The sequence below is a fragment of the Protopterus annectens genome, chromosome 1.part1 (genome assembly GCF_019279795.1).
Source record: "Protopterus annectens isolate FY-2018-M chromosome 1.part1, PAN1.0, whole genome shotgun sequence".
In the NCBI taxonomy this organism is placed as follows: Eukaryota; Metazoa; Chordata; order Ceratodontiformes; family Protopteridae; genus Protopterus; species Protopterus annectens.
In genome coordinates, this window is record NC_056726.1 from 962,941,809 (window position 1) to 963,005,000 (window position 63,192).

General features: G+C 43.3%; 1 protein-coding gene across 1 annotated transcript; it reads right to left on the reverse strand.

Moving 5' to 3' along the window:
* Positions 1 to 38,672: 38,672 nt before the first annotated feature.
* KLF11 (Kruppel like factor 11) lies at positions 38,673 to 58,887 on the reverse strand. Its single transcript, XM_044079237.1, has 4 exons — positions 58,714 to 58,887; positions 57,438 to 57,686; positions 43,865 to 44,819; positions 38,673 to 39,556 (listed from the first exon to the last, which is right to left on the reverse strand). The coding sequence occupies exons 1-4, from the start codon at positions 58,762 to 58,764 to the stop codon at positions 39,258 to 39,260; spliced, it is 1,554 nt and encodes a 517-aa protein (XP_043935172.1). The 5' UTR covers positions 58,765 to 58,887; the 3' UTR covers positions 38,673 to 39,257.
* Positions 58,888 to 63,192: the final 4,305 nt, after the last annotated feature.

Below are 63,192 nucleotides of genomic sequence, written 5' to 3' on the forward strand. Positions count from 1 at the left end.
ATATATATATGTATATATATATATATATATATATATATATATATATATATATATATATATATATATATATATATATACATATATACACGCATACATATATATATATATTTTTTTTCTGCATATATAAATATATATACATATATATATGTAGACATATATGTATAGATGTATGCATGGGGAGAGAGAGGTATATATCTATTTAGTTTTACACACACACACACACACACACACACACACACACACACACACACACACACACACACACACACACACACACAGACACACACACATCTAGATGTTAAAGTACATTTTCTGTACTGTTGAATGATTGTGCTGGATGATATGTTTCTGAAAGTATGTCATGGCTTAGTGGTAAATCACTTTGTCTATGGTGTATAGAGTTCGAGCCTAGCAGAGGCTGTTTATTTGGTTGCTGGGCAGGACATGGGCCATTGGATACAGAGTGATTAAGACACTTTATAGGTTCATAGGTAGGCACTAAGCTATCTGCCCGAAGGTATTTATAAGCCTCGCCAGAATGTGTTGGCTTTCGCCACCCCCTTAGATTAGTTCCCTGTGCCTCTGTCCAGCAGGGCCACTGAATTGATCCCTGAGATAAACTTTCTGTTTCCCATCCACTCGTCAAGATTTCTTTTGAAGAGTGTTAGCGAGGTGCTCTGCCTAATGTAGATTGGGATCTTGTTCCAAAGCATGGAAAGTCTCTGGGACAGGAATCTATCCCTCCAGCACATCCTATTTATTGTTGTGGTGAGGTTAAGATCCCTAGAGCATGTGGCTCGTGGGGATAAGGTTTTCTTTAGGTGGAGCATGTCCATTAATTCTGGGTTGGACATGGCCTTGTATGTCAGGCAGAGATCACCTCTGAGTAGGCGGTATGCAACCGAGTACAGCTGTAATTTCTTCAGTCGAGCTGCATAGGGCATCTGTTTGAGGCCAGTGATCCTCTTGGTGAGGTACTTCTGAGGTCTTTCCAGTTGCTGCAGGTGTCTTGTAAGGTACATCCCAAATGGGGCGTTGTACTCTATGATGGGTCTGATGAGTGATGAGTAGAGGGGCACAATGACCTCTTTTGATCTGGATGTGAACCCTTTTGTGATTAGGTGGGCCACGTAGAAGGATTTTCTAACCACTTTGGCAATGTGATGATCAAAGGTGAGATTACTGTCTACTTGGGTCCCCAGATCCCTTATCACATCCTCCGTATTTAGGGGACTACCACCTATGTAGTAGTTTGTGGGTATTTTGTTTTTTCCAAAGGGGATGACTATGCACTTTTTGGCATTTAGCTTGAGGCCATGATTTTGACACCAGGTATCCGTCTCCGTGAGTCCCTTTTGGAGGATGTCTGTGTCAGCTGGAGAGTCAATTATAGCCCCTAGTTTGCAGTCGTCTGCAAACTTGGTCAGCCATAGTCCTCCTGTGCTTGCCTGTACCTCTGAGAAGTATATGCCGAACAGGAGTGGTCCTAGAACTGAGCCCTGGGGAACTCCACTTGTAACCGATTTAGAGTCGCACCTAGCTCCCGCAACTCTAACCATGTGGGTTCTGTCCATGAGCCAGTTGGCTGCCCATCTTGTGACATAGGGATTTATGTTCAGGCTGGTGAGCTTGTCTATAACACCAGAATGGGGAATGGTGTTGAAGGCCTTTGCAAGGTCTAGGTAGGCTGTGTGTACCACTTTTCCCTCATCTATAGCCTTGGTAACTGTCTCAAAGAAGTCCACCAGGTTTAGGAGGCATGATCTGCCCTTAACAAAGCCGAACTGGGTAGGGTCCAGTGTTTGGAGATTCCCAATGTCTCTGTTAATGAGTTCCATGATGATACGCTCCATAGCCTTGCAGACCAAGTTAGTCAGGCTTATACAGTTGTAAGCTGGTTTGCATGGAGCTAAGCACTGCTAACTTCCGGTTACAGTGTCTTACACTCAGTTAGCTTCTATATTGCATAACCTGTGTAGACAGTACTTACCCCCCGTGCAAACCCTCTTACAACTGCTCAAAAATGCCTTAATTACTCTGTATCCAATGGGCTGTGTTCTGCCCAGCAACAAAATAAACAGCTCCTGCAAGGCTCAAACCCAGGACGCTGCACACCATAGACAAAGTGATTTACCACTAAGCCATGCAAGAATCAAAAAAAATCTGATGTTTTCAGAAACATATCATCCAGTCCAGTCATGCAACAGTACAGAGAATGTATACCAACATATAGCTGTATGTGGGTGTAAATTTATTAACATCTAAACAGATACAACATATATATCTATATATATATATATATATATATATATATATATATATACATATACATATATATTAATATATATGAACATATATGCATGGAAATGCCTACATCGACACATATATGTGTTTACACCTATATGTCTACATATACACAGCAAGTTACATATGTGTATGCATATATATATATATATATATATATATATATATATCCATGTAGGTATATATATATATATATATATATATATATATATATATATATATATATATAGCCATACATTTGTAGATAGCAATGGCAGATTAACCAAAACACATATGTCCACATACACCGTTAATGGGGTTGAGAGGTGCCACACACTATACGTCTTGTATGAATAGGCATCCCCCCACATCCAAACACATCCACCCTGCAATAAACTACCAAGTGTTGCAGATCCCATAACCAGGACCTGACACAGTATGGGCACAAGATGCTAACAGTACTACATCCCACCTGTATGATGTCAGACTGGTACTGGTAACATATCATGCAGTACAGTCTGCCTCCCATAGGAATTGTAAAATGGTGAAGCCATCAACATCCCCAGGATACAGATACACAGACACAGATATGCAGATACAGATATATAGATATACATGTGACTACACATACACACGCAGATATATGTACAGTAAGATACATATGTAGAAGTAGCACACAATAGGGAACAGCCACTGTGCCTACAGTTAACACCTGAACAACTGGACACTGTATGGGCCACCCATGCAAATTACAATAGTTGTCTGCAACATATACTCACAGAGAGGTCATAGGAAAACCACCACACACAGGTTTGCAGAAATGGAAAATCTTTGTGTACTATTACAGTTCTACATGCCATGTCATATAGCTGTTCAGACACTGACATCCATATAAACAGAGTAATGCAACTGTGAAACAGTTACACTAATACAGTAGTCTGGAAAGGTTCACAACTGTTGCCGTCCAGGCCAAGCCCTTCATATTGTACAATAGTGAAGACAGACTGGGCCACAGGATACCAAACAATCAACAGTATGTAATGCAGTTGTACAGTTCAGCAGCCTGTATCTACACTCTGTACAAAATCACTAGGTGGTAGACATCTTGTGACCAAATGGGTTGCAACTGTTACATAACAAGGCATAACTGGCACCATCACGAGCACACTGACAAATTGAAAAAGAAGTTATGTCTTACCATAATGTTCCATCTGTATTGTTGATCCTCATTCAGTCATTACGTATGGATATCGGTTCCGAGCTCGGAACTGAGCCGGCCATTTTCCAAGCTCGCGTCAGCTTCAAACTCTCAAGCTAAACTCTTACCCACAATTCCCCTCTCCCTGTTACCTCAGATTGAGTTTGCAAGTTAAAGAAGGTAGAGGCTACCTCTGGTCAAATAACCTAAGGGAACTGGATGGTGAGATCCACTAGAAACCACAGGAGGGGGAAGGAGAGAGGGTCGTAATGACTGAACAAGGATTAACAATACAGATGGAATGTAATGGTAAGACATAATTTCTTTATCTGATATTGTCAATCCTTGTTCATTCCTTACGTATGGGACAGAGTCTCCAGCTACCTCTATTCCTGGGAGACTCTCATGGAAGGACATTCCTGAGTACCATAGAACCGAAAGATGCTCTTCCCTTGGAGGCCAAATCCAATTTGTAATGATTGATGAAGGTGTGAGGTGTAGCCCAAGTTGCAGCTGCACAGATGTCATGTAAAGAAGCTCTGGCATGGAAGGCAGCAGAAGTTGTCACCGACCTTGTTGAATGAGCTTTCATGGTAGTAGGCAACGAGATATTACGTTGTGTGTAAATAAAGGTCACGCAGTCCTTCAACCATCTAGCTAATGTGACCTTATCAACAGCCAATCCTAATCTAGATCCAGAAAAGGCCAAAAATAACTGGTCAGATTTACAAAAGGGTTTAGTCCTGTTTTGGTAAAAACGGATTTGCCTGTGTATATCAAGGGTATGTAGGCAATGCTCTCCTCTATTTGAATGGTTGGGAAAGAAAACTGGCAATTCAATGGCTTGATTAATGGACATTTCAGAGATCACTTTAGGCAGAAATGACGGATTAGTTCTCAGAGACACTCTATCTCTATGAAAAATCAAGTATGGACTTTTGATACATAAAGCTTGAAGTTCAGAAATACGTCTGGCAGAAGTAATAGCGACGAAAAACAAGGTTTTCCATGACAAATACTTGAGGTCGCAAGAAGAGGCTGGTTCAAAAGGTGCCATTGTCAGAGCTTGTAGAACTAATGATAAATCCCACAGTTGAATAGGTTCTCTAAAAGGTGGCTTCAGATTATTCACACCTTTTATGAAAGTCTTGCACAATTTATGGGACATAAGAGAGGAAAGTCATGAAAATTTAGAAATTGCAGCCAAATGAACTCTAATGGTAGAGGTCGATAGACCCAATTGAAACAGGTCGGCCAGATAGTCTAGCATTATCAACACTGGTGCTGAAAAGGGGTCTACTTGTTTATCTTTCAGCCAACAGGTAAATCTTTTCCACTTGCTCAGATAAGTAATTCTAGTGGAGGACTTATGAGAAGCAAGGAGAATATCACGTACTGGTAAAGAAAGTTCATTCTGCCTGGCAATCAAGGAAATTGGAGTAGCCAAGCCATTAGCTTCAGGCTATTCAGGTTGGGATGAATTAGGTTCTGTTGGTGTGAGATCAACTCCAGGATTGGATGGAGGATCCAAGGTCAATCTAGTAGGTGAGGCCAAAGGAATGGGAACCAAATCTGTCGTGGCCAATATGGCGCTATGAGGATTACCTTGCTCTTCAACCGCCGGGCTTTCTTCAGAAACTGGGGAATGAGATGAAAGGGTGGAAATGCGTAGACAAGACCTGAGGGCCAATCGTGGACTAGAGCATCCCTGGGTGACTGTCCTGGAAGGGGAATCAGGGCGAAGTAGTTGCTGCATTTGTAGTTGGCCAGGGATGCAAAGAGGTTGCAGCAAGGATGGCCCCAGCTGTGGAAGATCTCCGTCGCTATCAAGGGATTCAGGGACCACTCGTGAGGTTGCAGAATGCACCTGCTGAGTCTGTCTGCTATCACGTTGGAACTCCTGGGAATGTGCGTTGCTAGAAGAAAATGGTTGGTAGCCATCGCCCATTGCCATATCCTCATGGCCTCTCGACAAACGGGGTAAGATTTGGTTCTACCTTGCTTGTTGATGTACCAGACCACTGCCATGTTGTCTGATTGAATCACAATTGTCCTAGACGACAGCAGGGATGGAATGCTTGCAACGCCAGAAGCACCACCCACAGCTCTAGAACATTTATATGCAGATGGGCCTCCAGTTGGGACCTAGTGCCTTGGACTGTCTGTCCCTGACATAGCCCCCCCCCACCCAATCAGGGAGGCATCCGTGGTCACTGTGGCCTTGCGTTGCTGGGGGGAAAGGGGCAAGACCATTGAGAGAGATTGTGTGTCACCCACCAATTTAAATGCTGTTTGCACCTGTGGGTTACTCGAATCATTGCTGAAAGAGGATGCTGAAAAGGATACCATTGGGTGAGCAGTAGCCATTGTAGAAGTCTCATGTGAAACCTGGCCAGGGGAACAATGGTGATGGAGGCTGCCATGGAACCCAACAGCTGTAGAACTGAGTGAGCCATGGATTTTTCCTTTGAAAGGATTGGAATTAGTTGTTGCTTTATCCTTAAAATTCTGTGCTCTGGAATAGCAGCTCTGCAGTTTTTTGTGTCCAAGATAACCCCTATGAATTCTGTCAACTAAGATGGGGTGAGATTGGATTTCTGCCAGTTTATGGTTATGCCTAGCCTTTGAGCAGTGAAGAGAGAGTATGCCAGGGTTTATTCCAGTAGATGTCTGGTGGGGGCGGAAATGAGCCAGTTGTCTAGGTACAGAAACACCTGGAATCCTTGAAATCGCAAGTGAGCTGTGACAACTGCCATGCACTTTGTGAACACTCTGGGGGCTGCAGAGAGTCCGAAGGGCAGTACTCACAACTGGTAGTGACTGACTCCCACACGGAAGCGCAGAAATCATCTCAATGGCCTGTCTACCTTTATGTGGTAGTATGCATCTTGAAGATCTATAGAGCACATCCAATCGTCTTTTTCCAAAAGCGGGAGGATAGACTGTATAGTGACCATCTGGAATTTTTGTACTCTCACAAACTTGTTCAATACACTGAGATCCAAAATTGGTCTCCAGTCCCCGGTTTTCTTTGGCATCAAAAATAGCCTTGAGTAGAACCTGGATCCTATCTGGTCTGGAGGGGCTATTTGGATGACTCTTTTTCTTAGCAGCTTTTCTATCTCTAGTGCTGCTTCTTCCCTTTGACTGGGTGGTACGTCGGGAAGATTTTTTGAGGGGACGGGACAAAGATCGAAGGGGATATGATAAACTCTGGTTATGATCCTTTGTACCCAAGAATCAGTGGTGATGGTTAGCCAGGCAGAAGGGTACAAGAAGAAACGCCCCCCAACCACCTCCAGAGGAAAGGAGTTGGGCCGCTCTTCAGGAGCGCTGGTAGGATTGGCCAGGGAATGAGTCCCTGGAACCCTGGTTACGCTGACTCCCTCTGCCCCGAAAGAAGCGTCTTCCCTGTGAGTTTCCCCCTCTGCCTCTGAGGGAGAACTCAGCCTGTGTCATGGAAAGGTCCCTGAGATTTCTTGAACCATATCTTCCCACTCTTTTGGTTTCGGGAGAAAGCACGTTGAGGTGAAGAATAACGGACACCTACGGCAGAAAGGGTCTTACCGTTTTGTTCACATCTGGCCAGTGTGCTTTTACCTTTGGGCCCAAACAATGAGGAGGGCTCAATGGGGGCATTAAGAAAGGAAGGCTTAAAAGGTTCCATGAAGTTGCACAAGCGCATCCAGGCGTGTCGTCTCAAGACCACAGCTAAACCCACCACTCTAGCTGCTCCTTCTGATGCATGAAATACCAATCGCATAGAGGAGTTAGATATAGACTCAATGGTGGCCAGCTGAGAGGCCACTTTGTCACGGACCTCATCAGACACTGCACCAGCCAAGGTTTCAGAGAGCTCAGAAACCAGATGCCTTTGAAGCCTGGTAAAATGTGCCATATAATTCAGGGACCTGATAGCAAAGGTCGCTGAAGCAAAAGTGCGCTTCCCTATTCTGTCCAGGGCCTGGGACTCTCTGTCAGGCGGATGGAGAGTCTGGCTTTCTTCTGCCAGATCCTTTTTTGTTGCAGCTGTCACCACCAAAGCATCTACAGGAAGACCTTTGGACCAATGGGGATCTGAAGCAGGAGGGGACAAGATCTTATCTGGCCTCTGGGGAATAGCTTCAACAGTATCAGGGGCCTTCTAAGCACGCTGCACTTGACAAGTTCATCGGCAAGTGGAGTAACCCAAGAGGTAGGAGGCCGGGCACGAAAAGCCTGCAGGAACACAGATTCCTCAGGGGTCAGATTAGAGGGCTTCCAGTCACCTCTCTGTTTCAGGATTTCAAGGATATCTCCAAAGGATACCTCAGAGGGAGACTGACGGGATCCTTCCCTCTCATCAAAATCTGTGTCTTCGGTGAGAGACTCCTCTGTGGAGTCCATGTGCTTCCTCTTACACAAACTTCCGGTGGACCTCCTCAGCGGGAGAAGCTGGGGAAGACAACGGAAAAGGGGATTCCTGAGGGAATATGTCCTGAGGCCCTTGCACCCAGTGTCCGCTAGGTGCAACTTGTGAAACCAGTGTACCAGAGGAGGGCGGTGGTATAGACAGTACGGTATCACCGGCAGCAGCGAAAGCCTTCTCCATCAGTTGGAAGGCTGGTCCACCCAGAGAGGAGTGTATGTCAAGGTCAGGGGGCACTCCTCCCCAAGTGGCTCAGCCTGCCGACTCGGAGTCCCTGGATGGCTGTGGAGCAGCAAGCTATGTGTATCACAGCTGACATCCTGGGTTGTAGCAAAACTTTCCTGCCACAAAGGTAATTGCGGTTCCTTAGTGAGATCCATAAAGGGAACCACAGAAGTGGAAGACTGTACTATACCCAAGGACTTCAAAGGCAATGAAGGAGAAGAATAAGAAGGTGTCTTTGGAGATGGGTGGTCACCTCCCAAGGAAGGATAGTTCCTGGGGGGTGGAATATCTCTGGCCAAGAATGCCTGGTCCACAAGACACAACATATCATGTTCAGAAAGTCTTCTAGTGGACCTCACAGAGACTGAGGGAGAAACAGGCCTGTCCACAAAAGAGTGAGACTCGGTGCCCATCTCATCTGATCGCACCAAGAACAACGGTGCAGAGAAAGACTGAACTACTGTAGTCTGCACCGAAGAAGTCATCAGTGCCGATGTTATTGTCTGCACTGACACAGGAATCGGTGCCGAAATGGTTGTCGGTGCCGAAACGGGAACCGACAAAACTGGAGTCAATAATAAAGGCCTTGGTTCCGAGAAAGATCTCAGAGCTGACGCGGTCAAGGTCTGTGCCGATTGAATGGTCGGTGCCGATACAGTGGTAAAGGTCTGAACTGAGGAGCACCTCGGTGCTGATATGTAGAAGGCTGCAGTAGAGGACGGAGCCAAAATCACTAATGGGGCTGAAGGCCTCTGTGCCGAAAGTCTGGGCACTGAAAGCACTGGGGCTGACTGAGAAAGCTCCGGAGCCAAAATTTTAGCTTTTTTAGATTTTGGTTGGTGAGAGTCCCCAGCCAGGGACGAAGGCAAGGATTTAGCCTTAGTAGAAACATCCATTTTCTTATAGGCTTTAGGAGGGGTTGAGACCTCTGACCCAGAAATAGCCTCTGAAAAGGGAGATTTTAGAAGTCCCTTCAGTATCAGCTTATTTTTCCTTTTTAACAAAGTTCTATTAGAAAAGTTTTCAGATATAGAACAAAGTGGTTCAACAGAAAAATGGGAAGCTCCCAAACAATAAACACATAAAGAGTGTGCATCAGAAGTAGGCAGTTTGTGTCCACAATCAAAACACTGCTTAAACCCCGGACTACCCTTTTTATCTGCCATATTAACAAACAGAAAAGTACCAACAATGGTACAAGAGAGTACCCGAAGTTATGAAAAAGAAAAAGGAAAAGGATTACCAACAATGGTAAGGAGAAATTACATTGCGGTAAAAAGAGTAAGTAAAGGACAGAAAAAAAACAGAGGAAATTATGAACGCCAGATGCGATAGGGCAAGAGACAATAAATATCAACTTTTCTGACAGAAAAGTAATTTGTAAAGCAATTAAACAACAATTGACTGTACTTAGCTCAAGAGAAGTAGCTTGACATGACCGGATGGCAATGCGGCAAATGAAATCTGAGGTAACAGGGAGAGGGGAATTGTGGGTAAGAGTTTAGCTCGAGAGTTTGAAGCTGATGCGAGCTTGGAAAATGGCCGGCTTGGTTCCAAGCTCGGAACCGATACCCATACGTAAGGAATGAATGATGATTAACAATATCAGATCAGTCTGTATGGCAGGAGGCAATAGGCTTGCATTAACCCAATTCATGTAAGTAATGTAAATATAGATGGAGTATACAGTACTGTACATCCAGATACCTTAAGGCAGGTCACTCCTGATACCCCCACATTTTGTAACAGCCTAGGTTATTTATGGTGCTCCCTCCTAGACTCAATAATACAGGGCCATATACCAGGGTTACATACACTAGCCTCTGGAGTGCATAGGGCACACGTGTATTGTGTAGGTGACAGCCACACATATATGGCCCCAGCGATGCCAGCAATGGCAGTGTGATATACTCACAGCCCACTACAGAACAACCCCCAACAGCATGTCATATGTGCAAAGCTTGGTATGTAGGTGGAAGACAGAGGCTGGAACACAGGCACATATGTGGACAACTGTTGCCATACACAAAGCAGGTTGCTGATGTTACAGGATAGTCTGCAACATACCCTTAGTCAGGGAATTGAGGTTAGAAAAGTACTGTTGTGTACACTTACCATAAATGTAGACGTTTGAGTGTATTCACTGTTGCAGTCATTACACTTGGGTTATCCTGCTGGCAGGTTACCTGCAGTCGGTCTGAATTCCAAAGTCTATGTCCGGTGTCAGTTGCTGTCACCTCTTCCCTGAAGTCAGTGCGCCAGTGGTATAAAAGATGCAGCCGACGCCATTTTCTTCAGTTTTTCCTTGCCCCAGATGTCAGGTGCCCCCAAAAGGGTAGGCTAAAAATATGCCAATAAAACATGCATGCACCAAAATATATTATACTTTCATCTACAAGCAAATACACCACATAGGTTGTATAGATTAGAGAAGTGCAGATAAGTTGCAGCAAAGATATGGGGGATGGTGGGTGGGTAACCTGGACTGCAACAGTGAATACACTCAAACTTCTACATTTATGGTAAGTGTACACAACTGTATAATGTTCTTCGTGTTTCACTGTTGCAGTCATTACACTTGGGTTGAATCCCAAAGCTATGGTTGGGAGGCTGGAGCTAAATAGCATTAGGAGTAGCTATGAGGCCCTGCAGAACTGCAGTGGCAAAGCCTGCCCTGGATTTAGAGTAGAGTGGTAAATGATAGTGCTTTGTAAAGGTGTGCACTGAACTCCAGGTAGCAGCCTCTAAAATGTCTTTGGTTGGTACTCCCCTGAGGAAGGCTGCTAAAGTGGCTGCTGATCTGGTTGAATGTAGCCTAATGCCCTTAGGCACTGGCTTGCAATGTTGTGAATAGCAGAAATGAATGCAATGGCCTATCCACTTTGAAATAGTCTGCTTTGAGACAGCCTTTCCTTGTGATCCTGCAACATATGCCACTAGTAGTTGTTCTGTCTTTCTGAAAGCTTTGGTTCTGTTCAAGTAGAAGCGTAGCTGTCTGTGTATGTCCAAAGAATGCAGAATTATCTCCCCCTTATTCTGTGGGTTTGGATAAAAAGTAGGCAGATGAATAGTTTGGTTAAGGGCCACACTGGACACTACCTTAGGCATAAATGTCGGGTTTGTCCGCAGAGAAACCCTGTCTGGATAAGTAGCTCTGAGAATCGTCTTGCAGAGGTTATTGCTAGGAGCAGAGCTGTTTTCCAAGGTAAAAACTTTATATCAGCTGTAGCGGCTGGCTCAAAAGGAGGCAGGGTGAGTTTTTCCAGGACATAATTGAGGTCGCATGCAGCTATTGGTGATCTCCTTGGAGGCCTTAAGTTTTTGGCCACTGAGAGGTACTGCCTTAACAAGGGATGAAAAAGACTGATGACTCTGTATTGTAATGAGCCGAAATGGCAGAGGTATGAATTTTAATTGATGAAAAGGATAGCCCTTTGTCCAGCATCTCAGTTAAGTATTGCAAAATCTGAGAAATATTTGGTACAGCTGTGTCAATTCCATGTGCCTGGTTCCAAGCACAGAATCCCTTCCATTTTCCAGGGTAAGATTTTCTGGTACTAGGCCTTCTGGCCTTCAACATGACATCCATTACAGCTTTAGTGACAGGCACGTTTTGTATGACTACATTATCTGCCATGCTGCCAGTTTAAGGTCTTTAGTTGGCTGTGCAGGATCTGATTGCTTTGTTGGGATAGTAGATGAGGAATTTGAGGCAAGGTTCAAGCTGGGCATTGAGACAAGTTCCTTAGGATTGGATACCAGTACTGGCGGGGCCAGTCTGGGGCAATCAGTATCATCTTTGGCTTCTCTTGCCTGACCTTTAGGAATACCTTGGAAAGGGGAGGCAGTGGAGGAAAGGCATATACTGCTAAGCTTTTCCAGCTGAAAGATAGGGCGTCCACTTTCCATGCTTGTGATAAGTCCTTCTGCAGAATCTTTTTAGTTGGTAGTTGTGAGGAGAGGCAAACAGATCTATATCCGGGCATCCCCATTTCTTTGTTATCATGCTGAAGACTTGTGGATCCAATTTCCACTTGTGGGGATCCGTGAGGTTTCTGCTTAGTTAGTTTGCCAGAGTATTTATCTTTCCTGGCAGGAATTGTGCCTGCAGATGTACTTGGTAATTCAATGCTGTGTCCCACAAAGTCATGGCTAGTCTGCAAATGGGGTAAGAATGAGTGCCTCCCTGCTTGTTTATATACCACATGACTGTGGTGTTGTCTGTCTTTATCAGTAGTTGTCCCGGATGAAGTAGGTCCTTGAAGGCTGACAGGGCATTCTGAACAGCTAGCATCTCTTTTTGATTGATATGTAGATGCATTTGGTTGGCAGTTGTATTTAACCTTGCACCCAGGAATATTATCTCTTGAGAGGGTACTAGTTTTGATTTCTTTTTGTTGACTGTGTACCCTAGGCCTGTTAGAAATCTCTACAAATGCCAGATGCTGAAGTAGAATGTCCTTGTTCTCTGCTTGAATGAGGCAGTCATCCAAGTAAGGATATATTTGTATTCCTCTTTGTCTGCAGAATGCAATTACTGGTGCCAGACACTTTGTGAAGACCCCGGGCACAGTAGATAAGACAAAGGGCAGGGCAGGGCAGAGAACTGGTAGTGCATTGAGCCAGCTTTGAATATGAGGAATCTTCTGCATGTTTGTCTGATTGGGACATGCAGGTATGCCTCTTTTAGGTCTAAAGTCACAAGCCAAGCGTTCTTGCCCAGCATGGGCAGAAGTTGCTGTAGAGTCAACATTTTGAATTTTGGTATATCGAGAAATGTGTTTAGAATAGATAGGTCCAGTATTGGTCTCCAGGTCTTGTCCTTTCTTGGTACCAAGAACAGTCTTGAATAAAATCCTTGTCCCTGCTCTTGCTCTGGGACTTGTTGAATGGCCCTCATGTCCATGAGGGATGAGACTTGCTTTTGTGCCTCTGCCCATTGATGTTTTGGCAGGTCTGGCCAACTGTTTGTCCTTGGCAGGGTATGGAAGTGAAACTTGTAGCCTTTGGACACTATGTCTAGGGCCCATTTGTCCTGTGTTATTATGTGCCAATTTTGAGAAAAAAGTGCTAGCTTTCCCCCTAAAGGTGCTGCCAGAAGATAAGTGCTTGGTGCAGGCAGGGGGAAGTCATTGGGACTGTTTCCTGTATGGCTGTGATTTGTCTTCTCCACTTTTGGAGGTAGAGGCACCTCATTGTTTAGACCTGTACGAACCTTGGGGCTGGGATCTGTCTCTTGGATGTCTGTATCTGCCCCTTTGTGGTCTGTCTGACACTGGAAAGGACCAATTCTTTGTAGGCCAGTGTCTGCTAAATCTTGGAGGCTGAACCTGTAAGAAATCCTTAACCATTTGCATGGATTTAGCTTTGTCCTCCATTTTCTTTAACACCTCTTCTGCTTTAACACCAAACAAGGTATCATGCTGTAATGGGGCATCTAATAATTTTGCTTTGACATGATCAGGCAAATTTTGTTCCTTTAATCAAACATGCCTCCTGATGACAGAACCCGTAACAGCGGCTCTGTAGGAGGCTTCCAAAGAATCATAGGTTCATAGGTTCATACTAGGCTATCTGCCCAAGGGCATTTACAAGCCTAGCCCATAGTTATGTGGCTTTCGCCACCCCTTTAGTTTGAATAAAAACTATGCCTATCATTTTTCTGTGCCTCTGTCAAGCAGTGACACTGAAGTAATCCCTGGGGTATATCTGCGATCTCCCATCCATTGGTCAAGATTCCTCTTGAACAAGGCCAGCGAGGTGCTCTGCCTCACATGTACCGGGATTTTGTTCCACGGCATAGGGAGTCTCTGGGTGATGAATCTGTCCCTCCAGCACGTTCTATTTATAACCGTGTCAAGGTTTAAGTCTCCCGCCCTTGTGGTTCTGAGGGATCTAGATTTTTTGAGGTGAAGCATATTCATCAAATCTGGGTTTGACATGGCCTTATATGTCAGGCACAGGTCACCTCTGAGCAAGCGGTATGAGACTGAATAAAGCTGGAGTTCTTTCAGTCGGGCAGCATAAGACATATTTTGAGACCCTTTATCCTTTTGGTGAGGAACTTTTGGGGCCTTTCAAGCTGCATCAGCTGTCTGGTCAGATACATTCGAACGGGCATTGTACTCAATCATAGGTCTAATGAGTGATGAGTACAGGGGACGATGACCTCCCTTGATCTAGATGTGAATCCCTTCATGATCAGGTGGGCGATATAGAAGGTTTTCCTAACTACTTTAGCAACATGAGTGTCAAACAAAAGACTACTGTCAACTTGGGTCCCCAGATCCCTGATGACTTTTTCTGTGCTCAGTGGATTGTCACCTATATGGTAGCTAGGGGTAACCTTGTTTTTCCCGAAGGGTATGACTATGCATTTTTTGGCATTTAACTTCAGGCCATGGCTCTGGCACCAGTTATCCGCTTCTGTGAGGCCCTTCTGGAGGATATCTGTGTCAGATGTGTTTTCGACTATGGCCCAGTTTGCAGTCATCTGCAAACTTTGTCAGCCATAACCCTCCTGTGTTTGCTTGTACTTCAGAAAAGTAGATGCCGAACAAGAGTGGACCCAGGACTGAGCCCTGTGGGACACCAAATGTGACAGGCTTTGAGTCTGACATGGCTCCAGCAACTCTGACCCTGTGGGTTCTGTCGCTTAGCCAGTTTGCAACCCATCTTGTGATGTATGGGTTTACATTCAAGCTGATGAGTTTTTCGATGATACCTGAGTGGGGTATTGTGTCGAAGGCCTTTGCCAGGTCGAGGTAGGCTGTATGGACTGCCTTTCCTCATCAATGGCCTTGGTGACTGTCTCGAAAAAGTCAACCAAGTTTAAGAGGCAGGATCTGCCTTTGACAAAGCCAAACTGGGTTGGATCCAAAGTCTGCAAGTTCCCTATGTCTTTATTTATGAGTTCCATTATGATCCTCTCCATGGCTTTGCAGATAAGGCTTGTCAAGCTAATGGGCGGTAATTTCCAGGGTCTGTGGAGGCACCGCCTTATGAAGTGGGACCACAGTCGCCGCGCCACTCCTTGGTAGTGATCCTGAGGTGAGGCTAAGATTAAACAGCTGTCCTAACTGTGGGTTTAATTCCTCGTTGAGTTCATGAAGCACACAGCCGGGGACACCATCCGGTCCCATGGATGCTGTGTTTTTGCCTTAGTGAGGGCAGTTCTCACCTGGGCGTTGGAGATGTTTGGGGGCTACAATCCTCTGGAATAGATATCTCTCCTTTTGGGGAGTTTGCACTGAACCTGTCAGCCAGTATGTTAGCAATGTGTGTAGGTTCAGTAATTTTCACATCATTTTGAACTAATTCTGAGCATATCTGGGAGTTTCCTCCTAGGTTTCTAACATAGCTAAAGAAGGCCTTATGATTGTCTTTAGAGTCCTTGGCGATTTTTCTCTCAAAATTTGCCTTGGATGATTTTATGAGAGCTCTTAGTTTTTACTTATAATGATCAAAGGTGTCTTACCTTTCAAGGATTTTGCTCTATCTTGTAGTAGCTTCCTCCTTTTGTTGTAGAGCTTGTTTATGGCTGGGGTCCACCAGACTGGACGCTTGCCTTTGGTACAGAGAGTCTTAGTTTTGTTTGGGATTGCCTGATCCATGCAGTCCTGTAGGTGCTGGTAGAAGGCATTTGTAAGTGATTCAGCGGTTTGAGTAATGTTTACCACTGGCTCAGGGGCCTTAAAGGAGACCACACTAGTTTTTAGAAGTGTGAAATCGGCTTTTGAGAAGTTTTTCACTGTGGTCTTTTTGTTTCAGGTGGGGCGGGATGAGGACCTCCAGCGAGATTAGTTTATGATCTGATCTCACCAGTGAGGGGTATACTTCGGTGTTGAACATTTTGATCCCATGTTCGTGATGATGAGATCAAGTATGTTTTCACCTCTTGTGGGGATGGTGACTAGTTGTTCCATGGCATTTGAGTTTATGAACTCCAGGAATCTTTGGGTTAGAGTGTTCGGGCTTGAGTAGTGTTCCCAGTCTATATTAGGGTAGTTGAAGTCACCTAGTATGATGGTGTTTCGAGATACATTTATCCCTCCAATGTTTTCAGGAAGGCCATGTGAGGTTCCTGAGTTTGAGAGGGTGGCCTGTAACATGCTACAAATTGCAGAGCAGTCTTGCCTATGGTTAATTGCACCTGGATGGTCTCCGATGCATCGTGCGTTGCCACCAACCTTGAGGTGTGGGTGTCCTTTATGAATATGGACACCCCCCCTCCTTTCTTGGTGTTGTCCGGATTTTGGGGCCGGAACGTATGATATGAGGTGAAACCTGTTAGTGCTGGGGTGCTCTCAGGAGCCTTGAACCAGGTTTCTGTCACAGCACAGACATCGATGTTCTCCATATTGAGAAGGGCCTCGAGTGCGTGCATCTTGAGATTGAGACTTCTGGCATTGAGCAGCATTACCCTTAGTTTTTTTCCTTTTGGTGTTCTAGGGTGGTAGGTTTAGAATTTGAGCCTTGCCTAAAAAGGCACTATGGGGTGGCAAGAGCCTTTGCCAATATCCGAAGCCCAGGGTGACAGGTGCAAGCCGTCCCTTGAAGCAGCGTGGCTTGTCCAGCATGTCATCCCAGGCAGACAGACATTGGATCCCCTTTGAATGACACCAGAATTTAAGCCAATTATTAAAGCTGATCATCTTATCACTGTATTGTGGCATCATTCTAGGTGAAGGTAGGATACCGCTCAAGGTCAGGGTCATACCTGCCTGGGCTACATAATCAGAGAGCTCCTCGACGTCCCTTTTCATGTAGTCCAAGGAGGTACGTCTCAGGTCGTTGACACCAGCGTGGACAATGACTGAGTCGTACTTGTACCTGCTGTTGAGAGACCTGAGTGCTTGCGTTATGTGGCGGATTCTAGCGCCCGACAGGCAGCTTACTGTGACCTTCTCCTTACTCAGTCTGGTGAGCGGGACGTCAGTGTGTCTGACTATGGAATCACCAATGACAAGTGTGTCTGGCATTTTGTTTGGCCTTAAGGGCTGTGACTGTTTGACACTCTGACTGTGTGGTCTATGTGTTGCATGTGTTGTGTCGTGAGGTGGTAGTTGTTTGGGTGTCTGCTTTGGTGGCCTCTGCTGTTTTGGTAAATTTTTGACCAGAGCCTCCGAGTATGTCTTTGTGTGAGTATGTGTATGATTTGAAGTTGTGATGGTACCATGTGTGACTGGGTATGTATTGTGTGTGGTTGCCTTCTCCTCCTGTCTGGTCTTGCCAGTCCTATGTTGAGAGAGCTCAGCCTCCAGTTTGGCCGTATAGTTGCATCTCTCGCATGTATTTGTGTTTTGTGGGAGAAGGAGAGGATTGTCTGTGTACATGAGGCAATTGTAACATTGCCTCAATATTCCCAGGTTCACCAGTTGAGCTGGAGAGGACACTAGCAACTGATCCCTCGACATACTAGAAGTAGTAGATAAAGAACTTTCAAAGGACTCGGGAAGTGGGTTTTGGGCTGGTGGGGTACTATCTATAATAAGAGTGCTTTATCAAGGTGCAAGTACTGTAGGAGTAAGTGCTAGGCTTTACAGATAGAGAATAGTCTACTTGGGAATCAAGTAGAGATGAACTTTTCAGTTATAGGATATGCTGGTTAGATCAGCAGTACAGTTTAGCGTGTTTTATAGCAGGGGCTGAAGGGAGCTGGGAATTGGCCCAAAACGACCAATGGACTACTAGTTTCTGGCTGAAACTTCACCAAATCGGACAAAAGGCAGCTCAGTGCTTCCCACTCCCACTGGTAAGCAAAGAAACTTCCCTCCTTCCTAATAAGGCAATGGATCAGTAACAGGAACTAAAAACAAAGCCCAGGGATCAGCAACTCTGAAACTGGACTACTCTAGTTCAGTAAAGTGGGAAAACAAGAGATTTTTTGTTTTATTACAGAGATAAGGAAAAACAGACAGTAAATGCTATAAATGCTGTAAATCGGCTAGCACACTTTAGTGTGTAGCCTACAGAAACAATTTGCAACAATTAGTAACTTAAAGTGCAATAAACAGTGTAAAATGCAGAAATCACTTAAAGTAGCAGTAAAACAGGCGAAATGCAGTCGCTAGCTTAATAACAGTGGGAAAGCCACAAAAATACTTATATCTGGTAGAAAGTCTCTCTTTTAGCTCTCTGTTGCTTGGATCACTCTGCAGGCCACCACGAGGATCTGTGCAGAGTTGGTACAAGCTGGAAAACACGTGTTTAGCATGTTTTATAGCAGGGGCTGAAAGGGCTAGGAATTGGCCAAAAACGACCAATAGACTACTAGTTTCTGGCTGAAACTTCACCAATTCAGACAAAAAGGCTGCTCAGTGCTTCCCACTCCCACTGGTAAGCAAAGAAACTTCCTCCTTCCTAATAAGGCAATGGATCAGTAACAGGAACTAAAAACAAAGCCCAGGGATCAGCAACTCTGAAACTGGACTACTCTAGTTCAGTAAGGTGGGAAAACAAGAGATTTTTTTTTTTTTTTTTTTTTTACAGAGACAAGGAAAAAAAACAGACAGTAAAGGCTATAAATGCTTTTAAGTGGCTAGCACACTTGAGTGTGTTAGCCTACAGGTAAAATTAAGCAACAAATAACTTTTAAGAGTGCAAAACAGTTAATCAACACAAAAACAGTTTAAATAGAATGCAGAGCTGTATAAACAGGCTAAGATGCAGTCGCTAAGCAGTAAATATTCAAAAAGCCAGAAAAAAATACTTAAATCAGTTATAGCAAATACAGTTATAACAAATGCTCTGAAATATACTGTATATTTCCAATATGTTTGAGAAGGACAGTCAGAACACAAGAAGGTTCAGGCGAAGAAGAAAAAAAAGTTTTGTTTTACTTTTTGAAAAGGTAAAAGGAGGAACAGAAGGCCTTATCAAATGTTCTCTCTGTATTAAGAAGAATGAGCTAATGACACTAGACTGGGAGGTGTGTCACAGTAGGGGCGGGCAACTGCAAAGCCACCAAGTATAAGAGCAAGACACCAACAGGGAGGGAGGGTGGGTGGGACAAAATAGCCTAAGACAACAAGCTATGAAAGTTTTTAAACAGAAAAAGATTTCTGAAGATTCTGAATAGACAAAGTGCTTTATATATATTAAATTATAAAAACAGTAATCTGTTAAAATAATCAAAAAATACTTATATTTTGTAGCTCAGTTGCGGTCAAACAACTTCTCCAGCCTGCACCAAAGACCAGAACAACAACTTTTTTTTTACAAGAACACAAAAGAACCAGCCCCCACTAGCCAAGAGATAATTACACAGAGTAAATGTTTCAGTTTATACAATAGCCTAAGACAACAAGCTATGAAAGTTTTTAAACAGAAAAAGATTTCTGAAGATTCTGAATAGACAAAGTGCTTTATATATATTAAATTATAAAAACAGTAATCAAAACCACATTGCAAAGTATGCTTTCCAACTTGTTCAGCTGCATGCAATAAATCTTGCATTTCTTTGTTTTCTGCACATTCAGAATTTATCAACATTTTCTGTTTATGCAGTGACATAATATACTGCTATTTGAGCATATGAAACTGACAATTTAAAGCCCTTATAGCCAAGGTAGCAGAAGTGTAAATCTTTTCCCCCATTTGTCCAATGCCCTAGAATCCCTGTCAGAGGGGGTAGAGTTTTTTGCAGCAGAAGCCTTGACCCATTTGGGACCCTGAGAGATAGTTTCTGGGTCAGCAGCAGGGTTTTTGAAAAGGAATTTATGAGAGTCAGGAACCCTGTAGTACCTGTCCGGTTTAACAGGACCTGGAGGTAAGGAGTCAGGGGTCAGACTGGACTCTGAAAATACATAATCAATAATGTCTAACACAGGTGGAATAGCTAGGGGTCTGTGTTGTGGTAGTAAAAGCAAGTCTCTGAGCCTTTTCTTAGATTCTGAAAAATCTTGGCTCTCCCAGTGGAAATGCTCCCTCATGGTATGCAAGTTTTCCCCAAAAGAGTAATCCTCGGGAGGAGAGACTGAAGGGATAGATTCTTCAGCAACAGAATCCTCATAGGGAGGAAGAGAGTATTCCTGATCAGAAGAGGAATCAGATGAAATGGAAACCTGATCTGAAGATTCATATTCTGTCCCTTGCCTAGGCCTTTTATCAGGAGGGGGATGGGAACCCCTGATCAAAGTAATTAAGTCGTCAGCCATTTTGAGCATCTGTTTTTTGGGCATGGAGGCCTGCCATGAGGCTGTTGTACGTGTTTCTTTGTCTTTAAAGGTGCTTTAGTCTTTGCCTTTGAAGCTGAAGCCGTTTTAATGTGTAATTGAGTAGGTCTGAAAACACCCTTAGAAGCCGGTGCCTGCTCAGCGGCTCCGGACCCATCTGAGGGAATAGTTTCCGAAGGTCCAATACCTTGAGCTTCCAGCGGCCTAGTCAACTCCATGTGGGAGTCGGTAGCGGCCTGCGGGTTCAAGGTAGCGGGCGTCAGGGGCTGTGAAGGCACCTCACAGAGAACCGGCGACTGGATTAGAAGAAGCCTTGTCATCGGTTTTGGACCTCGGATGCCTGTCCTTTTCTTTTTCTTTGTGTTTCTTGTGAATTCCGGTAGTCAGATGGCTATCCGATGACATCGTATAATTAAATCTTCTGCCAAAATAGTGTAATGCAAAATCGTACCGACGCTTAATAGTGCGTTGGTTAAATCTAGCACAAAACTGACAACTAGCAACGTTGTAGTCAGGGCCTAGGCAAGGAATACAGTAAGAATGAAAGTCCTTATGAGGTATTTGCTTCCTACAAGAAATACAATTATTAACTTTTCTGACATCGGTCAGGAGTAAGAAAAAAGTTTCCCCAACGGGGTACTTAGCTTTTAATGAAGACTTCGGATCTGAAATTCGAACACGAAAATCTCAGGAGTCGGCCGACCAGCACTTGCGAACTGCTTATGCTTCGGGCACCGTGCGGCAAGAAAGACTGAAGAAAATGGCATCGGCTGCATCTTTTATACCCCTGGCACACTGCCGTCAGGGAAGAGGTGACAGCAACCGACGCAGGACCTAGACTTTGGAATTCAGGCCTACTGCGGGTAGCCTGCCAGCAGGATAACCCAAGTGTAATGACTGCAACAGTGAAACACGAAGAACATCAGAAATGGATGTAGCCATGTACTGATAGCACTCAACACACACACTGCCAGTGCAATATCTGACACAGGACCTGTGTGGTGGACAGACAAAACATAATAGGCATACCTCTGGCCAGCAAGAGGAGTCCCACAGTTGTGAGCTATACAGACAGACTGCATTCCAAGGTGAACTAGTATGTACACACACACCCTGTAACACCAGTACTATACAAAGCATAACACAACTCTACTCACACTCTGTCTGTAGTTCCTGAACCTCCTACAAATATGTGTCTGCCCTGAGTGTGCTGGTTCTCCAGTAAGAGGTATTGCTAACTGCTGTCTGTAACACTGATGCCCACACACAGGAAGGATGTCCATCACACAGGAAATGTAAATGGACCACACCCACATGATGTAGGGATTTATAGTAGGTGGTTGCCATGAGAGTGGTAACTGGAAGTACTACACATGTGTACTTATATATATATATATATATATATATATATGGGTATCTGGATAATTATATGTACATATATTTCCACCATATGTCCTGGACATGGAGTGTAGCCCTACCCTAGCCCCTATAGTCCCAAAGTCATAGTGCAAGGGGAAGTCAGGTATGTATAGCAGGTATATTAGTAGACTACTGCTACTGTCATTGGGATTGTCTTCACAGACATGGTGTGTGTGGGAGGTCACATCTGCTTATAACATGTGTGCCATTGGCTACTGACAGACATCATAAGGACATCATAGTAAAGTACCGCTGCTAGCACGTAATGCCCCTGTGGACTGCAGCAGAGATATTGGCCAATATATGTGGGCATTCTGACATATAATATTACAGTATTTGGACTATCTGTTCGACACCATCCTCATATGTGCCACTCACAGACTGACCCTACATATACTGGGCTGCTACACAGTTTGGTCTGATGGCTGCCAAGCAAAGCAGGTGTAGGTCTCCACATCCACCAGAAAGGGAGTGGGAGGGGCAGACTGAGGCAAAAACAAGTCAGGGAGTGGTGGGAGCGTAAAACCTAAGCATGTTTGTGTCACACTCCTGCCAGCACAGGGTATCAAACACATGATGACTATGTAGTGCTATCACAGTTCTATGCAGTCATTGGATGCATCACATGGGTTACCTGTTGTGGAGCCCTCAGAAAATATATGTGATGGTGACTGACATCTGCAACAGAGATACGGTAGCTATACGATAGGTGACGTACACGTACCTGTCCGCATGAACAGGTGCCAGCATTAACACAGCCACACTCTCACAGAGACGTACACACATTGACACACTTGGCAGGATTGCCACAACACATCACTGTGCAGGTATCACATGCACCACACCGGTCATACGGGGGTTGTATGGGCAAAGGGTATGGGGAGGTGTCTGACATCAGGCAGCATGCTTCAGTATGCCCATGGGGGTTGTAAGGAGTGTGGATGTGAACATACACACCATACAACACACACTCAAACACACAGGGTGCCAGTACTGACATGCATGGGTGCATGTCTGCACAAGTGTGTGGTGGTCGACTGTGCCAGACGGCTGTACAAGGCTAGGCGATGGGTATACCTTAGCATCAGGTGACATGACAATAGTCTGCATTGTGCCTCAGGGCTGTAGTGTCTGCATTTGCCCACAGTTGGGTATTGCATCCCCCATCCAGTCACCTGGGTGACTATTGTGTGTGGCCAATGATGTGCATCGCTTGCCATGTATGTGTTCCTTAGTCCATGACATGGACGGTGTCTGGGATGTGCACACCTCCCACATGCATGTACAATGACATGTGGACCTGTACCTGGGGTGTCTGGCCCATGTTGTGAGCACAAATTATCATCAGATGTGCCAGTCTTTCCCACCTGTGGTGGGAACTGGTAATGGGCAGCAGGTTTACCCTGCACCTAAATTGGTAACATGCTAACAGCATTCCTTGGTGTCAGTGGCATCTGTCAATACAGGGCATGTAGTCAGGCATATGTCATTTGTGGGTCACATGTGATGGCACCACAGGTGCTTTAGGTGTCCATTGGGGAACATGGGGGAGGTGCACTGTCTGCATGTACGTACATATTGGACAGATGGACTGGGTGCCATGACCTCTGTAGCCCACAGCTATCACCCCATGGTTACTATCAGTGGCAAATATGCAGTGTACTACCCACATATGGCTGTTGCCTAGGTGTGTGTGTGTATGAGACATGGGTTGAGAGTGTGCTCTGGGTGTCTGGGAGTAGAACCCCTTCCTAAAGTACAATTTTGTACCTACCATAAATGTAGATGTTCGAGTGTATACACTGCTGCAGTCATTACACTTGGGTTATCCTGCCGTCAGGTGGTTCCCCAGTCGGCCTGAGTTACAAAGTCTTGGTCCGGCATTGGTTGCTGTCGCCTCCTCCCTGACGTCAGTGTGACAGGGGTATATAAGATGCAGCCGATGCCATTTTCTTCAGTTTTTCTTGCCCCAGATGTCAGATGCCCCCAAACAGGTAGGCAATTCAAATTGCTAATAAAACATACATAAGAAATGCAAACTTTCAGTTACCAGCAAATACTCCCCATTGTTAGTAAAGGGTAGAAGACATAGGTACGTACCAGCAAGTAAGAGGGGAAGGAGGGAGGGTAACCTGGACTGCAGCAGTGTATACACTCAAACATCTACATTTATGGTAGGTACAAAACTGTACTATGTTCATCGTGTTACACTGCTGCAGTCATTACACTTGGGTAGAATCCCACAGCTGAGGTAGGGTGGCTGGTTCTATAAGGTATTAGGGGTGGCTATAAGGTCCTGCAGCACAGCAGTGGCGAAGCCAGCTCTGGATTTAGAGTATAAAGGCAGATGGTAATGCTTGGTGAAAGTATGCACAGAACTCCATGTTGCTGCTTCCAAAATATCCTTGGTATGTACTCCTCTGACGTAGGCAGTTGAAGTGGCTGTTTCCCTGGTGGAGTGAGATCTAATGCTGCTAGGTACAGGTTTCCCATGGTGTGTATAGCACAAATGTATACAATGTCCTATCCATTTTGAAATAGTCTGCTTTGAAATGGCTTTTCCCTGTTCTCCTGCAGCATATGCTACCAATAATTGCTCAGACTTTCTGAAAGCTTTGGTTTTGTCCAAGTAGAAGCATAACTGCCTGTGAATGTCCAAAGAATGCAGTAGTCTCTCCCCTTTGTTCTGCGGTTTTGGATAAAAAGTTGGCAAGTGAATAGTTTGGTTTAGAGCCACACTTGATACCACCTTTGGCATAAACGTAGGGTTAGTTCTTAAGGACACCCTGTCCTGGTGGAAAATGAGGAAAGGTTCCACTGCCATTAGTGCCTGTAATTCTGAAACTCTTCGTGCTGATGTTATTGCCAGGAGCAGAGCAGTTTTCCAAGAGATATATTTTAATTCTGCTGTGTTAGCTGGCTCAAAAGGAGGTAAAGTTATTTTTTTCCAAAACAAAGTTGAGGTCCCAAGTTGGAGTAGGTGCTCTACGGGGCGGTCTTATGTTTTTAGCCCCTCTGAGGTACTGTTTTAGCAAAGAATTAGAAGAAAATGGTGGATCTGTGTTGTAATGAGCAGGTATGGCAGATGTGTGGATCTTGATGGATGAAAAGGAGAGGCCTTTGTCCAGCATCTCAGTTAAATATTGTAGTATCTGTGGAATGCTTGGGACAAGAGGGTCAAGGCTGTGAGCCTGGTTCCAGGCACAGAATCTCTTCCATTTATCCGAATACGCTTTCCTGGTACTAGGCCTTCTGGCCTCCAGAATGACATCCACAACAGCTTTGGAGAGAGGCATTGCTTGCTTGACTAAGGAATCTTCCATGCAGCTAGGTTTAAGGTCGTTAGCTGGCTGTGAAGTATCTGATTGTTGTGCTGAGTCAGCAGATGTGGGATTTGACGCAAAATCCAGGGTGGCTCTTGTGCTAAGTTCTTTAAGATTGGGTACCAGTGCTGGCGTGGCCAGTCTGGTGCAGTCAGGATCATCTTTGGCTCTTCTTGCCTGGCTTTTATGAGTACCTTTGGAAGGAGAGGTAGTGGTGGGAAACCGTATACTTGCAGGTTTTTCCAGCTGAATGAGAGGACATCCACTTTCCATGCTTGTGGATGGTAACGCCTTGTGCAAAATTTGTGTAGCTGGCAGTTCATTGGGGATGCAAACAGATCTATGTCCAAGCACCACCATTTCTGTGTTATCATTCTGAATATTTATGGATTCAATTCCCATTCGTGTGGATCCATGATGTTTCTGCTTAAGTCGTCTGCCAGTGTGTTTTTCTCTCCTGGCAGGAATTGTGTTTGCAGATAAACTTGATAGTTTAGAGCTGTGTTCCACAAGGTCATGGCTTGTCTGCAGAGGGGGTAGGAGTGAGTGCCCCCTTGCTTGTTTATGTACCACATAACTGTGGTGTTGTCTGTCTTTAGTAATAGATGTCCTGGATGCAGCAGGTCCTTGAAAGCTATAAGGGCATTTTGTACAGCTAGCATCTCTTTTTAATTGATGTGAAGATGCCTTTGTTCTGCGGGCCACTTGCCCTGAATACATATTCCTGCCATGTGGGCTCCCCAGGCGTAATCCGATGCATCTGTTGTCAGTTTGCCTGGCTGTGGGTTGAGTAAAAGGCTGTCCCTTGTTGAGGTGACAAGCTTGAGCCCACCATCGAAACTTCTGTTGAAGGCAAGGAATTAGTGGTATAACTGTTTCCAGACATTGTTGATACCATACACTCTTTAGGTACTATTGTAGTTTCCACAAATGTAGTCTGGCATATGGAATTAGTAGTATGCAAGATGCCATGCAACCAAAGGCCTGCAGAATTTTTCTTGCAGGGAGTTGGGTCTTTGTTGCCATCAATTGAAAGTATTGAGTCAGTTGTCCTTGCTTGTCTGGCGTGAGATAAGCCATCTGGGCCATTGTGTTCAAGCTGGCACCCAAGAATATTATCTCTTGTGAGGGCACTAGTTTTGATTTCTTTTCATTTACTGTGTACCCCAGGCAACTTAATATCTTTTTTACAAATGCCAGATGCTTAAGAAGAATGTCCTTGCTCTCTGCTTGAATCAGGCAGTCGTCCAAATACGGATAAATTTGAATTCCTTTCTGTCTGCAAAATGCAATTACTGGTGCCAGGCACTTTGTGAAGACCCTGGGCGCAGTAGATAAGCCAAAGGGCAGTGCAGAGAATTGATAGTGCATTGAACCAGCTATGAATCTGAGGTATCTTCTGCATGTTTGTCTGATAGGGACACGCAGGTATACCTCCTTGAGGTCCAAGGTCACGAGCCAAGCTTTCTTGCCCAGCATGGGAAGAAGCTGCTGTAGTGTCAACATTTTGAATTTCAGAACATCCAGGTAAGAGTTTAGAGAAGAAAGATCCAGAATGGGCCTCCAGGCTTTGTCCTTTCTGGGAACCAGAAAGAGTCTTGAGTAAAATCCTTGTCCTTGCTCCTGTGGTGGTACCCTTTGAATAGCTCTCATGTCCATGAGTGCTGTAATTTGTTTTTGAGCCTCTGCCCATTGATTTGGTGGCAGATTTGGCATTCCTTTTAACCTTGACAGAGTGTGAAAGTGGAGCCTGTAACCTTGAGATACAATTTTGAGAACCCGTTTGTCTTTGGTGATCCAATGCCAATTGTGATAGAAAAGTGTCAGTTTTCCTCCCAAGGGGGCTGCCAAGAGAGAGCTGTTTGGCAGCTGTAGTGGGAAGTCATTGAGGTTGCTTTTTATATGGTTGAGGCCAGTCTTCCCCTTCTTTCTGGCCTGGTGCACCCCATTGTCGAGGCCTGTAAGGACCTTGTGGTTGACCTCTACCTCTTGGTCGTCTGTATCTGCCCCTTTGAGGTCTGTCTGTAACTGGAAAGGACCAATTCTTTGTTGGCCAATTTCTGCTAAATCGAGGAGGCTGAACCTGTAAGAAATCCTTCACCGTTTGCATAGATTTTGCCTTATCCTCCATTTTCTTTAATACCTCTTCTGCCTTAACTCCAAATAACACATCCTGCTGCAAAGGTGCATCCAATAATTTTGCTTTAACATGATCTGGTAACGTATGTTCTTTTAACCAAGCATGTCTTCTAATGACAGAGCCTGTAACTGCTGCTCTACATGAGGCCTCTAAAGAATCAAAACCACATTGCAAAGTATGTTTTCCCACTTGAAGATGGACCACCTTATTAAGGATTCATGGGACGTCTTAGGTAAACTTACAAGGGACATGTGGAAAGAAAATTTGAGCCTTCTAACCATTGATGTTAAAGACTTATTTACAAGCATACCTAGGTTAGAGGGGCATGAAATGTTCAGTGATAGTTTATATAAATATTCCACCTTACCCAAAGATCAGATTCAGTTAATCCATGAGCCAACTGAGGTAGTTTTAGACAACAATTTCATTGGATTCCAGTGTGAATATTTTTGGCAAACCAAGGGTGTTGCTATGGGGGCAGCATGTGCTCCCATATATGCCAATTTGGTTATGCTGCAGTGGGAGTAAAGCTATGTATTTAATGGTCCCTTCCATAAATACATTAAGACTTTATGTAAGGTTTCTGGACGATATTTTCATTCTTTGGGATGAAAGTAAAGAACTAATGATATCCTTTATGGAGTTTTTAAACAACAGTTCTGAATACTTTAAATTCACATATGAATGGAACAAGTCCAGTATTAATTACTTAGATACTACCATTTTAACTTTGGATGGTTTTCAGTCAAAAATTTATAGGAAGGAGACCTGGTGAAATAGCTACCTACATTTTAACAGCAATCACCCTATGGCCCAAAAGCTTACCATAGTGAAAGGTCAGGCTGTTCGTATAGCCAGGATAACCTCAGAGAAGGAGGAATTTTACAAAGAAATTCATAATTTAAATAACATGTTTATAGAAAGGGGATACCCTGAAGACAAAGTATTTAGGGTTATTGATGAAGTTAAAGGTAGATGGGGCATCAGATTTAAACCCTTGTTAGGTGTACCTAATAATTTTGTGGACAAGAAAAGGGCAAACAGTAAAACTTTTCAAAAAGCATGTACAACTGAGTTTAACGGGTTTTCAGGTATGTTTACGGATATTGTTAGAAGAAATTGGAGTTTACTCAAAACCAACAAGGAATTATTTGAGTTAGCGGGCATGAAGCCAATGTTTACCTATAAAACTGGAACGAACTTTAAGAGTGTTTGAACAGATGCATAAATTTCAAGACAGTATAAAGAAGGCTACAATCAGCTGTGGTAAATGCAGACAATGTTCAAACATTTATAAGGAAGACAGTACTGTTTTACATAATGAGTTGGACAGCATAGTGAAATACTGCAAGGGCAGTTGTAATACAAAGATGATTGTTTATTTAGCTACATGCAGCAACTGTCCAGCCTTTTACGTTGGGAAAACTGAGGACCTTGAAGGACAGAATGTATGAACATTCACACGATATTAAAATTAAAAAAAGAAACTAGTGCATTTTACAAGCATTCTGTGACATGCACAGATTTTAAAGGTTTTAAGTTTGGCATCATTGACACAGTCAGGACGAACATCGGGGGGGGGGGATATTAAAAATGTACTGTTACACAAAGAACTTAAATGGCAGTTAAGATTGAGATCCAACTTTCCCCCTGGTTTAAATGAATATATTTCTATTAAACCTGTATTAATTGCAAGAGCAGGGGATATATAGATATTTAGTATGATATTTTAGTTTAATGGTTACAGGTTTCAGGCTAGTGTCATTGATGGCTTGGGAATGTTATGTTTCATTATTATTATAAATTTTTACTGTAATTTTTATTGTATTTCCACTATCCTCATTTTTATTATTTTTTATTCTTATACAATATCACACAAAATGATTTTTTTATCCTCTGACTTTCACGTAAACATGTTTAGATGGTTTTAAACTAATAGTCAGTTAGACACATATAATAACAGTTTATGATTGTGTATAAAACATAAAATAAAGTAACAAAGAGGTTAGTGTATGTTATGGAAGGATTTTGAATGACAGTAGGTCTTTAAAATTCTGATTGTTCTTAATTGCACAACATATATAAGGATTAAGTATAGTGATTGTGTTCATCTGATGAAGTCTTGGTTACCAAGACGAAAGCGCTCATGTTTTATGTTACAATAAATTAGTACTATCGGTTACCACTTTGGGTGTTGGACTTCTTTTTATCTGTTTTGATGTTTTTCCACTTGTTCAGCTGCATGCAATAAATCCTGCATTTCTTTAAAATTAGGAGGATCTGAATCTGGAAGCATTTTTTGTTTCAACTGAGACTTAAAAAATTGCTGATATTTTAGCATGTGAAACTGGCAAATTAAAGCTCTCATTGCTAAAGTTGCAGACGTATATACCTTCTTTCCCCATCTGTCTAATGCTCTGGAATCTCTGTCAGAGGGAACTGGATTTTTTGCTGATGAGGCCTTAATCCCTTTGGGTCCCTGAGAAATAGTTTCAGGGTCAGCAACAGGGCTTTTATACAGAACTTTTTGTGAGTCAGAGACTCTGTAGTATCTGTCAGGTTTAACTGGGGCTGGAGGTAAGGAATCAGGATTTAAGCTGGATTCAGTATACACATCATCCACAATATCTAACACTGGCGGAATAGCAAGGGGTCTGTGTTGAGGTAATAAAAGGAAGTCTCTGAGCCTTTTCTTGGATTCTGAGTAATCATGGCCTTCCCAATGGAAATGCTCCCTCATGGTATGTAAGATTTCCCCAAAGGAGTAGTCCTCAGGTGGAGAGGCTGATGGAATTGATTCCTCAGCATCAGAGTCCTCATATGGGGGTAAAGAATAACCTAAGTCTGAGGATGAATCTGAAGAAATGGACACCTGGTCGGATGAGTCATAGTCTGCAGCCTCTGTCTAGGCCTTTTATCAGGAGGGGGATGGGATCCCCTGATCAGAGTGATAAGGCCATTTTGAGCATTTGCTTCTTATGCATGGAGGCCTGTCCTGGAGAATGCTGTATTTGTTTCTTTGTTTTTAAAGGAGGCTTAGACTTAGCAGAGGGTTTAATGCTTAACTGAGTAGGTCTGAAAACACCCTCTGAAGCTGCGAGTTGCTCAGCTACTCCAGATCCCTCTGATGAGTTAGCTTCGGTAGGCTGAAAAACTTGTGCGTCCGAAGGCCCAGCCATCTCCACGTGGGAGTCGGAGGCGGCCTGCGGTTCTGCAGAAGCAGTCATCAGGGGCTGCAAAGGTGCCTCGCTGAAAACCAGAGAACCGGCAACTGGCCTAGAAGAGGCTTCGTCGTCAGTTTTGGGCCTCGGATGTCTGTCCTTGTCTTTGCGCTTTTTAAGTATTCCGGTTGTCGGAAGTTCCGACGGCATGGTGTAATTGAATTTTCTGCCAAAATAATGTCAGGCAAAATCAAACTGACGTTTAATAGTGCGCTTGTTAAACCTAGCACAAAACCGACAACCAGTGACGTTGTGGTCTGGGCCTAGGCATGGGATACAATAGGAATGGAAATCCTTGAGGTATTTGCTTCCTACAAAAAATACAGTTATTAGCTTTTACTGACATCGGTCTGAGGCAAGAAAAAGTTTCCCCAATGGGGTACTTAGCTTTGTAGAAGACTTCAGTTCTGGATTCGGAATGAAAATCTCAGGAGTCGGCCGAACGGCACTTGCGAAATGCTTTTGGTTCGGGCACCGCACGGCAAGAAAGACTGAAGAAAATGGCATCGGCTGCATCTTATATACCCCTGTCGCACTGACATCATGGAGGAGACGACAGCAACCGATGCCAGACCACGACTTTGGAACTCAGGCCGACTGGGAAACCGCCTGACAGCAGGATAACCCAAGTGTAATGACTGCAGCAGTGTAACACGATGAACATCTAGTTTATTACACTACAACACTACGCAGTTAAAGTACGCGCCACAGAGATTGCTGGAGTACTCCTTCTCCAAAGGTGTATATCACATTGGATAACATCAGCAGGATTGCTAAAATAGGACATTCAAATTGTAGTGAGCATGAATAGCTATAATGCATTGGTCCCTACACATATAGTGGCACACACAAAACATCCACAACCAACGTGTGGGTATAAAACCCCTAACAGAGGTCTATATCACACCACAGCATGAATCTGTTATAGGATGCACCACAGGGATTACTAGAGAACCCCCTCCACAAAGGTGTATTCCACAATGAATGACATTGGCAGGATTGCCAAAGTAGGCCATTTGAAATGTACTGAGTGTGACTAACCTATAATGCATTGCTCCGTACAGACAGTGAAACGCACACAAAACATCCAGAATTGCCATGGGTGGGGATGGAACCCTAACACAGCTCTAAAGCACACTACAGCAGTACACAGTTACATGACGAGCTACAGAGAGTACTAGGCTACAACCTTCCCAGTGGTGTATTTCTAGGTGGGTGACATCAGCAGCCTTGCCAAAGTTGAGTGTATGAATTGTAAGGGGTGTGAGTACCCTAAAAAGCATTGCTCTCTACACAGTCAGAGACAGACAGATACACACACTCACACAGTTGCCAGGTCAGAGGTTAGAACACCTACCTAACTAGTTTATCACACTACAGCAGTATGCAGTTTTGGGACACACCACGGAGGTTACTGGGCTACAACTCTCCCAAAGATGTATTTCACATTGAATGACCTCAGCAGGCTTGTCATAGTAGGGCTATGGGGAGGGCGGTGTGTGAATGGGCCATGACCCATTCATCTAGGGGTTGACGCCACATGCGGGCGCAAATAGGGTCATATATCACAGGTACATGTAAACAGCTGCTAGATGACTACTTCCTTGTAAAGTCATGTTGCACAGCTGGCACGTGCACCACATAGTCTGTAATGCCGACAGATACTTGTGGCTAGTATCTGCAATGAGTGACATCTGCACCTCTGTGTTTGGGGCCATTTGGCTGTGTGCTTCCACACATTTATGTACGTCTACCTTTGGCTTATTATAGTGTGTTGTCCTGACGTATATGTCTGTATTCCTATCCACTGTGTGTGCAAAGCATGAGCGGTGCATACTGACGAGTGTCTGCACTAACAACTACAACTGCCAGATACGTCTGGTCCACTGGTGTTTAAGTGTGTGAGCATGCCCAGTATGGCAGTCTGTATTGACTATGTGGATCGTGTCCAGGTAGTTTGTGCTGTAGTGCTGACCTTTGTGTTGTACACAGACCGGTAGCATGCTCTCTCTACAGGGTATCCATTGATCATTTGGCTTTGACTGTTACTACATTTCTGAATAGCGGGGGGGGGGCACACCTGACTGTTCCTACATTGCTACAGAGGAGGGGGGGGCACACCTGACTATTACATTACTATGTAGGCTATGAGGAGTACACCCGACTATTTCTACACAGGATTGGGGGGGGTCACACCTGACTGTTCCTATAATTCTTTGTAGGATGGGGGGGCACACCTGATTATTTCTACATAGGATGGGGGGGGCACGCCTGACTGTTACTATAGGTCTACGTAGGATGGGAGGGGCACATCTGACACTTTACACATCTGCTAGGACTGTACTGGTATGTCAGGTACTCCATTTCGGTCTGTAGTCTTACCTATCCTGCTGGCTAGGGGCATACCAGTGTACCAAAGTTCTTAGCTTTTAATTCATTGCATATTAGTTTCTGACTTCCTAGCCTTCACAACTGACATCCCACTGCCTGGCCTGCCTCAGTCTACCTGTGTAGGCCTGAGGGGTTACCCATAGGCCTCATTCAGGGGCCATAGTACAGCATTTGTTTGCGTTAGTCTACACCTGTCCTGCTGGCTGTGACTGTTGTTGGGTATGTGACCCCCCCCCCCGACTGGCATGTGAGTCACTTACCTTGTGGGTGTCCCAGTATTGAGGGTGGTGCTGCAGGGCTGCCTATATCGGATGCACATAGTACACTCAATACACATGGTTAGGCACAAGTAGTGTAATGTTTGGCATCCCTTTTACTGCATGTGAGAGTCAGAGAGGAGTTATTCCTAGGGTCCCTCCCATGTCAGTGTTATGTGCTATGCGTTGCCTCTTTGCCAAGGCCAGGGCATACTGGGCATGCCTCCTTCTACCTACTGGGGCAGGCTCAGGTTGTTCCTCTCTGAATCACTCTGTGCCTGTGCAGGCCTTGGCAATGATGGGGGGCTGTGTGGCCCTGCCCCATGCTGTCCCTGCTGCAGCTGTTTCCACAGATCATATTGTGCAGCATGGCATATAAGGACAATTTGAGTACATGTAGTTGGACAGTACTGCAAGGCTCCACCGGATGTGTCCAAGCACCAGAACAGTGACGAGCATCCCAAACACATGCTCTACTATGATTCTTGTTTATGCGTGTGCCTCATTATGGAGTTCTTGTTCGGGTGTGTGCATTTCTGATGGGTGTGTATGGCTCCAGTGCATATCCAGCATCCCCCACTAGGTGACCGTGTGGGATGTCCCCACTGGCAAATCTCTGGTACAGCTGTGTCAGATGCCAGATGTGGGAATCATGATAGCTTCCAGGGCAGCCAGCAGACACGTTCATTATTATGCCCTGGGCATTACACATGACCTGGCAGTTGGAGGGGAAGCCCTTGCAATTGATGTAGACCCTACCCCGCTCACCGAGTGGTGCTTTGATGCATATGTGCGTGCAGTCTATTGCACCCACTACCTCAGGGTATTCTGCTATTTGGTGGAAGAGATGCATATCGCTGGCCAACGCCTCACGGGGGTTGGGGAAATGTACGTGCTCACCAACATGTGCGGACATGGCATCCAAGAACTGGTGGAGTACCCTGGATGCGGATGCCTGTGAAATCCCCATCATATGCCCAGTTGGCCTTTGGAAGGTACCTGTAGCTAGTATTCTTAGGCCTACACATCCACTGGGATGGATTCCCCTCGGTTAGTTCTGTGCGCCAGGCGTGCCCAGCACAGCTCAACAATTTGCTGTAGGAGGTCCCTGTCCACCCTATAGCGCTCCACTGTCTCCAGCTCATGTAGCCCTTGGTAGGTTACCCTGAGTCTGTACACCAGTCTCTGTACACTCTTCTCTGTCTCCTCACTGTGGGTCACTCAGCAGCATTCACATCCTCACCACCCTCATCCTCTCTATTGCAGCCCTTAGCATTTTGCTGAGTGTTAAACGCTCCCCACTTGTTTACACCGGTGGTGTAGAGTGTGGGAAAAACCAGAGGGGAGGGAGTTTGCTTAGTTTATAGTAGTGTTCTGGGTTGGGCTAGTCTACTGCCTGTGTAATTGGCTGATTCTGATACATTTCACCTGGCAGCTAAGCCAGCTCTCCTTGATTACCTTCCTACTGCTGTTTTCCCTTCCCATTGCCTCCCTGTTAAGCCAGTGTGCACGCTGCGCAAACAGAGTGCTCATATGTGCACACTGCTATTTCCTGATTTAACTTTTTTTTTCTTCCTGTAAAACCCGGTGTGCAGCGCGTGCACCCGCTTACGGAGAGTGTTAGGCAGGTTTAGACACACCCCCTAGCTTAGCTTTGCTAAGCTTGGATGAAACCGAGCCACAGGGCTCCAATCCACCTACAGTATGCCTGGCACACCCACCCATGATGTCACCTACCTCCTAGTCTTGCACTCAGCTATTCGCTATTCATACTCTTACACTGTTGGGACCTGCCTCACATGCTGGGGAAAACTGGGATTCACTGACCTTCCCCTCATTTGCATAGGATTGCCTACTAATGCATAGTTATATGGCTCACACTGAGCCCCCCCCCCATTAGCAACCACTATTCACTGGCCAGGTTGTCTTCTTCCTGCCATTGACTTGCATGGCAGAATACTGATTTTAGTTAGCTTATTTTAGGTTTATCCCCCCCCCGATCCTGTTTAAGCATAGCAGCAGAGATCAGCGAAAAAAAAAAAGTTGATTTTTTTTTTTTTATTGTTTGCAATGCCAATGGCCTTATACTTGGCCATTGGCATGCTTCCTCAATGATATACAGCCTTTATTTGGAGCGGTCATAGCTCAGTTTTGGATTTTGCAGAAATGTACTCTGTTACTAACAGAGTAAATTTCTGCAGATAGCACTACTCTTGCACGGACTACTGCAAGCTTCCTGGATTGCAAAAAATCACCTTATTTGCATGTAATTCTCCTGCAAATGGGGTAATTTGCATATCAGGGCTTAGTCTGTGCAAGATTAGTGCAGGAGCACTCGTGCACACCCCTGCAGGCTGTTCCTAGATCACACAGCAGACATATTGCCTGCGTGAGCTCCTGCACTAATACTGCACACAGTGCAGCGCATAGTGAATCTGGGGGAATGTGTAGTGACCGGTGCAATAGAAGAAACATTTAAAGCAGATTTTTCCTTCAGAACTTAACATACAATCTTGGCAATTCAAAATTCTGAAAAATCAAATTGCAGAAGTATGCACCGCTTTCCCATACTAAACAATAATTTTTCCCATCCTTATCAGAAAGGGTAGGATTGCAATTAACTAGGTGTTTAGCAGCAGTGGAAACAACTAAGTTTATAGCTGCTGTGTCAGGTTTGAGAACAGTGTTTAAAAGACTGAGGAACTTTATTCATTTTATTTGCCTTTTTAGGGAAAGCCGGCTGACTATGGAAATTTGCATGTAGCAACAAACATTCTCTAACACAGACAGGAAAATCCTTCTGTAACAGTATTTTCTGAGAGAATGAGAACCCTTAGTGTTCTCCCACTGAGAACACTGGTACATTCTAGTGTTCAGACTCAGAATCTCGAGTCTCTTCAGGAAAAGAAGAATCCTTCTTTCTTTTATCGGAAACTGCTTTACAAGAAGAAATAAGCCTGAATTAAACTTGAGCCACACCCAGTAAACTCCTATCCAAAGAAAATTGGAGGAGTAGATACATGCCTGGTTTGCTGTTTTATTTATTGATTTATTTTTTAAATGGGGCCACCAAAGTTACTTATGCCAGCAGCAGCTTCCCCAGGAATGGACACCGCATTCTGACACAGCAGGGAAACCTAACCTGTTCCCTCTCCCATGACTGCCAAGTGGCTCCCCCTTGTTCACTAATGGGACAATGACAGCTGCAGAGGGCAATGCTAACCCCTGGTCCACAGTGGCTGTAGATGTTACACCAGGAGGGATTTGGGATAAAACACGAATGCTCCAAGATACAGCAAATGCAGAGTCACCCATCTGTGGCTGAGGCAAAGTGCTAGCCTACTGTGATGGCAAAAGCTGTTGCTTTTTTTCTTTTTGTTGCTGGAAGAAACACTCCGTGGGACAGCTAGTCTGTTCCACGGTGCCGCTTTCCTGTGGAACAGGAGCAGCAGTTGCCGGCAAATACTACCAGTTCACAAAAGTTACTGACATAAAAACACACAATTAAAAGCATTTTAAAACATTATGCCAGTCCCACAAAAGTAAAAGAAATACAATTTATCCGCAGAAAAAATGTTTTCAGTTACTTTACACCACTAAAAATGGACCGAACTAATGCTCACTTGGTTTAAAAATAAGACTTGAGAGAGAATGTTAAAACACAACACACCTAGCTTTAAAAATAATAACTTTCCTGAAGTGGAAAGTTCCAAAACTAAGAAAATGGAAGTCCCCCCCCCCCCCCAAAGAGTACTTATCTGCTCAGCAAAGGAAAGCACAAGTCGACCATTGATCTTCAACAGCCAGGAGCATACTCATTGGTAGCAGGAAACTCGAACTTTGGTGCCCAAACTTGTCTTTCAGTCAGCTCAGCTTCGGAGAGTTTGGGTACATGAAAGGTGCCCTGAAGCTTTGGAAGCTGGATGGCTGTTGTATCCTTGGCAGGATATAACCCATAGTGAAGGGTGCTGCAGCAGTGATCAATATTATGAACATACAGCCAATGCTAACACACTCCTCTAGTCTTGAAACAGACAGAAATACAGACAAAAACATAAGACTTAACCATTTCTGAAGTGGGGAAAAGAACCAGAGAGATTAGCATGCGTGGTGAACAATGGAAATGTGGGGAAAAGAACCAGAGAGATTAGCATGCGTGGTGAACAATGGAAATGTACAAGATCCCTTGTAGCTCAGAAAATTTATCTGCTAAATGATGAACATACCCGTGGCGCAAGTTCAGCTTACAGAAGGTGTGTGGTCTCCATTGAAGAGAGAGGCCTGAGGAACACAGACTGGAAACAAAAGTACACTTCACAACAATGACCTTCACAAAACTCCCTGTGAAATGATTTGGCAGTGTGCAAGTTGAGGCAAGTTCAAGACCAAAAATCTGTGAAAATCCATTGACTCATGTACACATACACACAAAACTATATAAAATCCTACAATCCTTCTGTGTAATCTATGTAAATTTGTCTAGTGGAGCTTTTCTCCCCGGGCCTCCGCTGAAAATGGACATGTAAATATATATATATACACATACACACACACACACACACACACACACACACACACACACACACACACACACACACACATACATACATACATACACTGCAAGTTTTAAATGACCGTCATGCTGCAATACTGTGATAAACTGTTACTACTCAAGCACAAGTCAGCCCCCTTTGAAAATGCATGGCAACTTTGAACAAGACTGCACTTATTCCAATGTGAAAAAAAACTGTAATCCCACAGAAGCCACAACAGAAGTGTTGGCTCAACGGAAATGTACGTTTTCTTCAACATCTTTTTTGTGAGAAAAGTGGTCTAATTTTCTTAGAAAGATGATAGCTAGCCCAACTGTTTTGACATGTCATTTGTATGGCAGACAGCCTGCAAAATTAAAAAGGCCTGTAGTGCACAATGGTTTCTTCTAGTGGCTTCTTTAAAGCAACTGTTAACTGCATAATTCTGAGATTCCTCTAGGCAGCAGGCATATCTGGTGTGCCCATCTAACAGGTGATACAGCTAAACCGCAGGCCCACTTTCTAAATAATGGGGTAGACATTCAAAGGACGAGAAAGGCCAAACCAGTCATTAAGAAAACTTACAATCAGAAGTTTTAAGGCAGCTCACAAACACAGATAAAATAAGCGCACACTTAATTTTCAGTGAAAAGCATGGTTTTGTAATTCTTCTCACAAAGTCAGTCTAAGGCCACCTTCTTCTGATCACAAACAGTGTGGTGAAGAATTATAGAATGAGATATGCACTGCATGACAGGAAGGGGAGTATGTCAGGCAGATGATGCACGAGATCCAGAAAACGCAATTAGCTTAACTGGCAAACTGGAACTGATCCAAGAGTTTGTGTTCTGCAATCTCCGTGTTTGTTACTGCAGCTGTACTTTATATTAGTCATATTTTTTTAAAAATAATACAATAAACTGTACTTAAGTGGTCCCCAATGGTTAAACTGCATCTTAGAAATGGTGCTGAATAAGCATTTTGTTTACTACAGTACTTTTCGCTAAAATTGCATAGGTAAGTAATTCTGGCTATACATTTCATAGCTCAAACTGTTAGAAGAAAGTATTGTCCATAAACCACATATATTTAAACAGTGAAGAGGTGAATAAAGCATATTTATTCTGTAGGTGCAAAACTGATACAATTTACCAACTGAAAACATAATACATTCAAACTTTTATAAAGAATTCCAACGATTCTTGAAAACATTATGTACAAGTACATATTCAGTATTTACAAGATAAGGAAATAACAAAACACTACAAATACCCTTAGAAAACGGACACATATATTCAGTTAAATGACACATTTATACTTATTCAAAAGTATACAAAAAGAATTGGGTATATTATAAAATATGATACATGAATGTGCAGACAGACAGTGCAATAGCATACAATTATTTTTAGTCCTTACAATAGGATACTTTTCACAAAGTATATAACACATGGTAAACAGACCAAACCTCTTGGGCTACGAAGTTCAAAAAATCTTAAAGTTTAAGTCATGTCCAGTTGTAGCTCCCTGAAATAATGACTCACACTCTTTTTGATCCTGTAGTCAAGTCCATGCCCAAAACTCTTAGTCCAAGTGTTCAGTGGTATGTTAGTGCAAAATATTTTACTCTGCGCAAACTCCAAACAAATGTCTTATTTCCTGAACATCCTTTCCGATGTTTTCGTTACAGTGATGGCAGTGCTGGAAGAAGAACACTCAGGGAAGTATTCAGGCTTCTTGGCTGGGCAGAAGACACTATTCGGTTCAGTTTGTTTACTTCTGTTTGCCAGCTGGGAACTTTTTTTGCACTCATGTGGCGTCGTGTATGCTTTGTTAAGTGGTCACTGCGCATAAAGCGGCGATCACAAACTGTGCAGGCAAACTTCTTCTCTCCAGTGTGAGTTCTGCGATGCCGTGAAAGTTCATCAGAACGTGCAAATTTTTTGTCACAACCATCCCAGCTGCAGCTAAATGGCTTTTCTCCTATAAAGGAAAAAATACAAACAGATCAATATGTATTAAATCATAAGAGATCTATTTCTTTATGAAATGTCATGACAGAGGAAAAAACATTCATTTCTAAATTACCAACTTGCAATACCAAAAGATCGAATAAAAAGGGAATTCTGTCGCAAAAATCCAGTGACACCAAAGAAATTAAGAGGATGTAAGGGGCAAAGTCTGTCCACAGATGGCAGTTGAAAATGTTTAATACACCTTTTATTCTTTCACACATTGCTTTTACACATGTTTTACCTTGGATATGTACTGCATCCACATTTAGGCTTAAGCAGATCAACTTGAACACTTTGGCAGTAGGAATGCCCTTAGAATACCATCACAGGGAAAACAAATCTACCATGTGCTAGGCAGAGACTATAAAACATGTCAAAACTCTTCTTGGAAAGAATGTTCTGGCTGTAGAAAAATGGCCTTCTGATTGCAGAAACTGGAAAATTTATGGAAAGTTGACCATGCTATCTCTTCACAGTTGGCAATTGTTGATGCCAAGGTGATTAGGAAGTGGAAGGAACAATAAGTGGGTAGGCCAGTGATGGGCCTGATGTCTGGTGGTAGTTTGCCACCAGAAAAGCTGCCAACATAAAGGATGCATAAGAGAACTTACATCAGACCAAGCCCTTGAAAAGAGAAGGCAGTACCAAGAAAAAACAAACTGAATAGGAAACCTGACCTTTACAGCTAGAAATATGCTGTACAGCTAGAAATATGCTGGACTGGGAGAGAGAAGAGACTGGAAAACCCAACACTACAGCCTGGTAGAGCCTAAGACCTCATCTGATGCATTCCCCATGATGTAGTGCTCTCAGCCAAGACAAAAAAGATACTTACAGCCAAGACAAAAAAAGATACTTAAAGCCAGACTTGATTTAGTGGAAAAATAACTCTCCATAATCTTTGAACTGATATTCAGAGCATGGGAACAAGTTTCAAAAATACTGCGGACACTTGAAGTCAGATCTGGTATATTTCAGACTGCACTTCAAGACATGCAAACACAACAGCCTTCTGTAAAGAGACAGACTGCTGTATTTTGTAACATCTGTATATAAAGACAAAAGAGCATTAGATAAAAGTGTTGTGTATCCTATCGATACTAAACCAGCCCCATGTACTACAGAATTCTGAAAAATAGCTTAAATAGCCCATGTTCATTCACACCTTTCTGTATTTAGATAGTCTATGTCACTCACCTCACTTTGACAGATTAATTGGTCTCTATCTCTGTAATCCCAATTGGTCTCTACTTCTGTATTACACAATCCTAATTGGATTGGTCTCTACCTCTGTATTACACAATCCTTGCCTAAAGAATGTAAACAAGAGTAAAAAATGAAGTGTTGGCAGAGTTAGCACATAGTAATAAAGGAAGGCATAATAAAGAATCAGAACGCAATTCAAAACGTTTGCTGTACTGCTTAAACATACTTACTAATATCTGAGTCACGGCTGAAAAGGGTCCAAAGACCAGACCATTTACATGTAGACCAAAATCTATGCACAGATATCGCATAAAACTTCTGACCTTAATGTGTCTACCACCAGATTCACGCATGTTGGCACACCTAATGATGTTCCTGTTAAATCTGTATGTAGACTAACCTTGTGCTAGTGGCAAACGCAGCATTTAAATTGCACACATTAGCTAAATTCAAAACACTCTGGAGGCTACTGCATTTTATAACACTTTTTGTAGCAGCAAAAACAATTTAAATTTGAGTTTAACCTATTTTTCTGTTTTATCATGCCCCATTACGTTATTTGCCAAGTACTGCTTAATGTCCCAGTGCTCATATATAGTACGGGTATTGCTTGGCTACGCTATCAAGAAAACAAACCATACACACAAGAAGCTGTCAGCTGCTGACTACATGAAGACGGGACATTCCAAACTACTCAAAAGTTAGCAAAAGGAGTGTAAAGGCAAGGGGCATTTTTGGGAGGGCTGTTCTAGAAGCACACAGTAGAATCCTTGCAAGGTTTTTTTTTTTTTTTTTTTTTTTTTTAAATACACACATGAATAAAAGTAAGGCGAGGGTTAGTGGAAAAATACACAGGAATAAAAGTAAAGTGAGGGTTAGTAGATTCAGTTTAGGTGTACACAAAGACCGACACAGAGCGTCCCATCACAAATGCCAGTAACAAACTTGATATTTACTTCTCTTCGGTTTAAATTATAATATGTGGTGAACATTCAGCCAACAACAAACTGAAGGAGTGAACATGTCCCACACCTAAAAAGGCACTGGTTATGAAACCCAGAAATCAGATCAACCAAGACTTCAGTAAGAGATGCAAGTATGAGCTAATAAAGAAAAGTAAATACAAACTCTAGGCCTGCCACTTCTTTCGGCTGCTTCCGTTAGCGATCAACTGTTTCCATTTCCTCCTGTCCTCTGCATCTTGCTCTGTCACACCAACCACCTGCATGTCCTCTCTCACCACATCCATAAACCTTAACTTAGGCCTTCCTCTTTTCATGTTACCTGGCAGCTTCATCCTTAGCATCTTTTTCCCCAATATACTCAGCATCCCTCCTCAGCACATGTCCAAACCAATGTAATCTTGCCTCTGGCTTTGTCTCCAAACCTTCCAACCTGGGCCAACCCTCTAATATACTTATTCCTAATCCTGTCCATCCTCGTCACACCCAGTGCAAATCTTAACATCTTCAACTCTGCCACGTCAAGCTCTGTGCTCTGACCCCTGTCTTTTTGTCAATGCCACTGTCTCCAACCCGTATAACATAACTGGTCTCACTACCCTCTTGTAGACCTTCCCTTTCACTCTTACTGGTACTAGTCTGTCACAAATCATTCCTGACACTCTTCTCCACCCACTCCATCCTGCCTGTACACTCCTTTACCTCTCTCCCACACTCACCATTACTCTAGGCCTGCCACTATATGTAGGAAAAGGGCAAAGAGCTGCACATTTCCTGGTGTTAGTCACTATTTGGTACTTACTACCTAGGCGTCACAACGTTATCCACTTAAGATTTTGTTGTCGTACACATCGATGGGTACGACAAACACAGTATGTAAAACTGAAACAGAAAATTTGTCTTGCAGTGATACATCAAAATAATCAAATTACCTATACAAACAGAAAAGTCTTACTCTGACATTTAAGGTCTGTGCTCCTCTCCACTCCAAATATGGACTCCCCTTTCATGGTTTAAGTGAAAACAAAAATATTACATACTGTAGAATTCAACATATATGGGCCACGAGGTGTGGGATGCAAAACGGCTGCAGCTTTCATTACTTGCTGTATTCGTGACAAATCAACCAACCAAAGCCCAGCATGCAAGGATATCCTGGCTAGTTAAACCTTTGGAGTGCTGACAGGTAGGTAACCCGATGACATTCTGTGGTTTAACTATCCAGTTCACTCAAACAGACTTTAAGTACAGGCACTACTGCAGCCGCTGCCTCACTGAACTTTGAACCTTCTGTTTAGTTTCGTGCCGTGGTGCTTTCTGTGCAGAATCTGCATGCCCACCATAGGTCTGCACAGACTTTCCACTTTCCTCCCACTTCCCAAACACATGCAAAAAAGTTGAATGTCTGTGCATGTGTTTGTCGGTGAAGGACTGGCATCCCATCCAAGGACTGGTAAAATCTTTCCTATGCCCAATTCTTGTCAAAATAGACAAACTCCCATGCAGACCTAAAGAGGACAAAGCAGGTCATCAACAAATGAATGACCAAATTTAAAGAGTGTCACTATACAATCTTTTATACAAACTGTGTGGAAAAAATGGTATTCAAAGAGAAACCAGGATGGGAATCATGTAACTGAACATAGAATATATACCAAAGCAGAGAACTAGGTGGACTCTGCTATGGTCAATCCCACCAAAAGCCTGGTCAGAACACAACAAATGGAGATCAGGGAGTATGGGAGTATGGGAGAGCCCCCCCCCCCCCAAGTAAACCACATTTCCTACGAAGCCTGTCAGTTTAGTCTCACCCACATATTTAATGTAACTTTCCACAACTTTGGTGAAATCACACTAAATCCCACCTCCTTAAAAAACACACAGGAAACAAAAGTGCAGGACCTAAATTATCATGTTGCACGAGTAAAAAGCCATGCACACAGAAATCTGCACAGAAGAAAATTTGAAAATCACATTCTTACTACAGGAATAAATACATTCACAATCTACAAAATAAGGCTGACTCAGTGATGGCACCATTATGCCTTACATCCTAGTATATAAAAAAAAAAAAAAAAAAAACAAAACACACATCATTTTACACTTACCTGTGTGTGTACGAAGATGTGCTTTAAGGTGAGAACTTTTGAAATATGTTTTTCTACATCCTGTGAAGTTGCAAACATAATTTCTTCTCCTAGAAAAGTCCATCTGTGGTGCACAGTTGTGTCCAGAAGCAACTAACACAGGTGCTGGAGCAAGAGGCAACAGCTTCGTATTTCCAACGGTCATAACGCCATGCTGGTTTTGCTGGGAAGCTGAAACAGTTGGTCGTGGCAAGACTAACATCACCGTACCCTGGGGCACAGAAGGTCCCATGAACACAGGGGCTGCTGGAGGCAATACAGGTTTAACTGGTACAGGAGTCTGAACAGAAGCTTTTAGGACAGCAGAAATCATGTTACCCTGCCCACTTAGTGGTATCATCTGGCAAATAACAGGAGGACTGGAAACTGGACCAGCAAGCAATGGACTACTGATAGGAGGAGTTGAAACTGACAACGAACAGCGAGTTTTATTTAGAGTTTCACTGACATTACACTTCTGAACTGTAGCAATTTCTGTCTGCTCATTTTCACAGTTACCTGAACTCATGCTGTCCAATGTATTAGGTTTGTTGTCCACTTTGTGGCTTGTGACATCAGCGGTCAATCTTTCAAATACACTGTTGCACTGTTTCTCTTTCTGGGAGCTGGTTTCAGTTTTGGAACCTGTACAACTCGGAATGTGAAGGCAGACAGAACTGTCAGCTGTATGACGTATCACACTGGTTGCCATGGATCTACAGTGTGGAGGTACAGGTAGGGTTGGCTTTGGACCACATGGTGACTGCATAGTTAAAGTACTTGACTTCACAACAGATGACAAGCTCTTAACTGAAGTAGCAGAAGAGACAGATGAATCTGCCACAATTGCTGCAGGTCTGGTACATGCAATCTGTCCAGTTGGAACCATGGCTGCAGTTGGTTCAACAAAATTAGGGCTGTGTGGTGGCGTCATGCACTGTAAATGAAACCAAAACAAAAGTTAACACTACACACTGAACCGGTATTTTTACTTTTAAAATATTTAAGCAAAGTTTTTTGTTGCGAGTTTGCAGGGGTGGAACACCATTTACATCTCTGAAAGCACCACCACTGTAAGACAACCACACATTCAGTGCACTGGTGGCAATTCTGCCAAAGCCAGCTTTTAGTGCAAGAACTCAAAATTCCATACCATTCCAAGCACACGCACAATTTTCCTTTGGCAGTAGGTAGGCAACATAAGTTGGTGCTCTTTTACCACCAACCAGTTAGCTAGAACACAGTTTATACCTCAGACTTAGTACAGACTATAGCAAGTTCAATTTATTAGTGGCAAGCGAATCATCCCCTCCCCCAGAGAGTAGTAGTGTACATTTGTCCTCCCCCACACATGGGACAGTAGTAGTGTACATTTGTCCTCAATCCTTGAAGCACTGGTTATATTAACAGAATTTTTCCAACCATTAAGTAAAGGAGAAGCTAATGCCTCCCTCTAGTTTTGGTACATCCATAAATAAAATGGTGGGACTAAAATTATTCTTCTAGAATATATGCCTTTTCTCTCCCTCTGAAGCAAATATTCTTGGCTACCACTGCCATCTAAAAAAAAAAAAAAAAAAAAAAACGCAAATTCAAGAGTCCCTCAAAGCGGTCATTCCACCTCCCTATATCACCACCACTTAAGATAGATGCTCTTGCCAAAAAATACCCGAGCAAAGCCCCTCCTCCCTTCTTTAAAACCTGAAGAAATTTCCCATTGCCTTGATGAACTTTATAAAGCCTGGGCCTTCATTTCAGCAACTGCAACAGCTGTTCGTACCAACTGGTCAAATCTGGAGACCCTCCATACCTACTGGTAACTTTACAGACACTTTTTTTTTTTAATTCCTTTTCATTCCTGCTTCCTTTACTGCTGATGTACACCAGTGGGTCCCAGGACTACCAGTGGGACAAACGGATGATACTACCTTCTGTCCACAGCTCCTTGCTGCCACCTCAAGTCAGCCTTTCCAGAGGGTCCCAGGACTACCAGTGGGACAAACGGATGATACTACCTTATGTCCACAGCTCCTTGCTGCCACCTCAAGTCAGCCTTTCCAGAGATTAGGACCTTTTGAGTACATGGCAGAAGGCTTTCCAGGGGTGGGAACTGAAATTTGCATACTGACACAGAGATCAACAGCTATGATCTATAAGGCTCCAATATTTTGTAAAAGTAAAATGTACCATATCCCTTGCATTACTTGCATATGCTAAATTGTAGCACCTGCCTGTAGTACTTGTTTTTTTTTTAGCTGCAAGCTTCATCCAAGCAGTATAAAATCAGCAATCTGACAGAGATATGGAGTACTCCAGTGCTATGCAAACATTCATGCTGGTGCAAAATTCAAGCTCTGGCAACACATGCACTCCACAACCTCATGACCAAACACAACAGGCCAAGTCCACTTAACCGGAGATGCAAGAAAAATAATGTTCCAGTCTTTCTTGTGAGCAGACTGAACTGGATACCACCTGCTGTGAAGACTACAACATAGTACGTCTGAAGTAAAAAATTAAGCATCATATAATGGAAAAAATTAAGCATCATATAATGGCCATGCAGAATGCCAGACTGCATGTGAAATATAGTTTAAAGAAAGCTCCAAATCACACAAGGTCACAACATACATACCCAATACAGGAATCACAACATACACAACTAATACAGGAATCCCAGTCAGTCTAAACACTTTTGTTTAGCTTTCCAAGTAACACCAATTCCTTTACTAGGCTGTTCAGTGACATGATGTCAGAAGAATCACTACACAAGAAACAGGGTTCTGGTCTGTACCATAACGTTAACTGTACAGAGGCAAACCAGAAGGCTTCTTAGTAGAGTTTGCAAACCAAAACTGCTTTGCACTTCAGTTTACTGCTTTGAGTGCTATTATCTTATTTGTAGATATTGCCTTTAAAAAAAAGTCACTCTAAAAGGTCCCCAATACTTGAAATTGTCTTGGCAAGGTAGTTGCTTTGTTGTAGCGTTACACCCAGAAGCAATCTTGTTTTTTTTTTTTTTTTACATCAAGAGGTTAGCAGTACCTTGTACAGACAAATGCCCAAAAAGTAGATGGTATCTATAAAACTACCCTTAGAACTGAAACCTGTAACTTAATGTGGCTACAGCAAAGCCACTGCATGGAGGCAAGCTTTAGTTTGCACATTAAGCAGCATTACTACCAAACCTTAGCACAATCTAACCTAGTCTAGTGAGACCACCGAAAGAGACATCTGTATAACCCAGTCCACAACCTACAGTAACTCACCCAAGTACAGGTCCGGACAACAGATCTGAAATTTCCAAAATGCCTCTGTAGCCAGCTTGGTAGATAGGGGCATCCTGAAAACAATGTAGCAATCGTCTCATGTTCACAGACAAATTTAATCCTTAGACAGTATGTGAGAGATGCAGGTGCAGTGTTTCACTGGGGGTGAAATGTTGTATACACACAAGTCACTACACCTCAGGTATCAGTAGGACCCTAACATAGTCCATGGTTTGACTCTATTATAGTCCATGTGGACATTAATAACCAGAGATGTACTTCCTACACTACACGACAAGAAACACTGTTGACCTTTCATATGTGCATTCTACCTTCACTGGATGAGGCCACATTACGAACAAGATACCAGACCAATAATTGACCTAATTTCTGGCGTCTTTCCAAGGGGATTCAATCAGCACAGGAGGACATTGTTAACAAACCACATTGCAAATGGTGTGCACCAGTCTCCCCTAGGATTTAGAATATTGGCTAAACTTTACTCACCCTCTTACGGCCTTTTTTTTGGGGCAATGCCAAATTGACAAATCTACCAACATAGCTAGTGCTCAAAGCTAACAAGAAACCCCACACCTTACAAGCTCTCCTCACTCTGGCGAGTACATCTGTGCTGTTACAGAAACGTGGTTTAAACCCACAGAACATCTGGCATTGCTAAGCTTCGACACACTATAAAGGAGAACACTGCAACCCCAGTGTCACATCTTCACTGGTGATGTCGAACCAGAAAGCTGCATCTTCTAAACAAAAATCAACTCAGTAACCTGAGCAAACCATACAAACAGTTAGGAACTATTTCAAAGCAAACTACATCCTATTAAGAGATATATCCTATTAAGAGATACAAAATTCAATGCCTTCCCAAGCCCCTCCTTACCAACCCCCAAGTTCGCAGCAACTTGTATGGAACTCTTTTTTTTTTTTTTTTTTTTTTTTTGTAAAAACACAACACACATTGGTTAAGATTCCTAACCTTAACAGGGTATACAACAAAACAAAACGGCATGGCTAAAATCAGGAACAGCAACTCCCATAATAATAGGAGGAGTTCTAAGTCCCACAAGGCCAATTACATGACCAACAATTGGCTAAGCTTCTGGTGTCATTCTAAGGGGATTCAGTATCTGTCTGCCTGGGATGACATGATCGACAAACCACGAAGCTTTGCCAGAGATGGCCTGCACCTGTTGTCCTTCAGATTCTGGATACTGGCTAAGGCTCTTGCCACCCCTACAGTGCCTTTTTTAGGCAAGATTCAAATGACAAATTCACCAACATAACAAGTACAAGCAAGCAAAATTTGAGGGTAATGCTACTAGATGCTAGAAGTCTAAACCTCAAAATGCACTCACTCGAGGCGCTCCTTAAAAATGGGAGAACATAGACATCTGTGCAGTGAGAGAGACTTGGTTCAAGGCTCCAGAGAGCTACACAACTGCACTAAAAAAAAAAAAAAAAAAAAAAAAAATAATAAATAAAAAAGCTAGTTACGAAAACGAAACGCCACCGATCTTGAAGACAACCACAAAGCATTCTATAGCTATGTCAAGAATCTCAATGGCACTAAATATACACAACCAACTGATATTGCAAACATCCTGGCAGATGGATTCAGTGCTAACTTTACCCCTCTCTCATCCCTAAAGGGCCCATCTCTATACTAGAAGAATGCAAAGTTCCTGTAATCACGGCTACACAGGTAAAAACAAACACTCTCTAAAGCCAAAAAACACAGCATCCATGGGACCCAACATCCCAGGCTGCATTCTACATGAACTACAGAACGAACTGGTACCCCACCTAAGTACCATGTTCAATCATAGCCTCACCTCAGCCTTTGTGCCCACTGAATGGCGCACAGCAACAGTTATCCCACTCCACAAATGGGAGCCACTACAGACCCCAGGAACTACCACCCCATTAGCCTGACGAGCCTGGTCTGCAAGGCTATGGAAAGTACAGTTTTGTACCTACCATAAATGTAGATGTCCGATAGGTATGCATCTTGCAGTCATAACATATGGGTTGTCCTGCCTCAGGCAGCCCTTCAGTCGGCCGGATTCCAAAGTCTGGGTCTGGCCTCGGCTGATGTCGCATTTTCCCCGACGTCAGGGCGTCTGGGGTATAAAAGCATCAGCCGACGCCATTTTCCTCAGTTTTTCTTGCCCCAGATGCCAGGTGCCCTCTAGGAAGGCTAAATTTGGATAAATGCTGAAAAGTTCCAAACATATGCAAATTATACACATGTATAAAACAAACAAATACACCATAATAGATTCCCCCAGCTAGCTGAAAGAGGGGTAAGCACCCTAGGAATACCACAGAGGGGAAGGAGGGTGGGTAATCCTGACTGCAGATGCATACCTATCCATGGCTGGCCTTAGGCATAGGCGAACTAGGCGACCGCCTAGGGCGCCGTAAAAGCCAGCCTCTTAAAGGGCGCATTTTTCATTTATTTTGATTAGCAAAGTTTGCGCTCTTCTCGTCGCCCTGCTGAAATGTAACCGGAAGCCGGAACTATGGGGACGAGGTGAGCGCCCTCCCACTTACAGCTGCAAGTTGGCTAGAACAGCTTCAGAAGAGAAAAACTTACTTTGCGGTTCGAGTCTCCAAACTTTTAGATTCCCGCGTGGCCCCTTTAATTTTCTGTTTTTGTTTTCTAAACCCCTGACGTTAGCACACGCAGGATGTGCGAAATAGCTTCAGCTCCTGCAGAGTGCAGACCGGTCTGAGAGCACATGTTTCTTCCCCAGGCCAGCTTCTGAGGTAAAAAATGCTTCTTTTATTTACTTACAGCTGCAGACAGAAGAAACTTTTCTTATTTTTAGTGACACTCTATCCTGGTGAAAAATAAGAAAAGGCTGCACTGCCATTAATGCCTGTAAGACGTTAGCACACGCAGGATGTGCGAAACAGCTTCAGCTCCTGCAGAGTGCAGACCGGTCTGAGAGCACATGTTTCTTCCCCAGGCCAGCTTCCGAGGTAAAAAATGCTTCTTTTATTTACTTACAGCTGCAGACAGAAGAAACTTTACTTATTTTTTAGTGACACTCTATCCTGGTGAAAAATAAGAAAAGGCTGCACTGCCATTAATGCCTGTAACTCAGATACTCTTCTTGCTGAAGTGATTGCCAGAAGGAATGCAGTTTTCCAAGATAAAAAACTGTAGGTCTGCTGATGCTGCTGGTTCAAAAGGAGGTAGTGTCAGTTTTTCCAGCACAAAATTGAGATCCCATGCAGGTAGAGGGGGTCTTCTTGGAGGTTTAACATTTTTGATCCCTCTCAAAAATTGTCTGAGAAGAGGGTGTGAGAAGATAGGTGGATCCATAATGTATTCTGCTGAAATTGCTGAAGCATGAATCTTAATGGAAGAATAAGACAGGCCATTGTGGAACAGTTCTGCTAAGTATTCTAGGATGTGTGCTAGGTTTGCCATGACATCTGTGCCCTTTGATGTGCTCCAAAGGAGAAATCTCTTCCATTTAGCTGAGCTGACCTTGTGGAAGGTCTGCGAGCCTCCAGGATAATGTCCTTCACCCTCTGAGATAAAACAGATTGGTTGGGTTTTAAGGAATTTTCCAGGCAGTTAGCTGCAATGTTTTCAAGTTGGGATGCAGGGTCTTGAAATTGTTCTGCGTTAGAAGAAGAGGCCATAGGGGAAGAGGCTATGAATTTGCCTGAGACATGCTTCTCAATAGTGGGTACCAGTGTTGTCTTGGCCAGTCCGGAGCTATTAGTATCACTTTTGGCTGTTCCTCCCTGATCTTCAGTAGAACCTTGTACATCAATGGGAGAGGTGGAAAGGCATATACTGTTAGGGCATTCCAGCTGAAAGAGAGAGAGTCCACCCTCCATGCTTGTGGGTGGTATGTCCTTGAGCAGAATGTCTTCAGTTGGTGGTTGAGTGGGGAGGCGAACAGATCTATCTCTGGCATTCCCCATGTCTTTGTTATGAGTTTGAAGATGTCCGGATGCAGCATCCACTCGTGTGCATCCATGGTAGTTCTGCTTAAGCTGTCTGCTAGTGTATTTTCTTTTCCTGGTACGAATTTTGCCTGCAGCTGGATATTGAGATTCAGGCATAGGTTCCACAGATTCATAGCCATCCGGCATATAGGGTAGGAATGTGTGCCTCCCTGTTTGTTTATGTACCACATGACCATGGTGTTGTCTGTCCTTATTAACAGATGTCCTTGCTAGAGGAAGGGTCTGAATGCCTCGATTGCATGCCTCACTGCCAGCATTTCCTTTTGGTTTATGTGCATGCTTTTCTGTCCTTGAGGCCATAGGCCTTGGATCCGTTTGTCCTCCATGTGTGCTCCCCATCCTCGGTCTGAGGCATCCGTGGTGATGGTTTGCCTTATTTTGGTTTGTTGAAAGGCAACCCTCTGTTGGACTGGCAGGCCTGAGCCCACCACAGGAATTCCTTTTGAAGGCATGGAATGATCGGTATGATGGTTTCTAGACTGTGACTGTGTTGAGACCATACATTCCTTAGGTACCATTGTAATTTCCTCATATGCAACCTGGCATGTCGAATTAAAATTATGCAGGATGCCATGTAACCCAGGGCCTGCAAGACTTTCCTTGCAGTAAGCTGAGTTTGTCTTGTCAGAATCATGAAGTAATCTGGAAGTTGTTTTTGTTTTTCTTCTGTGAGAAAAGCCATCTGGGTGATTGTGTCCAGATCCGCACCCAAAAAGGTTATCCTTTGGGATGGTACTAGTCTTGACTTTTGGATGTTGACTGTGTATCCCAAGGTCTGTAGCAGGTGTATGGCATAGGCCAAGTACTTTAACAATTTTTTTCTTGTTGTCCGCTTGTATTAGGCAGTCGTCCAGGTAAGGATAAATTTGAATTCCCTGAAGTCTGCAGTGTGCAATTACTGATGCCAGGCATTTCGTGAATACTCTGGGTGCAGTAGATAAGCCAAAGGGCAATGCTGAGAATTGATAATGCTCTGATCCTGCAAGAAATCTGAGGTGTCTTCTGCAATCTGGTCGGATAGGGACATGCAGGTATGCCTCCTTGAGATCTAGAGTCACCAGCCAAGACTCCTTGCCCAACATGGGAAGAAGTTGCTGTAGGGTCAGCATTTTGAATTTTGGCACAATGAGATAAGTGTTCAGTGCGGACAGGTCGAGAGTAGGCCTCCATTGGTTTTCTTTTCTTGGTACAAGGAATAGTCTGGAGTAAAATCCTTGGCCTTGTTCTGTACATGGCACCCTTTCTATAGCTTTCATCTGAAGTAAATTGCTGATTTGTCTTAAAGCCTCTGCCTTCTGGTTTGGAGGAAGGTTTGGCATTCCGCTTCTTTTTGGCAAAGTGTGGAAGTGAAACCTGTATCCTTTGTCTATTATTTGCAGTGTCCATGTATCCTTTGTAATGCAATGCCAGTTGTTTGAGAATAAAGCCAGCTTTCCACCCAAGGGTGCTTCCAGTTGATCCCTGGTAGGCAGAATCAGAGTCAAGTAATTTGGTCTGTCCTGTAGTAGTGGTTGTAGTTGTAGCTGTTGTACTACTCCTCTGGTTGGCAGGCTGCCACTGACGGCCTCTGTAGGGGCCCTTCGATTGATCTCTGCCTCTAGGGCGCCTGTTCCTGCCTCTGTGCTCTGGAGGAGTCTGGAAAGGACCAACTCTTTGTAGGCCAGTTTCTGCTGAACCTCGGAGGTTGAACTTGCAGGAAATTTTTAACTGTTTGCAAAGATTTTGCTTTTTCTTCAACCTTCTTTAGAATCTCCTGTGCAGGGGAGCCAAATAAATTTTGTTTCTCCATTGGAGCAGAGGAGTTTAGCCTTGACATGGTCTGGCAAAGACTGCTCCTTCAGCCAGGCATGCCTACGAATAACTGCCCCAGTCAATAGCTGATCTAAATGAAGCCTCCAGTGCATCATAGCCACATTTTAAAAAATGATTACTAACCTGTTGTGAGTTGTGTACCAAATCCTGAAGGGATTTACGGTCTAAGGGTTCAGGAGAAGAAAGTTTCTTATTCAGCTGATCTAACAAAAATTCTTGGTACTGTATCATATGGAATTGACAGTTTAATGCCCTGGCAGAAAGAGTAGCAGATGTATAAACCTTTTTTCCCCATCTCTCTAATGCTCTAGACTCTCTTTCAGAGGGTAGGGGGTTTTGGGCAGTAGCGGCTGCAACCCCTTTAGGGCCCTGAGAAATAGTTTCTGGGTCTGCAGCATGGCCTTTATAGAGGTGGAAGTGAGAATCCGGGACCCTGTAATATCTGTCAGGTTTGGCAGGGGCCGGAGGAAGAGAATCAGGTGCTGTACTGACATCATTGTACACATCATCAATTACAGTTAGAACAGGAGGTATAGCTAAGGGCCTATGCTGAGGCAAATGCAAAAAGGTCCTTAATCTTTTTCTAGAATCAGAGAAATCCTGACCTTGCCATTGAAAGTGCTCTCTCATGGAGTGTAAAGTCTCCCCAAAGGAAAATTCTTCAGGAGGGGAGGCCGAAGGGATAGATTCCTCTGCATCTGAATCCTCATAAGGTGAGTAGGCCCCTTCCTGGTGGTCTGACAAATCAGATCCATCCGTGGAGTAATCTGAGGAGTGAGGTTCAGAGGGGGCAGTCCTGGGCCTTTTGTCTGGAGGAGGTTGGGAGGCCCTGTCTGGGTGAGGTTGGGAACCCCTAATTAATGAGATAAGGTCCTCAGCAAGACTGAGGATCTGTGAACTAGAGGAAGGCCTCTGGGATGTAGATTTGGCAGGCAAAGCTTTTGAAAGTTTGGCAGCTTTAGCCCTGGTGAAGGCCTTAATAGACATAGAAGCTGGGGGCCTAGCTGCCCCACGTGCAGGGGTAGAAATGTCCAAAGGTATGGTGTCAGACAATTCCTGAACACTAGCTTCGGTAGGGAGTTCTGAAGCCGACTCAGCCAGGGCCTCTCTGGCCTCGGGGGTCGGAAGTATGATTTCGGTAGTAGGAACCGCCGTGGACTCGGTTTCGGCCGAAACAGAGACACTCGCGGTAGGCCTAGCCGTGGTTTCAGCTGAAACCGCAGGCCGCGAGTGTCGGTCCCTTTCCTTGCGTTTTTTGACCATGTGCGAAGTCGGAGTCTCCGACGGCATTTTATAAGCAAAAGCGGATACAAAAAATTCCTCTGCAAACTCCGACCGATGTCCAAGAGTTCGTCGGTTGAAGGAGGCACAGGCTAAACAAGCTGATACGTCGTGGTCTGGGCCTAAGCAAGGAAGGCAGTAAGAATGGAAATCCTTATGAGGTATTTGTTTCCCAAAAGTTAAACAATTTACTTTAGAGTCCCCAACGGGGTACTTAGCTTTTTTCGAAGTCTTCGGTAGCAGAAATCTCTGGATCTGACCGACTGGCACTTGCGAACAGCTTCTGCTTCGGGCACCACGCGGCAAGGAAGACTGAGGAATGATGCTTTTATACCCCAGACGCCCTGACGTCGGGGAAAGTGCAACATCAGCCGAGGCCAGACCCACACTTTGGAACCCGGCCGACCGAAGGGCTGCCTGAGACAGGACAACCCATATGTTATGACTGCAGATGCATCCTTGAAGGACATCTTATAAACAGTGACATTGGTAATCTCCAAACTCTGGACCATACCCAGTTCAGGTTTGTAAAATGCAGATTATGTCTCCTAAACCTGTTGAAGCAGTCACCAAAGCCGTAGAAGAAGGTAAGGTGGTTCACACAGCCTATCTAGATCTCGCCAAGGCATGACACCATACCACCCCCCCCCACTCTGGAATTATAGATGAACTCACTAAACTAGGTATAAATCCCTATGCCACAAGATGGGTTGCCAACTGGCTCACTGACAGAACCCACACTGTGAAAGTAGCAGACCAAATCCAACTTCAGACCAGATATAATTAAGAGCAAGGCATCCAGGTCCAAGAAAGCCATAGTGACAATTTATTCTGCCCTTATCAGACCCATCATTGAATATAATGACCCATTTTGCATGTACCAGACCAAATGTAAGCAACAGTTGAAATGCCCACAAAGGCTCCTTACCAGAAGAATCCAGGGTATAAAACACATCATCCTAGTTACCGAGAGGTGATCTATGTCTGGTATACAAGGCATCCTTGGATGCAGCTCTGATGGACCTATTGCACATCTACAAAATGAACAACATCAGAACCACTGGATCCAAAGACATGAATTTTAAGACAGGCTGGTGAGACAGATGCGGCTCAGAGGTTCCCCAGGCTCTGGCACAGGCTTCCCATCCATGTGAAGCACAGGCCATCCTTAAGCCCATTTAAGCACAACCCTGACGGATAAGAAACCGGAAATTCACCCCAGTCTGGCCCTTATGCCCCCCCCACACACACACACACACACACACACACACACACACACACACACACACACACACACACACACACACAACCTCTAGAAACTTCATAACTAAACATATGCCCTCCAGATAAACATAGGGACACAAATGGGTTGGGATGCATAGATAAGCTTATAATGGCCATGGACCTTGTTAGCCTAGTACATACCTATGAACTTAAGAATGAGAATGCTGCAGACATATACCTACCCACCCACACATGCATGAGAAGAAAGCAGGCAAAGGAAAGAAACAATCCTGAAAAGGACACAATCTCAAAACACCCGACTGCTCTGGACCCAGGGGCAAACATTATCATGAGTCCGGAAGGTGGGCAAAGATGCACATTCTGTACTGCTGGTCTTCAGCATTCCAAACTTGGATTTGCTCAAGCTGAGTATCAGATACTCAGCCTTGTAACTGTGAACCACTCAGACACCTTTTCACCCATGAACAAATACATTAATAAATGTAAAATGTTCCAAAATGGACTGTATCTAATGAAATTCAGTGAAGTGCCCTTAGTTTCAAAATTCTCCCTAGACAGTTAAAATAAAAGGCTCACTGAGCAGTTAAAATAAAAGGCACACAAACAAAATGAAATAAAGTCCTTCATATTGAAAACTACAAAGCCTGTATGCATTTTTTTCTGGTGCATGTCAGGATTTTCATTGCAGGGTAGTATCTATTTAAAATGCTATCACTCAGACCTGGAGCTATGAACACCTGAATTATTATTCCACAGTGGCTGGACAAACACGGTACAGTTTTAAGGGGGTGGGACATAAGAACTGCAACACTAAAATACTCATATGGCAACTAAATTATAGGTGAATTACACAACCTACAAAGCATATTACGGGTATGAAGAAAGAAGTGGGAGAAACTTGCAAACTGGGAATATGGAGTAAAAGTTATGGGTTTATAAGAGTTAATCTGAATATAAATTGAAAATTGATCCCGCCTTCTATTAGTACTCAATTTCTTGGCAAAAGTATTCCTTTTCTCTCACCACCCATTTTGGAAGCTGCACCTTCATTGGGATCACTTGTCATTTGACTTATACAATTAACACTCAACTTAACATGGAGTTTTTCAAAAAAGAGACAGCTGCATTAAGGTATTCCACTTCCGTCCAACGTACAACATCCATTTAAATATAGGGTAAAAACCCCTGCAGGAAGCAGTGTGTGAGGCCTGTCTCCTCAAAAGAAAACAGCTTTTCATTTTAGTTTGCCAGCTATGGATATTGGTACACTAGGTGCCAAGTGCCAAGCAAGTTCAAACATTTGAGTTATCATGTAAATGTAATTCTATTATCTTTTATAAAATACAGTTTAATTATCTTTATTAAAATAAAAACTCAAAATCTCTTCCTCTGTTTATCAAGATAAAGACAGGCTTTTTTGCGAGTCAGTAAATTGCTGAGCTAGTTTCAGATTACCTACCACATGCATGTTAATTATACAACTGCAGTGGTTATTAGCATTTTGGCTGTGTGCACCAGTTATTTTTGGGGTGTCTACATCAAGCTATCGTTTTTTATTAACTCATTTTCCAAAGTAAATAATCTGTTAAACTCTGGCCTATTATAGCGCAATGTAAATACATGAAACACAGAATTCATTACTACATGTTACACATAATGGACTCTTCTCTCCCAAGTCTCCCCTGCTAGTGAGCATGGCCAAGTTAAGCACTGAGAGGATCAAATTAAATACACACATTAAGCGCTTCACTGAAAACCGCCAAAAGTGAAATGAAGACAAATAAATTGCATTATATTTGGCAATTTACAAGATAAATAAAAATGAATTAAATTTTTAAGAAGGGAAGTGAATTTGACAGAGGCAAACTGTAAAAAAAAAAAAATGTTAATGCAAACTGATGTCAGTTTGTGTTCAGAAACATCTGTAAATGAATCCTTACCAATAAGGAAAGAGAATGGTAATCCCTTGATTCTGATGCAGCCTCACTATGGACCAAAGAATCACAAGAATCCGATGCTGGTGTTAATGGTCTTATTTTTAACACATCTCCTTTAAGTGTCCTCTGTCCCCATGCACTCATACAGAGAAGGGTCTCCACAGCTTCAATGTCATTCTGTTCTAAGGTACTACAAGTGGATCTTTCACTGTCGTGCCGTTTTCTCTCCAGTATGGATTCTATGAAGTCAACCTAAAAGAGAAACAAAGTATTAGTAATGGAAAGACAATACGCACCATTACTGTTACAGTGCTCTAAATAAATGGGCTATGAACATTTCTGCACCGAGAGTGCAATGTTAAATTTCTACCAGTCAACAAACAAGTGCAGGAAGTGGCCCCAGCCTTTAAAAAGCACTGAAAGCTCTGATAGTAAGCGAGCTGTTAACACCCATATACAAGGGAGCACTGGGTTCATATTAAGCAACCATCATCCTCCTATCTCCAAATATAGCCTTGGTGACGTCTTCTATTAGAATAGCCATGTGAACACTGCAAGCAAGCTTTTGCTTCTCCTCAGTACTTGGAAGCAGAAGCCAGTAATACCTCAAGCAGGGTAGACAGACAATTCACACTGCTCCAAGAACTACAAAAAGCAATAAATACCCCAAATGTGCATTTATTCTATTTAATAATGAGCACACATTCCTAAGCTTGAAATGGACTACTATGGCACAGATATAAATAAGATCAAATTAGTTACCTTTTCCAAATGTACATCCTACGCACACAGAAAGGGTGGTTTAACTATCGTTGGGCAGCACCAGCACCCCCCCCCCCCAAAAAAAAACCCACAGAGTTTGAAACTGAAAACGGTTCAAAAATTAGGGGGGGGGGGACTCGCCTACAAATCCAGCATTACTCATTATATTCAAATTCAAATCCAAATCCCACGGAATAATTGAGAAAAAATATGTAAAGCGTACACAGATTTGGTCAGAGGATCCATAACATTTCAGAATTAAAAAAAAATTTCAGAAGGACATCCGCCACAGTGTTTACATATGACATGAAAGTACAATTTTCTAATAATATTAATAACAGCTGCCTAGCGTCATAACTTACAAAGAAGAAATGAAGGATCTCAGTTACATTTTGCGCAATCCTAGGTGACAGGACTATAGAGTTACAATGATAAGAGGCTCAGTTCAGCTGCTATTATTTACTATCGAATAATTCCCAACCATATGAATATAAACATGTTAATGTACAGTACTTACTGTAGGATGATACTCCATTTCTGTATCCTGACAAGGAGAATAACTTCGCATTTCTGGTACCTGCCGCAGAACAAAGACACAAATACTGACTTAAAGCCAAAATATACTGCGAGTCTTTACATTTGCAATAACAAACCTCCTACATCGGGGAGGACCTAAACAACAGAGGCAGAATAACGCAAAATACACGAAAGCCTGGCGGGTTGTATTTTGCCGTCCAATAGAAAACAGGAGTGTGCAGCCTCCTAGCTAATCGTAGGCTTGGGAACGCGTGATCAGTGCATGATCGAGGCGTGATTGGATGCCAACTGGGCCGTGGCAGAGAAACAACGTGACGACGGAGTCAACGGTGTCAGAGTGAACCTGATGAACTCCCCTCTGGAAACTGGGGGAAAGGTTGCCGGCAGTGCGCTTGCTGCAGCAAGAAGGGGTGGGGCTAGTACAGCCAGCTGGGGGAAGCCTTAGCTTTTCGTTACTGAGAGCGCATAGCAGAGTGGAGACATGAGGGGGAAGGAGAGGGGAGTGGCTGCACTCTGCTGCGTGACTGGAAGATGCTGTGTCCTCGGATAACTTTTTGAGTCTGCGAAAATGACGTATTCCGAGACTGAGAGAGTAAACTTGCGGAAAGAAAGACTTTCGGTGGCTCAGTCGCAGTTATATTATTAGGCTTATGCTTGACTGAGTTGTCAAACTTATCTCCAGTAAGACTTTTTAATTTATGTATTTTGTGGAAGGAGTACAAGTTGACAGCTCTGGATGTTAAATAATAAGGGTAACTGCAGTGTATGTAAAACTGGTAAACAGTATATCCGCAGTGCAGATTTGAAACCAAGATTATTGTGAAATGCTCATAGTCTTCAAACGGCGCAGTCAAAACCCAAGCATACAAACTTGTGCGCATTTTCAATGTATTAACGGTTTTTACTTGATGTGAGCCTTCAGTATATCCTCAGAAGTTTTCATACTTGACTGCGATTCTTTACGTGTTACACCGTTATGTAAAGTGTCTGTAGTGTTGTTTAGAAAACTGTCTTTTTATTTACTGGATTACAGTTAGCTGAAACCAGGGGTGTGGCCAGAAGTGTACCTTTTTTTACTCACAGCTAATGTTGTTCTCCCCAGCACCCACCTATCATTTAAAACATTTACTCAACTCTCAAAATGCTACGCCCAGATATACAGGAAGGGGACACGTTATTTTCAAATGTTACCATTTATACCCATGAAAAGCTATTTTAGAGGCATTTACCTTTGTGTACCTGTACTGTAAACACGTGTTTACACCGTTGTAAACATTCAGTGCCTTTTGCATGAAGTTTGGAAGAGATGGTCAGAACAAATGTATGGTTACCGTCTGTCCTACATTGCGAGGGACAGTCCCTCTTTGGGCAGTTGTGTTCTGCCAACGTATGCCTAGCTACACTCTTGGCGAAACATTATGAATGAAGGTTCGGCAGGAGGTGGCTAAGGACTCTCTGATGAGCTTTACGCACAAACTTTCTTTTGATGATAATTTTTTTTTTTCTAAATTACCACAGGGTCGAGAGAAAAAACCGGGCGGGCTGCGCTGCTCTGTCTACCCAGTAAATCCCAGAATGTCAGTATTACGATTTCTTTTTACAGCAGACAAGCCTTTTTAAATCGCACTTCAGAGCAGATAGGGAGCTATGGCTTTTTGAAAAAGCCGAAGAGTAAGGCAAATGAAGGAAAAGGGGAAAAAAAGTAGTTTGCATAGTATGGGGAGCCCAAGACGGAGGAAACACTGGGGAAGACTGGAGGGTATGTGTGTGGGGGATGCTGATACAGTAGGTCTAGGGTGCCATTTCACCAAAGTCCAGACCTGTACATAAAGTTGCTGCAATGTATCATTGTTGCGACTAAATGCCAGTAACTGCAAATGTCCCTGTGTGAGATGGTCCAACCAAGTGTGGTACACAGGCCTGTTGTAATGTTCATAGGTTCATACTAGGCTATCTGCCCAAGGGCATTTATAAGCCTAGCCCATAGTTATGTGGCTTTCGCCACCCCTTTAGTTTGAATATAAGAATACTGTAGCTACAGGTTTCTGTGCTCACTACTCTTCAAAGTTTGCAGTATGAACTAAAATTTTGCTTAGGAAGGATGGCAGTGACAAGGTGATACGTAGACTTGAAGTGCCAAGGGGGCCCCCCGACTTGACATTTGCTGGGGACCCCCAAAATGCTAACACTGGCCTTGCATTATCTGGCAGTATTTGCCCACTGAATCCCAGGATGTGTGTTAAAGCACATTCAAGACTCAATCTGCTGAAACAAGGGGCTATCTATCCACTGTATTCATATCAGTACATTTTTTTATTTTTTTTTGTCTTTCGGCTTTTTCCCGATAAGGGGTCGCCACAGCGGAACTGTGGTCCGCTAATGATTCGCAGTAGATTTTTACGAAATGTCGAGGTGCCAGCTCGACGCCCAACCTTTAACGAAGACACACCCATTTACACACGCATGTCTTTCGAACGCTACTTGAGTAACTATAAAAAAAAAAACTATAGTTCAAAGAGCATACATTATTTAGAGCTGTTTAACTACTGTCCACTTTATAGAGCTATAGAAAATATTCTTACCTGACAGGAATGTATCTTTACAAATAGCATTTTTATGATTATAAGGGGCAATAACCAAAACTAACCTGCTCTTTTTTCAAGTGTATAGGGGCAACATTTTGAAAAGTGAATAATTTTTTTTCCAAATGCTAAGTGGGTGGGATGGCAGCCAGTGGTATTGTCTGGGTACAAAATATACACTACATGTCTAGCTACACCCATCATTTTTTTCTGATGGAATTGCAAGTCTTCCTTGATGATGCAGCGGTGGTGGTGGGTGGGGTGGTCTTTGCAAATATATTTGTACATAAGTTTTTGTGTGTTTTGTCATGGTCATTGTGGTTGGCTCTGTATGGATCTTCTGTGGAACATTTTCGCTTTCAGGATGTGAAATACACATTTGTTCCCACACCATAGAGAGGATAGCATACTGATGGGAAATATAGAATTTTGACTTCACACATTGCATTTCAAGCATTTTATGTTTCAGTAATTTCTGCCATATCATAAAGGTAGTCCACACAACAAAATTCAAAAAACAGTTACATAGGCAAAGATGACCTAAAGAACTCAAATACACAAGTGCAATAATGTGCTTACATGTGTGTATTTATTGTTTTTCTAAAATGGGCAGTGAACTTGACCAAACAACCTTTTTACAGCCATGACTGGGCCATATGCAAAGTATCTGGCATTGCTTTATGAAATGTGAAGACTTGTTAGGTAAGACACCCCCATGGTATATATATATATATTTTTTTTATATATTAAAACAATGCAATGGTTTGTAAAAGGAAAGTAATCCGTTAATTGAATAAAGCTTTTCATCTAATAAGGCTTCAATAGACTGTTTAACAATTAACAAACAATACCGCAACATAAACAGTATTTATATGAATGGCATCCACATGGCTTAACTGACATCATAATCATTAATTGTATTCGTGATGGAATGTGCACCTTTATTATCTAATACATCCAGCTTTCACCTTTGGTTTAAATGAAACTCTGCAAATTGAGACCCTAGTATGACAATGCTCATAGAATGGTAAAAACTGTGTGATACAGATGTAAATCTGTTGCATACAGTCAAGGCTGGCCTTAGGTGAAATGGGACCATAGGCAAAGAATTCTGTTGCAACCCCCCACTGTTAAACATCTCTCTCCCACATGCATCCCTGTACCCCCTCTCTGTTTTATATTTATTTATTTATTGACATTTATTAACCGGGTTTGTCAAACTGGGCTTGTGGCCCATTTTCAGTGGAGACCTGAGGATAAAAGCTCCAGTAATACATTTTAAAACAAGTACAATTTTAAACAATCAAAAAAACAAGAACAAGTGAAAAGCACCAATAAGGCAAAGCAGATCCACAACTTGGAAGCTGGCTCTGGAAGCCCAAAATGAAAAGTTGATGAAATGCTGAAATTCCTTCTTCCGCAAGGCAGAAAATGAAAGGCTGCAACTTACAACTTTTGCTTTAATAACAAACAAAAATCTCCTCAGCTCAGCCTGGTGCTGAGCTTTTTCAAGATACAATAAAATCAAGCTGGTTGTTCTTTATATACATAGTCAAAACTTGAACAATAATTCAGTTAGTAAAAGAGAAGGTCTAATTAACCCTTCAAATTACTTGCTGGTACAAAACCTGCTTGCAGGCAAACCATTACTAAGCACAACTCACTGCAATGTCCAACAAAGTATATGCGTAAACTTAATAATCAATTGTTGGTGTACACACAGATTGCCATAAAAATATGCAATATTAAAACTATGCAGTGTTAAAAACATATTCAAAAGCCAATACTATACACATACTAGTATGTTAAAAATGTTTAAATGTGCTGTTTATTCAGGAAAATTTTTATTTCTGTATGTAAACCCTGAAAACCGAAAA

What these genes read in the sequence shown, in the direction of transcription:
- KLF11 (XM_044079237.1), bottom strand. Translation starts at nt 58,764, where the DNA reads ATGCGAAGTTATTCTCCTTGTCAGGATACAGAAATGGAGTATCATCCT. An exon ending in AAATGGAGTATCATCCTACA is followed by an intron (nt 57,687 to 58,713) that starts GTAAGTACTGTA and finishes TTTCTCTTTTAG; the next exon opens with GTTGACTTCATAGAATCCAT. An exon ending in ACATCTTCGTACACACACAG is followed by an intron (nt 39,557 to 43,864) that starts GTAAGTGTAAAA and finishes TTTCCTTTATAG; the next exon opens with GAGAAAAGCCATTTAGCTGC.